At 40.8% G+C, this 72,089-nt stretch overlaps 4 protein-coding genes across 6 annotated transcripts in view; 2 read left to right on the top strand and 2 right to left on the bottom strand.

Moving 5' to 3' along the window:
* PAK6 (p21 (RAC1) activated kinase 6) overlaps positions 1-706 on the top strand; it is a 23,439-nt gene extending 22,733 nt beyond the window's left edge. For all 3 annotated transcript variants that reach the window (XM_053475453.1, XM_053475451.1, XM_053475452.1), the window contains one exon: positions 224-706. In XM_053475453.1, coding sequence (XP_053331428.1) covers positions 224-391 — 168 coding nt within the window. In that variant the 3' untranslated portion in view covers positions 392-706. The remainder of the gene's footprint in view (positions 1-223) is intronic.
* Positions 707-6,837: 6,131 nt separating this feature from the next.
* On the bottom strand, positions 6,838-7,904 carry ANKRD63 (ankyrin repeat domain 63). The gene has a single exon (XM_053475392.1). The coding sequence runs from the start codon at positions 7,879-7,881 to the stop codon at positions 6,859-6,861; it is 1,023 nt and encodes a 340-aa protein (XP_053331367.1). The 5' UTR covers positions 7,882-7,904; the 3' UTR covers positions 6,838-6,858.
* Positions 7,905-22,101: 14,197 nt separating this feature from the next.
* PLCB2 (phospholipase C beta 2) lies at positions 22,102-63,173 on the bottom strand. Its single transcript, XM_053475204.1, has 32 exons — positions 62,831-63,173; positions 52,678-52,755; positions 46,726-46,794; positions 45,159-45,299; positions 44,665-44,744; positions 44,066-44,119; positions 43,512-43,587; positions 43,130-43,230; positions 42,440-42,606; positions 41,647-41,793; positions 41,094-41,251; positions 40,129-40,211; positions 39,316-39,400; positions 38,631-38,769; positions 38,021-38,118; positions 36,954-37,050; positions 36,443-36,527; positions 36,219-36,343; positions 35,845-35,999; positions 34,730-34,894; positions 34,144-34,243; positions 33,513-33,617; positions 33,193-33,287; positions 32,575-32,638; positions 31,899-31,943; positions 30,810-31,020; positions 29,114-29,282; positions 27,850-27,926; positions 26,411-26,506; positions 25,512-25,569; positions 24,256-24,342; positions 22,102-22,890 (listed from the first exon to the last, which is right to left on the bottom strand). Exons 1-32 carry the CDS (start codon positions 62,912-62,914, stop codon positions 22,456-22,458), a joined length of 3,729 nt encoding a protein of 1,242 aa, XP_053331179.1. The 5' UTR covers positions 62,915-63,173; the 3' UTR covers positions 22,102-22,455.
* An 8,016-nt stretch (positions 63,174-71,189) lies between these two features.
* LOC128505173 (uncharacterized) overlaps positions 71,190-72,089 on the top strand; it is a 2,382-nt gene continuing 1,482 nt past the window's right edge. The window contains exon 1 of the mRNA XM_053475481.1: positions 71,190-72,089. This exon is cut by the window's right edge and continues 1,482 nt beyond it. Within this exon, the coding sequence (XP_053331456.1) occupies positions 71,566-72,089 (524 nt within the window). The 5' untranslated portion in view covers positions 71,190-71,565.

Genomic DNA, 72,089 nt, shown 5'->3' with positions numbered 1-72,089 from the left:
TAAAGCCATTAGTCCACTTTAATCATCTAAAGGGCTGACTACTTGGAAGTGTCACAGAAAATTGTACACTTTGGTCTTAAGAGGAGCTGACTTGTGGAATATGTCACTGTCACATAATGTGCTTTTTGAATTCACATTACAGGCAGTGATCAAGTTATTACGCTGTCCATTAAAGATTCTACAATTATTCTTTTGGTATTCATTACTTGTATTACCTCTCCAGGCTTCGCCAATTCTGAGAGATTTCCTGGAACGGATGTTGGTTAGGGAAGTAGCGGAGAGAGCTACAGCCCAGGAACTCTTGGATCATCTTTTCTTATTGCAAAGTGGCCTCCCAGAATGCATGGTCCCTCTAATCCAGAAATATCACAAAAGAAACTCTACCTGCTAATATCGGGGGACCGATCGGTGAATCTGAACAACTACGAAACAACTCTATTGCGTTTTTCAAACTAAAAAGCTATAAGGGATGTAATATCCTTTGATGAATTCTCTACCCTGTGGCATGGGACAATGACAAACCGACTTGCTAGAATGTCCTAATTGCACAGGGATGACATTTAACTGAGAAACCGTGGTTTCAAATGACAAATAAGCTACTTGAAGCTTCAAGAGCTAGAATCCACCTGCCTTTTAACAGGGTTTAATGTGATTGTTTACAGAAGTTACGCTCATCGCCGCTAGAGGCTCCAGAAATGCAGTGCTGGTAGTTCTGGCAGTAGATGGGTGATTTTCTTTTCCTTAAAGTCTTTTGACACAAGCAGGAGCAAATACCTAGTTATTATTATTGTGCTGTTGCATTTCTGTACATGGCCAGCAGAGGGAGCTGGTGACACCAGAAAACCAATTGACAATCTTTAACCCTTGGCTGCTGTTTGGGTGCTTTAACAAACCAGTGCTTTACAGGTTTAAACTAACTTTGTTTTTAAGGCTTAAAGTTAGCAGGATAAAGGTAAGCTGCACAGTAGGACTCTGGTTACACTCCAGTCATGTTGGGTGTTGGTTAAAATAATTGTTAAAGTTAAGTGTTTTATTTAAAAGAGTGTCTATCCATCTGTTTTTTACAATGTTTGAAGACAAACATCCTGACATCTAAAAGATATTAGAAAAAAAGTGGCATGATTAAAATATATATATATTAATTTGTTTTATTATGTTTAACAGAGTTTTTGTGTGCCATTATTTCATCTCAGGGTCCCCAGTCGAAATCGGTTAACTGCTTAAATGATAATATGAACGTCAAAGAATAGATTAAAGAATTAGTGGATTGTGCTCTAGTAATTTTCTTTCCAGTTACGTTTGCTGACAACGGTACACAGTGAATAGAGTATACCAAATAATGCAAAATCAATGAGGTGTGTGTTTAAATAATGTTGTGAATTTTAGAAACTGTACACAATATAGTGGTGCAATTCTCTAAAGCTAAAGTACGCCACAAATCATGTTTCCCTCCTCGTTTGTTTTGCCGAATGTGGCTGAATTTAAATGAGTTTGAGTTAGTAATTTGATTAGTTCAGTTTGATGCTTATTGATGACTCCAAGAATACCAAATAGCTACCCAAATTTGTAGCCATCTGTGTTCACATGGACTCGCCCCGCTCGTCTCCTTTATAATGTTATCTGGCCGACTGGCAGAATGTAGAATATCATAGCACAGCTGACAAATTCTTTATTTTACTGTTCAATGTAACCTGCTCTGCTGTCAAACATAAACTGTTTGTGTACAAACTCCAAGCACTTTGAACAGAATTGTTTTAATAAAAACTTTTGATGGTCTATCCCAGCCGGTTCCATTTCATGGCTCTATTCGTTTGTTTAGAATCAGCGTCTCCAGTTCTTTTGCCAGATTTCTGCTATCAGGCAGACATTACCCAGGAATGGCTTTTTTATAAATCTACATTAACGTTCGTACACAGGAAACCAGGGAGTGATTAGGATATTTATCTACATTCCACCGATGTTTGAAAGTTTTCAGCTGCAGCTGCCACTAAAAATGATGTGTCAAGGAAGTACATGAGGTTGTATTAGGATTTTTTTGCACTGCCGCAGTATAGCTACATAGTTCTTAAGGTTGAAAAAAGACCATCAAGTTCAATCCTTCTACCTAACCTTCCTACTCTTGATCCAAAAGAAGGCAAAAAACCCTAATGAAGCTAATTCGAATTCTTGACTCCAAGAGGCAATTGGATTTCTCCTTGGATCGAGAATATTAATGTTATTCTATTTATAGCCCTGTATGTCATGCCTTTCTAAGAAAATATCCAGACCCCTTTTGAAGGCATCTAATGTATTTGATGACACCACCTCCCTTGGCAGTGAATTCCACACCTTTCTCGCCCTCACTGTAAAGAATCCCTTCCTTTGTCGTCTATGAAATCTCTGCTCTTCCAGTCTCGGAAGGTGACCTCTTGTTCTTTGTACATTTCTGTTAATCAACAGGTCACTGAAGAGTTCGTTATATTGGCCCTGCGTATACATATTTATATAATGTTATCATATCCCCTCTGAGACACCATTTTTCCAGCATATATAATTTTAACTTTTTTAGTCTCCCCTTATTAATTTTGTATTCGTGTGGTAGATGAAGGAAGGCACCAGTAAAGTGTTATTGAAAAAGGGAAAAGCAATCGTTACGTGTAAGGTTACAGAGTATCACCGGGTCCCTGATCTTCATGTTCTAGAGCCATACTGCCCAAAGGGATAAGCGTGGATCCTTTATTCCCTCCTGGGCCAAAAGGCCTGAGGGACAGCCAGATATTTTTGATCCTTATCTGAAAAGAAGAACCACTGAAGTTATCCTCTCTCACTAGAAAACAAGTCTTCAGGTGCCCGACAGTACTGTGGCAGTTCTAGTGCTTGCAAGAAAGTGAAGAACGTCCATCAAGACATTAGCTTAGTATTCATCCATTAACCATCAGCCATAGGTCAGGTCTGGGAGGGAAAAAAGCGTAAAGAAGGGTCTATACACTGTAGGGTGTAAATCAGTGGTCTTGCCAACTCAAATAAAATGAGTGATCAAGTGTACCCTGTGATATATTTATATGCACAAAATGTTGTAAAGAAGAGGTAGGGATCCCAATAGAATGATCTACACTTTGGTCCAGGGGCTGCCACCATTTTGGACCTCTTTCCCCAGGAAAATGCATTACCACAGGTGGTAAGACTGGCCCTGGAATATTGCATTATTAACCTGGGCTGCGATCAGGGGACAACCAGTACCCGTGCATGGGCTGGTGGCAAGCCATTATCTACATTAACAGCTGGGCACGTCTGTGCGGGTTGGAGTTCAATTCCTGGCTCTGCTTAGCTTGTCAAGAGTGAAGTAGTGTGAGCCAGAGCTGAGCTGCCATAAACTCCCCTTTCATTATATTGCAAGTGAGCCATCTCAACCAAAAAGTGCTGTATGACCAGGGGAAAGCTGGCCCCAGGGGCAAGAGGGTAAATTCACCCCACCATACCCCCCTGCCAGGCCAAATTCTTAAAACAGGGGGGTAACTTGGCATGAAATTACATTATTAACCATCAGTTATAGGGTGGCAGCTATGAAGACTGGCTCCTTCAGGCCAGAAAGTGTCAGCTCTCCCCTGTGTAGCAAACACCCTGCCCACCAAAATGACTACCAATATTGTGTATTACTACATTTATATAGGAAATAAATGCCTTTATGTGCCGTGGCATGTTTGTTAAAGGTACATTCCAGACAGCATATGCCATTTAATCTATATTATGGCAGGGTATAACATTAAGGTTATTTTTTACATGTAATTAACCAGAAGGATTCATTGGAATCCTCTTTATACATTTTCTCTGTTTCCATGTGTGAGCTGCACGGAAGACAGACTCAAAGTTCAAGGTGAGTGATTGTATGTGCTTGTATTAGCGTAAGCGTGTTACATTGTGTGTTCGTGTTGGTTGGCAGGAAATCTGCTGGGGATCCAGCAAGATTCTCGGCACACGTGCTAAGAAAAAGCTACATCTGACTTCAGTGGGAAAGTCAGTGGGAAACAAATGGTTGTTCCTCTTGGTGATGCTGTCCCTTTAATATTAAATAAACATTTTTATCACATACCAAAGCAATCTGTAGCAGTTTATTCAGTAAATTAAATCCTTTCTCCCTTGGGTGACAGGAGCATTAAAAGCATTCTAAAAATTCATGGGAAATGAAGGAAAATACGCATATAGATCTAGACCTCTTATAAACTGAACGTTAAATAAAGAAGACCATAAACATTGTGGTTTTCAGAGTTGGGCCAATTATTGTTTTTTTCTTCTTTTTTTATCCCCTTTAAAATAAAACACAACGTTGGTTTTCAGAGCTGAGTTGAAATGTAGTTTTATTTTAGACTTGACAGTTTTAGTGCATGATGATCAAAAGCAATTCATACCCAATGGCAGACCCCGCTTCTCTGGGTCAATACTCCAGGTAGCCGGGAACCCAGAAAGTTCCCTGGTATAATTATAAAGGGTCAATTGTGTCTCTTCTACAAAAGAAGAGTTAGAAACAGAATTTCCCTGCAGATATGGACCATTGAGCTCCTCTAGTCTGCCCGTTTTCCCTGCAGTAAAAATTCTCAAACCTTCTTTGGTCTTGTCTTATAATCATGATAACATATCCTCATTCCCTTGCACATTTTCATTCTCTCGCTATAATAACCTCTACCACTTCTGATGGTAACGTAAGACATCATCACATTAAACTGAAGCCTCTGACCTCCTTTCCTGACATTTCTCTTACTCTGAAATCTAATTCTCACTCCTACTTATGTATTTAAATGCTTCTATCACATACCAGCCACCTCCGCTATACACCGTACTCTATTTGAGATCTGACCAGAGATCTGTAAAGAGGCAGAGCCACCTCTCCACTTTCTGGTATTAATGCCGCTAGCTATATAAGTACCCTACTCTACTAGTGCGGCTTCATTGGCCCTGCATTGTGCATACATAGATTTCATAGTAGCCCACTGATGTACATTGCTGTGCCTTATGCATGCGCGGAACTCACTCGTGTCCTCTCAAGTCAGATCAAAATTCGGACCTTAACCATCAGTACTTTATAACTGTGTAATAATGGTAACAAATCATAAACTATACTGTATGTTAACATTTTAGTATTATTACTATTATCGTTATATTAAATCATAGAACTTGTGTTTTAGTCTTAAAAAAGGGTTTTAAAAGCTACACTTTACTTGTGAGCATGCAGTGTGTTGTTATAACATGGAAGTTTATACTTGTTTAGAGATGCGTTTATTACAAAAAAGTGTAAAGAAAATACAACATGGAAAAATAAAAGCTTTAGATTAATTTACCGAGAACTAAAACACAGTCCAACCTCTTGTTGAATGGGTTTGCAAGGCATTAACATTTCAGGGGTATCTCTTCAGAATACAAGGTTCATTCTAGAGCTCAGAGTACTGCAATCTGACTTTTCTGCTCTTTTGCATTTAGGACTCTGCCCCTGACGGTTGGTGGCTCCCTGATCAGCTACTACAGTTTAATGACACATCTCCTGGAGTTCTTCATTCTAAAGCCATCACCTGCTACCTGCCTTTGGTGAATAAACCCCCTTTATGTTTCATTTATGGTTGGAATGGCTGTCCTACCACTTGATGGCATCCAGTCATTGTGCTATTCGTATTTGATGACCCGCTTCTTTTCAAATCATAGGTGTCGAAGATTCATTTACGGCACCACTAATTCATGGCCAATTGGGTAACTATATAAATGATTTTTTATTGTTTTATACAGCACCATCATACACTACAGCGCTGCACAACAAACTGTCTAGGTCCACTCTTGCTTTCGGGTCATCAAAGTGTATGCCATTGATTTAAAAACTATTGCTGGGCATCTCCATTGTCTGTTGGCGAGGATACCAAGGGATGAACATTCCCACCGCCTTAGCCATACTGTAATGTAGACGTGTGTGAGTTATGCTCCAGAAAGCAGTAACAGGTGTGTGTGTGACAACAAATACCAGTTGTGACTGTTACATTTAATGTTTTTCTGCCACTATGTTCTCATAACAAATTACAAATGTAAAAAATTGTAACAAAATCTCTCTCTGGCTACCATCATACCACATGCGGACCTTTATCCTTCTTAAGACATGTTTCGATAACTCAAGGTACTAGTTATTTTTCATAAACATTAAGAGTCCGCTACACCTTGTCAGCACTTTATCAAGTAGCACAGTAGCACTAACGCTAAGAGAATGATTACTTCTTACCGGTCCACGACACAGTCATAGACTGTCAATCAGTTATTTGCGTGTCCATAAGCACCATTGTAGGTAGAGATAAAGTACGAGATTTAGAGTTTCTTCAGCAGAAAATGTTTGGTAGGGGCAATTACTAAAATGGTCCACTCAGTAGAAAACAGCTATGTCCTTTGAGTGTCTCATGGATGTGGACCCATCACATTTACAATAATAAGAAATATACAAAAAACTCAAGTCCACTTGATGCCAGTCAACGCATAGTTGTTGCCCATTCGGTGCCATGGAAGCGCCTCCTGCTCCAAGGGCAGGATCCTCAAGGCTTGGACTACCTACTAGTCTCCGAACTCTGTCCAAGGGCAGATTGGCGGCATGGCTAGGTTGGTGCACAACCCCTGTTAGGTATTGGTGTCCGAAAGCCTGGACGTCTAGGTTCCTGCTCATTGTGTGCCCCGGCAGTGTCCCCACCGCTGGGCACCGGAATAGGGGCTGAAAAATATACCTATAGAGATACATAGACATACCGGTATATACAAGTCAATGATGTATCCCATCTTGGCCCCTGCCATAAAGGAAGCAGTGCCATGGTGGCCACCTCGGCTGGGTGTCCATCAGGAGTCCTCCTGCCTCCCTGGGATTCACAGGGTAAGAGGCTGCCTGCTGCTGGGCACGATGAGCTGGCTGCTGCTGCAGTTGCTGTCTCTTCTCTCCTTCCTCAGCATGTCCCCGGGGTAGCTCGGTAGGAGACCCCCGGATAACCCCTGACAGAAGTCAGGTGAAGTGAACCGGCGCAGCAGGCGGCTGCAGTGTGAGGCGCCCCCTCGCACCGGCCCCTCCCAGCTGTGCGCCCGCTGGATGAGGCAGTCGGGGACAGAGAGCGCCTCCTTCTCCGGGAGGGACTTGCGGTGGCAGCCGGCAGAGGGCTCGGTGCTCGCCGGGGAGCAGCTGCTGGAGCGGCTCAGCATCCCCCGAGGCTGCAGCCTGATATCCGCCTCCTCCCTCCGGTTAGAGAAAGGCCGAGCAAAGCGCTGCAGCATCTGCCTGGACAAGGGTTTGGGGCTTCGGATCACCCCGTCAGTGCTTCTCAGCGACTCCGCATCGCCTCGCCGGGGCTCCGGACTCTGCGAGCAGCGGACACTGAGCGCCCTTTCGCACTCTCTGTGCCCGTACACCCGGGCGGCATCTAACGCGGACAGCCCGGCTCTGTTGGTGGCGTCCAAACGAAGACCAAATCGCTTATACGAGCGGAGCAAGAAGTGGACTTCGGCGCTGTGACCGCAGGACGCGGCGTACATAAGGGCTCGGTTCCCGGCTCTGTCCGGGATCTCCGGGTCAGCGCTGTGTTGGACTAGAAGCTTCACCGCGTCCAGGTACCCCAGTTCGCAGGCCAGGCTAAGCGCCGTGCGACCCGCCTCGTCCTGCCCGTTCACCTCGGCTCCTTTATCCAGGAGGAGCCGCACGAAGCGTGTCCGGAGCTCGCCTTCCCGCAGGCACACGGCAAACATTAGCGGGGTGCGCCCGTGCTCCCCGGCCGGAGAGTTCACGATCCTTCGGTCCAGGGCGTCCAACACGAATCTGGCCAGGTGCACCTTCCCTCCGTGCATCGCGTCCAGGAAGGTCCGGGTACCCGAGCTGCGGCGGAGGTCTCTTGGACGGAGCATGTCGGGGCTTTTACTTTCTAGCACCCGGCTATTAAGAACCGGGCAGTCTGACTCAGTCTGCGCGTTAAACCGGCTGAGCTGTCGCTTTCTCGGACCCCCGACTCCTTTCAACTTCTCCGGTACGGGTGAGTCGGGAGCCAATGCTCTTTATAGTTCATGGTCACCATGGTAACGGGTACCGGTGATGCTTCATCTGTCCTGGGAGGGCCAGACAGTGAGAGACACCCTTTACCGTGACCGGGCAGAGCGATGTGGTTACTTCACAACCACAAAGCAACCCTGAAACAGTAACCGGGCTGGGCAGGCTGGGACAACCCTGTATGGGAGAGGGGCCAGAGCCAGTCTTACTTCATGTGAGACCCCAGTGGCCCTAGGGAAGAGCACAACCAGGGGCCCCACTGCCGTATAGTATCCCACAGAATCCATATTTTACAAAAAATAAAATGCGTAAAACATTAAAAAGATGAAGTCCAAACAGATACCCCTGTGTTTGTCACCTCATGGGCAGGAGCATCCCTAGAGTAATTGGCACCTGGGGCAGATCCTGTATGTGGCACCCCCACACTCACCCACTTGAAAACTTTATAACTACTATCACTGTACACTGAGCCAGACATTGACAGTGGTACAGCTTAACTGCCATCATTATATAATGACCCAGACTTTGACGGTGGTATATGATAACAGCTATCATTATATAGTGAGCCAGACATAACAGTTAAACAGAATAACTACTATCGCTATACACTGAGCCAGGCATGGACGGTGGTACAGCTTAACTGCTATCTTTATATACTGAGACTAGGGTGACTACATCAGCCATGTTTCCCAGGACACATAATTTTTCCATATTACTGACCAGACAAAAGTGTTGCCCTGCAGTATGGCTGATGTAAAACTGACTAATTGGTTCCCTTCCATGAGTCTTTACATCTCACATACTGCAGGACAGTACTTTACCCATGCTGGTCATCAATATAAAAAACGTATACATGTCCTGGAAAGCATGGCCAATGTGGTCACCGATACACCGATGCAGACATTGACGGTGGTATATAACGATCGGAGTTATGCTGTACCACCATCAACCAGATTGTAAGCTTGCAAGAGTATGGTCCTCTTCTTCTTTGTTATGTGATTTTTGATTTTTAATTTCACTGACTGATACTGACCCTTTAGAGCATAACTCCCATCATTACATACTGAGCCAGGCACTGATGGTAGGACAGTATAACTCCCACCACTATACACAGAACAAGACATTGACAGTAGTACAGTATAACTCCCATCACTCTCCTACACTTACTTAAGAGGCAGGTGCTCTTTAATGTTCATATTTTTAATTAATAGTCAAGCTAACTTCATACTGGTTTGGAGGGGTTGGTGTTAGCAGCGTTTCTTCCATTTGACCACTGTCACTGTATTCCACCAATAAATGGGGTGTTATAAACTCTTTTGAAAGTTCAGACCGCAGTAGTGCTTTTTGGAGAACTAATTAATCTTCTAGAATTATGCAACCAGTATGGCTGATGTATCCCCCAGGATCATTGTCTTCCCAGATCACTGTTATTTCTCTTCCTGATAATTGTCATGTCACGTTCCAAAGCATATACGCTTCATCACCCGAAAGCTATGTCTAACTGTTTCAAGCAGGTACCCTGTCGGTGTCGAGGCTGCTGCTGCTGTACAGGACTGTCAGAAAGGAGGGGATCACTCTGCACTTTGTAACGTTAAGTCGTATTTTCTACTAGTCTGTAGGTGGCTTTGCTCAAAAATAAGCATTTCTTATCAAACCAAGAGGGTTGAAACATGTCCATTTTTTCCTCCCTTGTGCCAGAAAAAGGCATTAGGGAGTGAGATTTTCTGAAGAAGCCTGTCATTCCTACTACATTTTGCTTCTTAAAGCAAACTTTCAACCACCATTAATCCTTCAAGATGTTAGCGATAAATAACCAGCTGACATCATGTTAGACATATAGAATTTTATATCAGAAATGTTCGGCCCATGTAGTCTTTCCTAATGTATGGGTCCTTTGGATTCTCTTAGGTCCAGGACAGCCATATGCCTAACCCATGCATGTTTAAATTCTCCCACTGTATTAACCTTTACCACTTCTACTGGATTACGGTTCCATTAACCTACAAACCATGTTATGTTTTTTTTGCTAGCAATAACATTGTTATTGTAGAATTAAGGAAATCTGGATTTGGGTGAGATCTCTTTTAATTTTGGCGTTTACAATTGTTTAGTATACAACATGTATTAGTTATCTATATCTGTATGTCAACGAGAGTAGAATGTGTGCAATCATTCGTTCCCCCTAGAAATGTGTTCTGTTTTTGTTGGATCAGCCTCAGCAGCAGGGCTAAAGAAATGGTATTTGAGTTCATGATGGGGGGTTGATTAGTAATTAAAAATGTTTAACCAACCCAGGGTGAGCTGGTCCAAAGTCTTCTAACAAGTCTGGTTTGACTTGGTCCTGGTCATAATGGTAGAGGGGACTGAGGTGTGGTCATGGTACATGACCCTACTTGCATTAGAGGGGACTGAGGTGGGGTCATGTTACATGCATTGTGAGTGTGCAGTGCACAAGAGTATGTGTGTGTGTGTGTGTATTTGGCTTTGCTTGCATCCAGTCCAAAAGCAGCCAACCTTCCCCTGCCATCAAGAGGCATTATTTAGAAATTGGTCATACAGTATAAGAAACAAAAAGCACAAGCTATATGTAGTTTCTTAATGCCCTGTTGATAAAAGCATTGATCAGCTTGAATAGAGATGATTAAATTGTTTTGCAAAAAGAACACATTTTAATATTTTATTCCAGGGATATACCAGGGATGGACTTGCCCCATGGGACAGTCACAATTTCTTTAAACAGGGTCGATCCAACTTGGACCTACCCACTTGGGGAGGCAGGAGTGCAGTGGTCATGGGCTCTGTGCAAGGTAAGTGTGTGTGAGTCAGAGGGACTGCGATCTCAGTACTTCCCCTGGCCCCCGGGCCAGAAAGTGCCAGTCTTCCCCTGCCAAACACCATATTATAGATTGTACCTTAGATTTTCCTAAGCAGGCACTCTTTGTAAACTGTGAAATGCAAGATGGGCAGAAGCAGAGCAGTCAAGGTACATTAACTCTGCTGTGAATTGTGGTTATTATGTTGCTCTTTGTGCGAAAGGCTTCGGCTCCTGGGACCGGCTTATTGTTTACAGCGCTCTGGATGATTGGAGTAGCAGGTGCAGATGGGTAATTAAACACTTTCAATTCCAAAACAGCAGCTATGCTGCACCTTTAGCAACTTTCTTAATGTAATTGATACAACTACTGTCTCTCTCAAAGGGCCAAGCTTCCTGCATTGACATACGCGGGCAGTATAGGCAGCTTTATTGGAAGAAATAGATATACGGGATTTTATTTACCGCATGTATTCTCATGTTTTTTGGGTGCAGATCTCATTTATTTCTACTTGCTGTAACACAATTGCACGAAACATACAGAAGTACTCCAGTTGACAGGGTGGGGTGGAGAATGCAGGGCCGTACTCAGGGTGAAAAGAGTGAGGCGCTCACCTCCGGCGCGGCTGCTAGGGGGCGCCCAGCCGCCCGAACAGCAGCTGCAGCCTGCAGGCCCAACATTAGGGAGCTTTACTGCCCCCTCATCACTACGCGCAAATAATGCCGAGCGCGGGGATATGACGTTATCCGTGCGCTCTGCAGCAATAGCCGGCGCGTAGTGATGAGTGAGCGGTAAAGCGAGGTCTGAAGTGACAGGCCTCGCGCTCCCACCACAGGATACGCGATGAAGGAAGAAGGATTGAGGAAGAAGGAGGAGGTAAGAGATGGGGAGAAAGGGTTGTTATGGCAGTGTATATGTATGTATGTATGTATGTATGTATGTATGTAAGTGTGTGTGTGTATGGACAGGTGTGCGTAAGAGCAATATAAATGTTTGTACGCTGTGTGTAAGGACAATGTACGTGTATATGTGTGTGTAAAGGCAGATGTGCTTAAGGACAGTGTATGTGTATATGTGTGTTTATGAGCAGGTATGTGTAAGGGCAGTGTATGTGTGTATGTGTAAGGGTAATGTATGTGTATTTATGAGCAGGTGTGTTTAAGGGAGGTGAATATGTATGTCTAAAGGCAGCAGGTGTGTATGTGCATATTTGTGTGTGTGTTTATGGGCAGGTGTGTGTAAGGGATGTGTAATGCCTTTACACATCCCTTGTGTATGTGTATAAGTGTGTCTAAGGGCAGCAGGTGTGTGTAAAGGCAGCGTGTATGGATAGGCGTGTGTAAGGACACTGTATGTATGTGTGTGTGTAAGGGATTCCAATGATATTCAGTCAACATTATGGTGGACACCTGGTTGGCGGAGAATCATAGGAATTGTAATTCACAGCTAACATGTGCAGCTTTACTGTTGACTGCACTTCCTATGATGCTCAGCCAACATCATGGAAGCAGTATGTGTGGCTGAGCCTCAAGTGAACTGTAGTTAACACCAGATGATGTGACAGGTGTTAGTTGTGAATTTAAACTCCCACGATGCCAAGTCGAAGTTGACGCCTGACTGCCTGAGCATCATGGGAGTTGTAATTCACAGCTAACATCTACTGTTAACAGCACTTGTCATGATGCTCAGCCAGCATCATGGAAGTAGTATGTCTGGCTGAGCCTCATGGGAATTCCCCTAAAAAAAATAGTGGCATATATATATATATATATATATATATAGGGAAGAGGTGATCAGAGAGGCCACCTCCCCTAGGGCGGTCTTCAGGGGAGTGTAGCGGCAGCTGCACGATTGCGCTCTCCTCAACCAGCCCTGCTCAACGGGTGCCTTGTGGGCATTGCGCTGGTCTGGGTATGAGGTGTCTGATGAGCAGGGCTGGTTGGGGAGATCACAATCCTCCTCTAACCTGCCTAATAACTACGCGCCGGCACCTAGCCAGCATATAGTGATGAGGGAGCACTAAAGCAGAGGCCTCGAGTGACAGACCTCACGCTCTTATGACAGCATGGAAGAAGGAAGATGAGAAAGGCTTGTAAGGGCTGTGTATATGTGTATATAGATAGGTAGTATGTAGATAGTGAGAAGGGGGTAGAGGGGGTAGATAGTGAGGAAAGGGAGGAGAGGTAGAATACTGAACTAATGAGTGAGAAGGCATTAATGTGTGGACGAATAGTGTGAATGAGTGAGAGAATAAATTGTGTGAATGAATTACACACAGATTTCTGGCTTTTGCTGATTTTGCTGAATTTACTGATATCTACAGACATCTGCACCAATTGATTTCCTGAAGAAGCCCAAAAGGCGAAACGCGTAGAAAGACTCAATTGGACTTCATTTTTTGATGAGATTTTAACCAAATGCCTGCATATGCACCTTGTGCATGAAAAAACTGTGAGTGCATTACCATTGGTATATACTGTTTTACCTAAGATACTGCACTATTTTAGTTTGTTTTTTAGATTTACCTTTAAGAATATTAAAGTTTTTTACAGTCCTTATTGATGGGTTGGATTTGCCTCTTTCACTTGTGAGTGCAACATATCACTTAATAACTAGCATTGGACATACCATCTACACTATATTGTGTTGTTTTTTGTTTTTTTCCCTATATATGCACCTGCGCCCCATACATTTCTGGTTTTCTTGAATGAATTATGCGAATAAAAGTGTGAATTTTTTAGTGAGTATAAAAGTTTTTGTATGTATAATAGATTTGTAGAAAGGCAAAGATCACACAAGCAGGGTGTTTGAGCCTTGGGGACCAAGATGGCACAGGGCGGGCTGTTTGGGGACAAAGTTAACAATGTGTCTAATTTGGGTGCTGGTCAGCTTCTATATGGGCAGCGTGAACGCCAGGGCTGGCTTTGGGGTGTGTGGTCTGTGGTCTGTACCTGTAATTAAGGGGGTTTATCTATACATTTAATGCTAAGTTTTTATGTGAATTCCAATTGATCTATACCTGCAATGCTGGGTTTGTGTGTTATTCTGTTGATCAATATCTGCTATGTTTCCATACATTATTGATGTATACCTGAATACAGAATTTGTATGTCTTATTCAGTTGATCAATACCTGCAAACCTGTTTCTGTTTGTTTTTTATTTTATCTATACCCTCAATGCTGAGTTTACATGTGATTTCCAGTTGATCTATACCTGCAATGCTGGGTTTGTGTGTTCTATTTATCAATACTTGCAATGCCATTTGCCCATGCATTATTATTGTATACCTGCAAATACAGGATTTGTATGTCTGATTCTGTTTATTTGATCTCTACCTTAAATGCCGAGTTCACATGTGAATTTCAATTGATCTATACATGCAAAGCTGGGTTTGAGTGTTCATGTGTTGATCTATACCTACTATGCTATATTTTCATACATTTATGACTGCCTGCAATTATAGGGTTTGTATGTCTTATTCAGTTGATCTATACATGCAGAGAGGCATGGCTTAGTGAATAAGTGGACAAAGGGATTCTGGGGATGATTAGGAGGGAGAGGACCTCCCAATGTCACGATAGGGTCAGAAGGATGAAAGACTGCTGGTAGTAGACTGTCCCTTTAATAGAAAAAACAAAAATAATTATGCTTCATTACACCAAAACTGACATGCTTCATAGATATTCTAAACAATTCTTGTTTTTAAATCTTTTCTGTCTATTTTCTATATATATATATACTTTTATATATGTAAATATTTGGGGCTACTTTCAAACGGCCATGGACACAGGTATATAGCCCCTGAGCAGTGGATTAGAAGGAAGAAGAAATGTAGCTCACATCTAGATAGGGTAAAAGTATACAATACTTCCCAACTTATTTCTTAGCATTATATCACTATATAATGGACCAATAAATAGCTTATAGTGCAGTATATAAATAAAAATAACACATATGATGCAGAACAAAAACAGAAGAGGCTCTTACAATCTCCAATCTCTCTGCTGGTGTTGTTCGGCGAAGAACAGCCCTCAGCATTTTGTTAAGGGGAGGGAAAAAGGGCAGGTGGGACCGTTTTTGTTTTACCTGCCCCTGGGCCAGAAAAGCCTTGCGTTCCCCTACTCAGGACCAACCTACCCAGTCTTAACATTTACTGACACAGACAAGAATAGATTAATATTATTATTAACTTGAATGGCATCTACATCTCTTAAAAAAACTGGTGCGTGATAAAATCTTTATTGTACAATGTGGTATACATTTGTAAATACAGCTCTTGTAGTCTAGGAAAACCCCTAACTTGACAGCAATTGCATCAGTGGGGATCAGGTGGCAGGGTGTCCCAAACTAAGAGGGATCCCCATAGGCATGTTCTGTTAGACAATGAGCAGTGGAAAAAAGTGATGGTGCCATGGGAGTGAAGCCTGTTAGTTAGGAAGCATGATACTTGGTAACCAGGAATCTTGGCACATGTGGTTAATAACCGCTCATTGCAATGTTTTGATTTTTAAAGACACCGTTATGTCTTGCCATTGCAGCTACTTGTTTACAGGGTTTAAGTACTTATCTGGTGCAAATATTACTATAATTGCCATGTCCTTGGAGCACCAGCTGGTGAGGGGATGACTGTATTTTGCTTTTCCCCCCATTATGTTTGCATGGTGCCAGTGCTGTAAAAAGAGATGGCCTCCCTGTCACGGAAGCCTCCGTGCCATGGGCTCCTGGAGGGGACTGAGTGCCAGCCTCCTTCCTACAGACAATGGGCCCTGGTGCCACGTTATCCAAATCATAAGAGACTCTAAAGACCGTAGAGCTCAGAAACAGATTTGGGGTTCCTGCCTTTTGGGACTGTGACGGTTCCTAGTTTCACCCTACCGCTCAGTTAATGTTATCCAGTGACATGAAGCCCTTTTGTGTGTTATTAATAAAAATGTATTATTATTATTGCCTTATTTCCTAACCGTTTACACACAGCACACTAAGGTCTGGGAGATAATCGAATCAAGACAATGTGTATTCCTTATTTTAGTGGTGTTGTTACAGGCCTCAGTAGAAGTTAAGGTTAATGACTGTTACAGGTCTCAGTAGAAGTTAAGGTTAAGGATTTAACTACGCAGTACTAGTAGTTTCTGTTACATAAGATTTTTTTCATGTTTTAAGATTAGAATGTTTTTGCTATTCTGTAAAAATGATCAACAGCTTGGCCTTGGTGATTTTCCTCTCCTGATTTTTTACTGAGTTTTTTATGACCGTTAGTACTCCTTTTGAGGTAGCGACACGCAGGTCTAGTTACAAAATCTTATATGTATGCAGACCTTTGTTTATACTCTGGGGGCAGACCGAGAGACTGAAGCTTGACTTCATATCGAGACTGACTGGTATGTTTATTTTTAATTTTTATGCATATAAGCTTTAACAGGCATTCTATGTTATACTGTGGTTTAATTTTGGATTTCTGTAATTTTTATTATTTTTAAATAAATAATTACTATTTTGAATTCTCAGTCCTTTCTTATAATTGTGCTCACGATTTCATCTATTGAATGTGAGACCTATCCACATGTATAAAATTGAAATTTGCGACCTTATCACTTAGGGTGGAGAATAACCTCTTTTTAAGACATTACATGGGAGGAATGGTGTGAACCTATCACAGTGTCTGTGTCCTTTTGTATTGTTAATCTCTTTATTGCCCCTGTTGTCTCTGGGAGGTAGATTAAGGGGACTGTTTGTATCCCAATATCTTGTTTTACGTGTGTTTTGCTGGATATATACAACCTTCTGTGTCTCAAATAAATCAGTTCTCCTCTTGTTGTACCTAAAGACTAGTCTTGCCTGGTTATTTGGGTACTGGATGGCGATATCCCTTTACTTTGCTTGGGGATATTGCCTACGGATTGCTGGGAATTATTGTCCTGAAGGGAGAAGTCGCTCTTGGCGGAGAGGGACAACCTGAGGTCCCTGGTTGGCCCGTCACACTCCCATTTTAACCAGTTTGACAAATAAAACTCCAAAAATATAAATATATTTACGTGGATAAAATTGCTTCACGTTGGAAGAGTTGATCTCAAATTATTTATTTGCAGAGCTAATGCATTGTTATTTGTACCAATGTAACTTGGCTACAGTTGACTGGCTGGAGAATAAATCCCTTGGTGCCTTTTAATGGAGGCAGCGAATCTGCTAGTGAAGACAGTGTGTGCCAATATCCTTAGAAGGGGAAAGCTCTGGGTCATGCCTAATACAAGTGCCCTCAATGCATGGGCACACTGGGAAGTTGCCCAGGGGCCTGCATCCTAGGGGCACCATGGTGAATCACATTGCTCCCAGCAATCTTCCTCTATCCTGCCTTTAACATTACAGATTGTGAGGTCTGTTACTTGAGACCTTGGCTTTCGTGCTCCCTAATCACTATGCGCCGAGATATGACGTCGTATCCCAGAGCTCTGCATCAATTGCCGGCGTATAGTGACTAGGGAGCGCCAAAGCAGAGGTCTGGAGTCACGGACTTTGCAGTCCCAACATAGGATGTGAGACAGTAGATGGTCCCAACAAGGTAGGCGATGAGGCGAAATGGGGCTATAAGGGCAAATGTGGGAAACAATACAATGTCTTAGATTGTAAGCTCATTTGAGCAGGGCCCTGTGGTAACTTGTCTTGTCTTCATGATCTCCATAAACAAAGCACACAGGCTTAGGTGGGCAGGTTTACAATCCTTTCTTCCCAGTCACAGTTCAAGACAGCGCTTAAAGGAAGTGATGCATGAATACACTGGAAACAGGATGTGATGTCAAATGCATCATCTCAACTTACAGTATATAATATAATGCTGCACAGGAAGTCTTCCTGTTTTAATTTTTCTCCATGGTGGATGCGGTAAGAGTCAGCTCCCAGCAGTAAGCTATTCTCAGTGGGTGAGATAAAAGTGTGTGGAAAGGGATTGTTATAGATATATTTATAAATATCTGATACATACCGTATTTGCTCGATTATAAGACGACCCTGATTATAAGACGACCCCCCAAAATCTGAATATTAACTTAGGAAAAAAAGAAAAAGCCTGAATATAAGACGACCCTAAAGGAAAAAAGGTTTACCAGTAAATGTTAATTCATGTAAACTATTTTTTTTAATAAAAGCTATGATTGAGAAAAATATTTTTTTTTTTGTTTTTATTTCTTGTATTTTCCAACCTGTCCCCCAGTTACGCACATCTGCCCCCAGGCTTGCCACACCAATATGGCACTGTGGCCCATGATATGCCTTTTAACCCTCTATATGCCACTGTGCCCCATGGTATGCCTTTTGACCCCCTATGTGCCACTCTGCCTCCAGAAATGCCTTATACCCCTATATCCCATTCTGGCATTTAGGGGGTTAAAATGCATATTATGGGGCAGAGTGGCATATAGGGAGGTATAAGGCATTCCAGGAGGCAGAGTGGCATTAAGGGAGTTAAAAGGCATTATATAGAGCACTCTGCCTCCAGAAATGCCTTATACCCCTATATGCCACTCTGGCATTTAGGGGGTTAAAAGGCATATTATGGGGCAGAGTGGCATATAGGGAGGTATAAGGCATTTCAGGAGGCAGAGTGCACTATTAAATGCCCCCTTAACGCCACTCTGCCTCCTGAAATGCCTTATACCTCCCTATATGCCACTCTGCCCCATAATATGCCTTTTAACCCCCTAAGTGCCAGAGTGGCATATAGGGGTGTAAGGCATTCCAGAAATGACACACACGCACACGCACACACTTACTTACCGGTGCTTCCAATTTCCTGCTGTATTGCCGGGGCAGCGGGTTGACGTCTCATTCCGCGGCAGCCGGAAGGAGGTGGAGTTGGCAGCGGGGGTTTGTATGTGTCCGTCGCAAATACCTTCCCCGGCTGTCAGAGATCAGGAACTCTTGAACTCTGATCTCTGACAGTCGGGGAAGGTATTTGCGACGGACGCATACAAACCCCCGCTGCCAACTTCACCTTCGGAGGCACCGGTAAGTGTGTGTGTGTGGGGGGGGGGCGACGACAGGAGGATCCAGGTCCCCTGCAGCGGTGCGGGGGATCTGGATCTTAGTCTCCTAATCAGACCTCTATTTGAGGTCTGATTAGAAGACGACCCCGATTATAAGACGAGGGGTATTTTTCAGAGCATTTGCTCTGAAAAAAACCTCGTCTTATAATCGAGCAAATACGGTACTTTTATATTAATTTGATGAAACACCACAACCACGCCCTCCTCACCTGTTGTTCCTGTAAGTCAAACTGTTATGTTATATGCTACTTGTCATGTCCTGTCTACCCATTGCTATGAAGCAGAGTGGGGCAATTGCCCCAGGTGGCGTTTTTGAAGAGGTGGCACTTTGCCGCCCAAGAAATGCTTTTTGACGCCGCAGCCTGCAGCAAGCTATTATTAGCTTGTCTATGGTCTGTGGACCTAATGCACGCTGCGCAGCGTCTTCTCCTTCGTGATTGGAGGTCAGCTCTCGCGTGGCAGCATGGCTGTGATTTTCCCGGAGAGCGCAGTGACGTCAGGCGTCACGTCAGCACTCACTCAGAGTACAGGGGGGAGTGCAGCATTTCACACTTCGCCCCAGGCAGCACAATGTCTTGGGCCAGTCCTGCATTGTACAGCGCTATGGAATTTGATGGTGCCATAGCCAATAATAATAATAGTTATTATATATACAGCTGGTGACATATTGTGGCCTAGGCTGATAGTCCAGAGACACATTTCAATGTATTATTCTTTATAGTATGGTGCTAAGAAATATTTATTAGAATGAATATGGTATGATATGCATACCTGGGAACTTCTGAGCTCTGGCTACCTGCCTTTTGCGGGATGTGGCCAGGACTGATGTTGGTGGGCAGTTCTGCTGATGCCACACCCCCATTTAAAGGAAAAATGGGTGGGGGTGTGGCGTGTCTCGACCCAGCTTCTGCAACCTGGAGGATTCAGGTGTTGAACTGGAGAAGCGGCGCCTCTCCTGGAGTTCTCAGAGTCCAACCGTGAAACAAAATTAATCTTTGTCAGGTACATTAAAACGTATTGCTTGATAACATACATGCTTTATTCTTTATGGTGTAAACCAGCCTTTGGCATGAAGGGGTTACCTGTGAAACTGTACAAAGTGGCGCAGCACTGAATAAAGATGTGTTTTTATGTCCTATAAATATCCTTTAACTGCAGTCCAGGGGGTAATATATGAAAATAAAAACATGATTGAGGACAAAAAATCTGACCTTTGGGTTAAGACGTTATATATCAGCGCTTCGCCACTTAAGAATACATTTGTAAGACAAGTCACAGTGCAATAGAGGCTTTGCTAGCAGGAGTGTTGGGCAGATAAATGATTTTTGTAGTATCCAGTACGTTGAGTAATGGCCAACCTATGCATTTATCATTTTTACAACTTTGTTGAATATGATGGTGATATATAATTTATAATGCCACTTGCAAAATTAAAAAGGTCAGAGAATGGTGTGTTACACCATAGTTATTTTTATTAGGGATAAACAGGATGTAATAATTATATTCTGAACTAAAAACGAAAAATCCAATTTATGAAACCGAAATTCTCAACCAGCAGATTTTATACTCTCTCCGTTTGAAAAAATAGTCTTAAAAGCATAAAAAAACACTTTTTTTCTTTTCTGAATGATGCAGGAAGCAGTGAAAGTCCAACAATTCCACACTTCAGAAGCACCATGTCACCAAGTGTGCGTGTATTTATTTCGACTTCTATAACTAATACACACTCCTAATCACAGTCCTACCATGCCCAGGTTCCAGCATTTACTGGTTGTCTGGGCATGACAGTAGTGTTATTGGTGTTAGCAATTATATATATATTAATATTGTTATTATTATTTTTTTTGTCTAATTTTGGTGTGTTACTTGTAATAAAAATGTGTGGTGTTAACACACCAAAAGTGGACAAAAAATACAATAACAATATCAATTTATATATGATTGTTAACAGCAATCACACTCCTATCATGCCCAGGTAACCAGTAAATGCTGGAATTTGTGTGTGCTGTTTACAATTTATATATATATATATTTTATTTTTAAATAATTTTCATTTTTGTGCATCCCTAGAATAAATAGAACTGTTTACTTTTTACATATCCAGAGATAAAATGCCCTCCTGAATTTGTAGTCATGTCAGAGGACAAAACTTTCTAGTGAGAGGCATTGTAGAGGCATTGTAATGGATTTTTTGTCTTTTACTTTATTTCAATCTGCATGTCTCATTAAAGGCCTTTTTTTCTCTCAGTGAAAAATGAGGTCGGCCCCCGATCATATACATTTTTGATGAAGTGGTCCGCTGCAGGAAAAACTTGGACACCCCTGCTCTACATCTACAGACCAAAGACACAGACTCAGTCCTTCCAATAGATTTAATTATTGGTAGTAGACACTGAACATTGCTGGCCATTCCGAGCAGATCTGGTGTTAACCCTCCCTGGGTTCACTTTCACTAAGCAGAAGCCTTCTTGGACTTCATTCCACTGTAACAAAATAAACGAAATCACTAAACAATGAAACAGATACGCAAGACTCTGGGGAAAGAGTTCTTATTATCACTCACTGTACAATGTTCACATCCCTGGAGGAAAACGTAACTGCTCTAAACAGCATAACATTTGGGAGGTGAATACATAAGTCACCTGTTCCTGTACATGCTATTCAACCAATTCCCCTTACACCTTTCCTTATCCCAAATAATCACTGAACATACACCTTTCTTTTCCACAAGGCTGGACTTCATACCTTTTGATGAATTTCAAATTGCCATCCCAAAGCAACCTCTCTTCGCCTCCTGCAGAGTAGTGAACGGTAGTGTGTGAGAAATTGCAAAAAACACAGTCACACATCTCAGACTCTACAGGCCTCAGCATGTTAAAGTATGATTTGTTTGGAAGGGTTGCCAGGAAAAAGCCTATTCTCTCCATAAAAAGAACACAGCAGCGCGGCTTAGGTTTGCAAAGTTGCATTTGAACAAACCATAAGACTTCTGGAACAATGTCCCATGGGTACTGAATCATAAGGTGTACTTAGTTTTTCACACATGCCTTGATTTTTGTTGAATAAATCATGACAGGGTATAATAATGTCATGTGTTGTTCATCTGAGGTTGTATTTACCTATTTTTTAGACCTGCTAAGGAACAGATAATTAGTATTATGTTCTTTTTCACACAACAGTAAATACCATTAGGGTGATCAACCATGGAAAGCCCCCTTGTAATCTTTCACCCTAGGCCTAAGGGAGCAAGAAAATATGAATAACAACACTGTATTGCACACACTGAGAGTAACTTAATAAGGTTTACTACAGTTTCAACAGTCACATCCATAACTCAATAGCTAAAATAATTTAATGTTTAGTTTATCTACACATATTTTTTGTGTCCAAGTTCTTATTAAAGACATGGGTTTTGGCAGACCTACAAATACAAACTAAATACATCACGTCATACATTTTGTAGACCACCAATATTAATCAAATGCTTTAAAATGCAACAAAGTTGCTTAACTGAACAAATGTAATAGAATACAAAATCTAGTGTTCCAGAAGCCAGCTGAGTTCAACTGCAACCAGCAAAGGGCCCTAATGTGAAGACAACTCTTGTGAAGGTTCTTTTCCTTTATCCTCTTTGGTTTCCACTTGAGATGACGGCGTGAATGGTACTACATCATCTTGTGATGCATCATTTGTAGTCTTTGTGGTCTGCTCTGTATCTGTAGCAGATGCTTCTAATGCCGGATCCCCAACTGGTTCAGTAACAGTTTTGTTGTCCTTTGCTGGGTTTTTCAAGTTGCTTTCATCCAAAGCAGTCTGACTTTCCTTCACCGCGGAATGTCTATTGTCAGTTTTTGCCAAGAGAAATTCCCATTTGTCGGTAGAACAGGTTTTTGTCTCTTTCTTCGCAGTCTTAGCCTCGGTGGGAAAAAATGCCACCATGCAGTTATGAACAAGTTCCAGCACTTCATCTGCTAGTTTTTTGAGCTTCTCTTGGTATTCCTCCTGAAGTTGTTTTTGAGTCTGTTTAACACAAATTTAAAAATGATTACAGGTTATTAAAAAGTCGTTAAAGTTATAAGACAATTATTTGAAATGTTAAAATGATGTCAGTTATATATTACTGTCCTCTTTCTATAAGCAGCCACCATTTCAGAAGAAATGCTCAGGAGAAGGTTTTCTGTCTAGAAATACCCATTTATACTACATAACTATATGTAGCTCTCCTTTCCCTTTACAGGGATATAGAAACTGAAATCCACATCCACATTGAAGTTTTATTAAACTACTCACTTCCGGGACAGGAAATTGTTACTTTCCCATGCATGACACAGAAAGACATAAAGATTGTAAAGATTAATTGCTTCCCGTAGTCTGATGGAAAACAGCAGCCACTTTGTAATATATGGAAACACAGCATTTTACATCTCATGTATAGCACCTCTACTGTAATATGTCTGTATATTGGAGCTTTGATATATCTTCCATTGTGCACTTTTGACACCATATACCTACGTAAAAGACACATATCTGTGTTTTCTGCCCCAAAGGGCAGTATGCTATAAAGGGGAGTAGTTGACAGTAGCAATCGTGCCAAGGCAGCAGAGACGGCCTGGGACGTCCCAGTAGACCCCTTGGTTCCCATTACCGGGATAGGTAGCATCAATGGCTAGCTTTGCAGTCGTAGCACCTGTCTCGTACGGTACACTCTCAAATCTCAGTCTAACATTTACTGATATAGCACAGGGTCCAGGAAAGGAATCAAAAAATGATAGACTGTTTAAAGAAACACATAGCAGTCAGTAGGCAAGTTTTCAACCCTATACTCCATCCACTGTCCATCAATGTGAACATTTACATGAGGATGATCAAGAAGAACGTCTTCATTTGATGTTTCTGGAACTTCCTGGTAACATAAGATACTGAGGCCTCACGTTCTAGATGATTGACCGATGTCTGCGAAAAATTTGTAGCACATGTTCCCAGAATCTGTGTTCACTTCTGCCAGTTTTCTACTCAAACAACACCCCCAAACCACTACCTGGTGTCTACCAGTAAACCACACAAATATTTCTTTAACGTATAAACATTACTGGCCAGTTGCATTTGGAGATTTGTATAAAGAACGAAGCGCTGTTACAGCAGGATGTGTCACAGCATCAGCATGGGAAAGCAAAGATTGTTATGAATCATTGCACATCTGCCAGAGGAATCTTATCCTGAAAATGAAAGTCATTGCACAAGGCCAAATGTAACTGTTACATTACCAGAAAAAAATACTCTTTTTTGAAAATGGAACATGTTGAATCCTTATTTACTTTAAAATAGTATTAATCACAAAACAAAACACTTGTACTGAGATTTCTCAACCCCTGGCAAACTGTTTACCTGCTCTCCTTTTTCTTTGATCTTTTGTAGACCTTCTGCTTGTTTTTCCTCTAGTTTTTGCTGGTGGTTGTTCCATTTGTCAGATACCTCAAAAGAAAAACAAACGGTTATTTGTAGTGGCAACACGCTGTTTCACACGAATCTCAAGTACAAAAGTTATGCCTTATCCATTAGAAATCACAGTCATAATTCCTAAATCCCCTGGAACTGCATAATCCCTTAGACCTTTTTTTCGTTTCTAATTTCACGTACCCTACTATAGATTGTATGTGATTTGACTTTACCTCATCGCACTTAAACAATGCTAAAGTCTTTAAATCCACCCTCTCGTGATGACCATATCGGTAACTTTTAAGTAATGGCTCCACCTAATGAAATAAGTGCAGCCGACAGCTGGATACGACAGGCTACATGTTATGTCTTTATGCTAGTGTAGCGTTCGGCTGGGCATATCCAGCTGGTGGTGACCATATGGGCAGTCCAGGCCTGGTGTTACCCACGCATGCTGTTGGTGTCAGAGATGAGTTTAGAATTAGCAAAGGAGAGAGGAAAATAATGTGTGTGTGTGTGTGTGTGTGTGTGTGTGTGTGTGTGTGTGTGTGTGTAAGTGTATGGTGTTAGAGCGAGTAAGTGTATGAGTGCGTTCGCATTTGTTTCAATTACATGGTGGGGGGGGGGTTGCCGGACAAATATAGCACCCAGAAGCAACTAACCCTGGGCTCACCTTTTATTAACTTATTTGGGGCCATTCTACTTTACATCATTTGGGACTTGCTTGTTTTAAGATATTTTGTATCAGGCCTTTTTTTTTAATTTGATGATTCTATTTTTTATTTTAATTGTCCTAATTTATCGATTTTGTCTTTTGTGTTTTAAAATCATCACAGTCAAAACATGTTTTTTATATTTTGGCGTATTTTCGAAAAGGAATCGGTCAGACATTCCACGTACTCCAGGACTTTACATGCACTATGCAACAGGGTTTCTAGCTTCCTAGATGAAACGAGTCTTCAGTGCCCCTCTCTCACATGCACCTCTATGTACCCTCATCATCTCAGTGCCGTTGGTGGTCTATACATACCTCCTACTATTTGGTTTAGTGGTGTGGCTGAGGGCGGGGGTTTACGGAAACTTTATTTACGGTTTAATTTCTCTGTAAAAACATCTCTCTGTATTCATTCTGTTAAAAGCTGAAAAAACATTTTGGAAATACATCGGCGCTTTGTTGTCTTAACCATGTTAAAGGTAGCACTCACCATTTGTAGGACCTGTACTACTTCCTGGATGTGGGAGTTATTTATTTCTTTTTTTAATCTGAACAATTACAAAAAAAAGAGCAAAAACACATTACAAACAGGATTAGGACAACAGCGGAAGAGTAAAATAGCAACCCTATCTTTAGTGCCAGCGGGCCCTTGGATCAAACCAAAGCTTAGGTTTGAAGCACGGCCATCCCGGAGAGGAAGGGAGAGATTGGGTTGTTTGAATACCATGGCATTTGAATACCAAAAAGTCTAAAGCCAACTTGGCCAAATGCTGAGGTATGTCTATCAGTTCAAAGAAGGATCAGTTCTCCTAACTACTTGCAAGCTCTACAGCCACTTTCCACTGGTAGGAGTTATCAAAATGACTTTGATTATGGTATCTTACTTTAATCCCTTCGCCACCAAAGATGTACTGGGTACGTCATGAAAAGATGTACCTAGATGACCAATGATGTACCTAGTACATAATCAGGAGGGAAAAAAATGGCCCCACGTTGCTGCAATCCCAGTGGTCTCCAGGTCACTGTAGTAGCTGACCACTCCATGACCAAAGCAATCAGCCTACAGCAGATCCCCTGAATTTCTGTGTATTTGATTGCTGCTACAGCCAATCACACATATGGATACATTTACAAGTGACAAAGGCAGTGCTTGTAAGCACAAAATTAGAATTTGAACAAATTAGAACAAATTTCAAAAAAAGAAAGAAGGAAAACCTTGCAAAACAAGACAATCTGGTCCTATAATGTAAAAAAGCCCTTAAAGAATTTAAAGCAAATACCTGGTAACATTGAAAGTTATAGTGAACACAGAGGACATATCGGGCAACCTGTACAGTCTTTTTCAAGAACAGTTGACTTTAGGGATTTATTAAAGACATTAATATGCACCTTTCCTGAGCAGGTTTGTCCATTGTGTTATTGCTCATAGTTTCGAGCCTTTCCATTCTCTTCATCTCCAACTTCTTCTTCATCTGTTTAGTGTCACTGCAAAAGGCACGGCAATTACATGCGTGGACCTCGTACAACCCCCCTGAGAATTACGCAAACAGAGCTCTTCAAGGTGAAATAAGGCAGGTCTTCCTATCTCTGTGTTTAACGGCTGTCATAAATAATCATTTCTAGGGATATTTCCATGTGTGCTTTGAAGGTTTGTGCTGATTTACGTTTCGATAGTATACAGACATTGGGAAATTATTACAAATCCAAACAGATTTGGGATTTTATACATAATGGTTTCTTTTTGGTGTATTATACACTTTGCTAATCCTTTATGGGAAATTAAGTTCACCAGTTCAACACTGGCCAGAGCTGGTCCTGTCAGGTAAATGATGTTGTAAATGCAACAAATTATGGAAATGTTTAGAAACAACAAAAGCTCAGTTGCAAAGTGATGGACCACAGAAACTTGCCGAAGACGACTGCTAGAGCGCGCTCTACCAATTCACATCAGCAGAACTATTCGGGAAATGAAAATGCTTGGAATGCATTTCAATATCCGAACAGCTGTACAAGCCCAAGATCACCAATGCTGAGTGTCAGCTCATTATTAGGCCTTTGACTCCAACTATCAAATCCACCATAACATACACAAATGAAAAAAAGGTTTGCAAAAAAACATCATCTGAAAAAAGAGAGTCTGTATGACCACTACTAACCAAGAGGGAGTGGGAGATTATAATTTGGCCTATATGCTGAGATACGGTTTTAAATGTAGCCCTTGCACTTAAAGGGTGGACCCGCCACATTAAAAGTGTGCAGGGTATTTTATGTACTACTTTTTTTATAACATGAAAAAAAAATTTATTCCACTTTGTAGAGAATGGAGGGTAGCATTGTTTGGCACAATTCATCCCTGAAGTATAATTACACTTTGAGCCTTGTGTACCCTTGCCTTTGGGTACAAAACAGTTGCAGCTTTTAATTTCATTTTTATAACACATGTTCACACAGGGCTGTTAACATGTTATAGCTTAAAACAATAAGTGAAATCTAAATTAGATGCCATGTCCCCTTCATGGTATAAAGTAGACATCTGACATCATAGGTATGAGAGGCATGGTGCCCAGTGTATTAATTCCACTTTTATATCCTAGATATAGGGAATGGTGAAGCATAGTTAGTCACAGTACCTGCTCAAAGAGTTACATTTAATTATTTAACCTTTATCCCACGCTATAGGGAATAAGAGGCAAAGCTGATGAGTAGGTGGGCTCCACACCTCCATGAGAGCAAATGATAAAACTAGGGCACACTCATTGGGCCCCTTTCCTAATGGGGTGAAATTCAATAGTGGATTAAATCGAATGTGTTATGAAGACAAATTATACCCATAGGCTGTTTCTTTCAGGACTTTCAGTTCAGCTGACTGTTTTTCTTGTGCCAACTCCATCAGTTTGGCTATTTGCTGTCAAAAAATATAAAATACGTTGTTATAGCTAACAGTGAGAGCAGTAAAAGTGAAACGATGCAGTCAAAATTGTAGAAAAAATATTACACACTAGACCAAAAATGGACAAAAAACAATTCAGAAGGTTTTCCTGTTTTTTTTCTGGGTCTCCTGCCCTTTTTGTCTCATTAGGAAATGAAATTCGTTGTCACTTACCCTCTCTCATGCTCTCTCACACACTCTCTCTCTCTCATTCACTCTCTTAATGTCTCCCTACCTTCTATGCCAACCACTACCAGGTTCCTGTCTCCTCCCGCAGCTCTGCCTCTTGATTTTGGGTAGAAGCGAAGAAAGAAGACAGAATAAAGGATGAGGCAAGATAAGAAGCAGAGCTGCGGTAACGGAGACAGGGACACATGATCGGTCGGAAGGTAGGAAGTCAATGGAAAAGAGCGTGAATAAGAGTCTGAGAGTGAGTTACGTGTGTAGGAAATCGTGAAAGAGCGTGAGTGAGAGTGCGAGAAAGATAAGTTAACGAAAAAGAATTAGCACTGAGGTACCTTGTAATGTTTCTGCTCGAACGAGGGATTTCTACAACAAATGGTGGCTTATCTCTGATTTTGCATTGGTTTAAAGTTCAGGGTTTATCATGCCCCATGCATTATAACCTCTAAAGCATGTTAAATAAATCCCTGGCTAGGTGCCAGTGAAGTACAGTAACTCAGTACTGTAAACTATTGCCAGGGTGACAACCTGGGAGGAACCTGCTTAAAGAGACATTCCTGCCATCATATGCACTTGATATGCATGTGATAGCAAAGAGTAACCTTTAATTCGCTTGGTGTCCCTTTGCCTGCACTGGGGCTATTTTATGCGCTGGAGATGTGTTAGGCTGAACACATCTCCTTCCACGTGATATATGTACCACCAGTTAGCTTCAGGCTCCATGAACCTTGTGGTCTATTTCGAGACCCCTGTGAGCATTTGCAGTAAGTGCTCCCAATCATTGACAAGTATCATCTGAAAATGGAAGCAAGTTGCAGCTCTACATCTGCAGCTTCTTGTTAAAGTAAGTCAATTTTTTAATTTTGATCAATGCATTCGAAAGTATATACAGAGCATTATATTGTTTGCTTAGGGGCTCTCTGGACAATGAGTGTCCCTTTGTAAAATTGGTTCTGGAACAAATCTGATCCAGTGCATACCTCAATACAATGCTGCTCCTTCTTTTTCCATATACTCTCATAAAGTTCTTCCCCAGCATGTATAAGTTCCTGTTCCAGCTTCTCCTTCATCTCTAAGACTTTGGGATCACCTTTACCAGGTATCTCTCCAGCACCCCATACCGAGCCATAATCCTCCTCAGGTACAGATCTGCAATACAAATATTGCTTAGTCAAGCATCGGAAAGGAAAAACACACACATAGTAATGCAATGTGTGAATATTTATGAAAGAATCTCTGTTTAATTATTGTCACAACATAATTAATAAAGAATATTACTTTAACAAAAATGAGGGAAAAAAAACATTACGTTAAAAGCTTATAACTAGGATTGTAATTGTACACAAAAAAAATTCACTGGTAATGTTGATGTTCCATAATTAACATACAAATAAATGTGACGACGTGCCCGGGGCAGCACGGGCACGTATTTAGCTCTGCCTTTTTATTACAGCGCCCAGTGACTTGCCCCCCTGCACCCAGTGACTTACCCCCCTGCACCCAGTGACTTGCCCCCTGCACCCAGTGACTTGCTAATCCACACATGCAGACCATGGCAGGATTTCCCACTACATGGAACGCTTTAGGGATCTGTCCATGCTCAGGTGGCTAATAAGATATGAGCAGGATGGCCCAGGCCCTTTACAATACCTCTTATGTTAAAATGAATTGAATCTAAAACCAAATCCCTTGTCAGTTCTCTTGCTTTCTACACACACACACACAATACCTATATTATCAAATGACAAAATATTATAAAATACTTTATAATAAAACAGAAAAGAAACATATGTTACCTAGAGTAACATGACAATTAATCAGTGGCATTACCAGATCATTAAATTATTACATTACATATTACAAGAAGATTGGCTGTATACTAAAGAAGTAAAAAAAAAAAAAAAAAAGTAATAAATAACACAGTTATGCAGTAGAGACATCAACGTATAGGCACTGATGAACTACAGCTACTACTACAAGGTATTGAAGGCACCTTCTAAGGCACCTTATATGTGCCTGCCCATACACACATATACACTGTCCTTATACACACCTGCCCATACACACATACACTGCCCTTAAAAACACCCGTCCATACACTCGCATAAACACTGTCCTTATACACACCTGCCCATACACACAAATATACACTGCTCATACACATACATATACACTGCCCTTACACAGGCCTCTACATACACACATATTAACTGCCCATAAACACGCCTGCTTATACCCACACATATACACTGCCCATATGTACACAGACTGCCCTTACACGTGATTGCCCATACATACACATACATAAACATTTCCCTTACACACACCTGCCCATATACACGTATATAGACGGCCGGTATACACACATACACTGCTGTTGCACATCCCTGCCCACACACACACATATACACTGCCCTTACACACACATATACACAACCCTTACAAATCCCTGCCCATATACACATATATACATTGCTGGTATATACACACACATACACTGCCGTTACACACTTGTTTTATTTCCAGGTAAGGTGTAGCCCTATATAATCAGTTTTGTCACACCCATTATTTGTGTCCCCTGCCACACAACGAAGAAAGCATGTCCATTGTTAGAATTCAAAATCTGGCACCATTGATACATGACAAAAGTGTGCTAGGGTCTGTGTTATTTGTTACCTCTTCTTTTTGAGGTCCTTGCTTGAGGAACACTTTTTTTTATTAGTCTGTGCATAGAGAGTGCTAAATGCGCTTGAATATTTCTGCAGAATTTCATCCCGACGCTTCATCCCCTTCCGTTCCATTTCTTTCAGTTCTTTCTCTTGCTTCTTCTGAAGCTTTGTGAAGCTTTTCTGTTTTTGTAGCTCATCTTGGTCTGCAGTCTGTGGCTCTAGGATGTAATAATTAAGATTTTCAAATCTAGCAGCACATAATCTGAGATCCAAAGAATTTGGTATCGCTTTGCCGATATGCAGAATACGTTGTATTGCGGCACGTCATTCCTCCAAAGCACTTAACAGACAAGATGCAGTTATGTGAATCTTTCTCAACAGATTGCAAAAACTTCCAAGAGCTTGCATCAACTCGACTGCGTTTGAGGTTTTTGTGAATATGCCTTGTCTAGCAAGTCAGATTTGTGAAACTGTGTCAGCTGAGGGAATAGATGCTCTGTTGTCATTGTAGTCATAGTATATCCATACTGTGTTTCAGACAACCACAAGACTTTACGTTAATATAATAGGAAGTGTATTTCTTTTTCAACAAAGGCGACAACCGCATGCTCGGTGCGGTTCAAAGATACGTTCTGGATTTGCATAGGTATGGTACAGGACCCAAGTAGGCCTAGTAACCAGGGCTGCCCCCTACACAGATGCAAGCAGGGTTCCACCTTGAGCCCAGCACTTGGGGGAGCCCACTGTTTTGCTGCATACCTGGGAAGCCCCACTTCTCCGGTTATCCGCGTCAAGACCCGAATCCTCCAGGTCGTGGGAGCGGGGTCTTCACACGCCCCGCTCCCTGCCCATTTTCCCTTTAAATGGAAAATTTAAGTGGGCAGTCCTGGCCACAAGCCTGAGGCACACAGTAAGCCTTACTTGCCTCTTCCTTAGGGCAAAGAAACCTTGCCCCGAGGCCTAGCAAATCCTCAGAGTACACCCGTGATGTACTCACAATATTTGCAAAGCCTGACTTGCTTTACTTCTGACATTCCCGCATTTTAAATGGCTAGGTCTCTAGAAGAAGGAAGGAAAAAAAGTGGTAAAAAATTACCTTCAGTTTCTTTTATGGGATCTTGTGTCCCTTTTGTAAAAGAGCCTAAAATAGAAAACACATATTAGTGCAAAGTCATACAAATTAACGTTTTGTCATTTTGTTCCCCATACTAACGTTTTGTTATTATTATATATATTTGCACATGAAACTAGATTTATTCAGCCTGTTGTGATAGCAGATGAATTATGTTAATTTACTAGACCATGTCTAGTAAGAGCTGTTATGCCCTATTTAAATATAAATGATTTTAAACAGGATTGGTCCCACCGAGAAGATTTTCTTGACGATTAAGTGTTCTTCTTATCGGGGTATAAGGGGCTTTCAAGATAATAGTTAATAGTAGACTTGTGCATTTGTATTTGGGGGAATCCAAATAAACTAATATTACGGCGGATAAACGTACAAGATGAAGAAGCACAACACGAATCTTCGTGTTCGTCTTTGTTAATATCTCCTAGCTGATCTGCCTGGTTCCTTCCCCCATACAAGTCACCACCTCTAGCCTACCTTGTCTACGTAGCATTGCAAGGGTTAATGGGAACGGTAATCCGTAAAATAGCAACAGGAGTTAAAGGTCCGTAAGAGCGACTCTATTGGCCGCCGGCACTAAGCTCTTCTGGCTTCAACCAATGAAGGGCAGCTGCCCTACAACGTATAATAATATAATGTTTACCTGAAGGTCCATTTGACCCTTTACTAGATCCAGCGCTGCCATTGGATTGATTTGAGTTGAATTTCTATGCGTCGGATTAAACCGAAAGAGAAAAAGGAGAGAAATGTAAAAACATATAAATGTACATGGACACAGTCCTTTATCTATATAACTTGTCATGTTGTAACATCGTACCAGCTGTATACCATGAAGCAGTCCTGAAGGGAATGCACACAGGGGCAGGCATTAAAGTAATAAAACATGGTATGGATGTGTCATTCTATATAAAGGTACATGTCTCTGCTACTCAAAGCACCTTTCATGGTTCTTTGAGTAGCAGAGACATGTACCTTTATATAGAATAACACATGCCACCTCCCTGCCTATCTTGATTGCAAATAATTTTGAAAAAAAAAACATGTAACCATCTTTTTAGGATTATTCTGAGCCTATAAATAAGCCACAGAGGACCACATCAGACCAGTTGCTTGGTCTCTGTATGGGTGCAGCCTAAAATTAGGTGTGGCCTATAGTTGTAACAATACAGTATGGGGATGCTGAACTATCCTAGAACTATCATTGACATAAAACCATATGCAAATCGTTTCATCGATACCTACCACCTGCATATGTACTCACCTCCTGAGAAGCGGTTGACCCGTCTTTCATTTTTATTGACTTCTTCTCATTAATATTGAAGTATTTGGTAGGATTGGAGAGAGCATGAGTTAGGTCTGACAACCAAAGCATGAAAAATATGTTACCTCAAACTCATTAAAGAGGTCAGTAACTGCATCAACAGAGAAAACATATTGGAAAATGGAGAAACATTTACTTGAGGGTAAGAATGAGTTGGGGGAAAAGGTGTATGAGTAGACAGGATTAAAACAAAAGTCAGGTTGTAAAGTATTCAGAATGTGGTCAAAGGGTAATTGTGTTAATAGCACTGAAGCTGGTACCTGCCCATGTATCCGGTACATAGTCCTTTACCTCAACGTACACAAACAGTGAAGGCAAGGTGAGAGGCATGTTACTTTCACTGCGAAGGCAAATGTGATGATAACCTGGAGATAGTTACAAATTACATTTTAACTGCACAGAAATTCCTTCAAACTAAAGCTATCAAAACCGGAAGATTAATGATGTGGCATAATTTTAATTATGGACGTTGGCTAGCAACTATTATTGGTTTGGCAACAACAGTGCTAACTGTCTCATATTTTCAAGGACTTTACCAACAATTAAGCTTTTGTTGGCACATTCTAGGAAAATCTCAAATGCTGATGTTACGGGCTCAAGGGGCAGCTCCTTTGGGCCCCCTATGAATTACTGGACCTGGGGCAACTGCACCTTTTCCCCATATTAAAGACAGACCTGTGTGGCACTAATTTCTTTAGGGAGCTCTTTGTGTACAGGAAAGTATTTTAATAATAATAATCGATACAGCTGTATTAGCCCAAGGAAGTTGAATCTTTAGTGGAAGTTGATACCTTTTATTGAACCGCCATCTTTTTTTTATTGTTGGTCCAATAATGAATGAGACATTTTTAATATTTTTCATGATAACTAATGGAAGTACCTAAACTTTACCTGATCTGATAACATCAATAGGAATGAGTCGATGACCAATAAACTTCCCTCCCTCCTCGTATGCCACAATTCGGAGAGAAGCTAGTTCTGGCATCAGAATCTGGCAATACATAATGCAACAGTGTCCATGGTCAGAACATCATCCTGCTTCAAAGTTTGCAACAAGCATTGAAATCTAGAAAACGCATTCAGGGAAATGTGGAAAGTGTAGAAATCAGGCTTTCTTGCTACATCCGGTGTTTTCCTCAATGTTACATACTTTGTGTACTTTCTGTAATACTGCTTTGTTTAAACATTATTATGACTTTTAGGGCTATAGAACACAGTGATACAATAATAGCCAGCAAACATTCTGTATTCTTGGAAAGGAGGGATATCAGGGGTGGGACGAGGGACACAGGGATAGAACAGTAAGGTGTCCCAAATGCTGCAACCAATTCAGAACTGTCTCCCTGGGAAGAATACACCACTATCCTACGCCTATATAATTTTGGCAGCGCAGGCAGCTGACCCAGAGACGTCAGTATATCAATTTTCTTATACGAGCAAGAATATTGGATAATGATGTGTCCTAGAAGAGATGTACCTTTTCAAACACAAATGGCTCTTCATTCCACATTGGATTAATTGAATTTGAAGTTGGCGCTAATTTTGTCTTGTATCTTCGCTTTGGATCTCCCGGCAGCCCGAACAACTCCACCTCTACGTAAGTCTTTACGCTTTTGTCAGAAAGAAACTGACCTGATATTACCTGTATAAATACACAACAAACTGCATGGTTATTAATGTCAAGCATATAGAACAAACCACAATGGCCATACAAAGGAAGGCCATACCAAGGAAGATGGTTGTAAGCTCACAAGAGCAGGGCCCTTGTCTCTTTACCAGTATTTCCTAACATGTTAATGATATTGTCACTTTTATATAATGTCAATTGTGTTATTAGTTTTCACTTTGCCTATTGTAATAGTGCTGCAGGATCTGTTTGTACTCCATAAATAAAATGTCATGTAGTGTAATAATGGTTGTGTGAAATGTACCTACTTTCTCAAAACTCATAATGAGAAAGATCCCCAGGTAGAACAAAGCCCAGCCACATGTATACCAATACACATAAAAATCTAAATCTATGTGGGTAACATTAAGATTAAAAAAAGACACTAGTCCATCGTTGCTGAGGGCATTGAATCTTTAACTTGTGAATGCATGTATCTGACAGTTACGTCCTTGGGTTATTTCTGTTCGTGCTTGCTAGGCGGGCTCTGTAATACATCTGAAGATTACCTGTGCCCTACTGAACAAAGTAAATAAATATATAAAAAAGTATAGATACTCTGTGAATCATAAAAGATGCACAATGGTGAAACACTATTCTATCTTTGAAATTCAACTATAGTGTTTATTTAATAGGTAATTGTGGATTTATTGGTTTATTTATTTATTGGTGGATTTTATGCATTATATGTATAACAAATATAACCTAATAGATGCTTCCCACAAATATTAATGACCAGAATGCACCTGGCCAAGATAAATGTGGCAAAATATGTTCATGAAATAGCCAAATCCACTTTATGTAGTTACATGTTATGGCTAGAACTCCGAAACCGGCTCCATAGAGTACATACTTATATGTCATCACGTCACTTTGATCTGAAATGTGATGGTTGATGAAACGTCCTCTCCCCATCTCGTACTCACTGATATTGAAAGAGTGTTGGCTACAACCACATCAATCCGGTCAACGGTGAACGGATCAAACTGCTTATCTGCCCGACGCATAAACTCGTGTTTCAGAATGTAGCCACTGCTGCCATTGAACTCAAATACTGACATGTTATGCTGCATTGCCACATCTGGGAGTGGAAAAAATAAGTTATTTGAAAAGGGGAACCGATTTAGCATAAACATTGTTATATACACCAGATTACGTCAAAACATATGAATGCCGTTAAAATAATTCAAGAGAAAATGATAATGCAGACATAAGAGTCACAATTAGATACACTTTTTCAGAATACTGAAGGCTAATAATTGAAAACAGTTTTTATTATTATTAATAAATATCTTCTAACCCATGGTTTGAAAGTTCAACGCGACCATCTGACACCCAGCATTCCAAAACATTTGTGGCATGTAGTTGGAGGAGTCCATTCTGGTGCCTTTTGGATAAATCCGGCTCATCTGTCTCTTATTGTATCTGAGGGAATGCTATAGGAAATCGAACCAATACATATAAAGGCTTTTCCTTCTACGTATTTAGGTATAAAACTCTATGACGTCACCACAGAAAGGATACTCTACAAACTGGACAGGAAATTTTGTCAGTAAATCATAGGCTTTGGTTTCCACAAATGAAGAGATGACATAACTTTGGTTCTTTTCTGGATTGAGAGGAAGCAGAATATCAATTAAGTACATGGAAATATCTTACTCACTAACGTGGGAGGTTGCAGTTTGAAGTCACCAACTTCATTATACGTTCCAAAGAGCCAACCCCAGTCGGCATCTTCTCTAAGAAGGGTTTGGTTGGCCACATATAATTTAATCATTAATTGGAGAGTTAAAATAGCAATTCTAGGTGCAAACCCACCCGAAAACTCAATTTACTCAATTTAGCCAATAAACTGATATGTGCAGTCATGTTACTGATGCTGCTAATGGATAGATGTACATAATTATACAAAACATGTGCAAGTAGCAGTCATAAAGACACACTGCAGCATTTATAGTCAATCATGAGATTTTAAAACCTCGTCACAAACTTTCTCTTCTTAAAAAAAAACATATTTGTCTTAGAATTTGCATACGCGTTGATACTTCAAAGGAATCAAACTTGATCGGTTGGATGTAGTTGACAAGACTTGACATCTCTTCGTACGCTGTAGCCTCCAAACCTGCAGTGCCCTGTAAATGTGCAGAATAGAGAAAGTAACATATCCTAACCAGTTCTTCGCAACAAAAAAATGAATTTAATATTCATATAAGCAGGGCCGGCGCCACCTATAGGCAAAGTAGGCGCCGCGGTCATTCAGTAAGCGCGGCCGCGGCTCGCGGTCACTATGGGGAGGAGGGGAGGGGCTTGTGGGAGTGGAGCCAGGGGGCGGCAAAATGATGTTTTGCCTAGGGTGGCAAAAATCCTTGCACCAGCCCTGCATATAAGTAATGGTAGTACTAATATTGGCTGGAATCGGAAGAGAGTTCCGATATGTTTGAGAGAGCTCATGTTCACGGGCTGTGATAAATCGCATAAAATGTAGCATTAGCAAAAATAAGGATATTTTATAAATACTGTATATGAAATTAGTATTAGCTTTATGTATATTGAATAAAGTTTTCTTAACATTATTAATCTGGCGTTTCCCAGATGACAAAGTTGCTAAACCCAATATATAATGGAAAGTTCACAGTTAATGCACAATGTGACAAAAAAAAGTCAAAGGAGGCCACACGGAAAGAACAACCAGTTTGTGAATCCTAATTATTTAAGGACCTTGGAGATTACTCAAAAAGTGTAATTTTAGTGCAAAGGAACGGTTGGGTTATCTCCGTCAATACCAATGGAATGGTCCAATCACCAGGAACGCTTCTTCAGATGCTATGGTGATAAGACTACTTATGAAACTTTGGAGCAGAATCTACTTATGGCTTATGTAACCACATTTGAAGCCGATCCAACTAAAAATGTCAATGTATGATATAACTTAATGTCAATCTACAGTATGCAATCGCTTTAAACATAGTTAATAATACTACTACAATAAAGAAAACAGTGCCTGCTACATTCTCTAGACATTCTATGTTTTTAGCTTCACACTGGTAAAACAATTTAGGTAATAACAGTTCCATGACCTAGGCCTTCCAAAGGAAAACATACCTCATCTGACTGCATCTGCTTTATATCTTCCTCGTTTAGGTTTTCTGGCGCCTCCTCATTTTCCGCCTCCTTCGCTAAATCCTCTTCCGTCCCTTCATCTACACACAAACATCAAATCTGTCTCACTCGTAAAATGACCTCGTTCAAATCTTTTTTAACCAGTGAAGAGTATTCAGCACATGGATACTGATCAAATGCAGAAATATAATTCCATACATGAAGCTAATTTTTATATGAAATATAGAATTCAAAGTTTTAGGTGTCTGAATGGAAACACCCCAACTCGGCGTATGTCCAGAAACGGATTCTGAATGCCAGGGGAAGACGATCTAATACATTATGTGATGACTAAGATCTAATCAGATTTTTTATCCTTATTGACTTATGTATTTTTATGAAACGTGATTAAAAAAAAAAAACCTGACACTTGGAAATATCAGGAACTGAAATGTCAGTACATTTTATTATATTTATATCGTATTCTTAGTTTGAAATATTTAAGATGAATTATTTCATGTGATATACAGACTGCCATTTTTAATCACAGCATATTTGCGAAATATGTTGTCCATTTGACATGGCAAATGACTTTATATCATGTTTGTATTACCTGGATTTCCACTTGAATTAGCATTGCCTTGCTCTGTAGCCTTCTTCTCAGGGGATGAAAAAGACTGGTTCTTCTTATTTTTTATTAAGATTTTCCCAAGCAATTCTTGCGGGCTCGGCAATGGGGAACCAGGTTTCAGCTGTAAAAGGTATTAAATATATGATTAAAAAAGTCGTTTTTTCCATCGGAAAGAGAGTACTACGCCAACCGCAAGTGTTCAAGGGACTCTAGATTCAAAAATAAAAGACGTTGACTTGCTCTGTATGATGGAGTTCTGTAGCAGGCTTGGGTATGCTAAGGTTTATTGCGTTTGATGCCGGCAGGATTCTCTTTAGTTAATTGTTTCTCAAAAAGCTGCAGTAGGAGGGCTGATGTGGAAAGAGGGACAAAACTGACCCTTGGTCTATTAATATTAAATTAAAATATGGGCAGGCATGCAATGCAGACATTATAAATGGGAAATTTGGATTTTTGTTAAAATGTAATCACAAATCCTTGTGATTATTAGCTTGAATCGGCAGTTGTTTTTATTTAAAAGACAACACTTTTATTTTCTTTTGCATTTCCATTGAGGGACACTCATGCTTGGAGAATGTTTAAATGACATACATCAAAAACACGTGACCATAAACCTGTGTGTTCTAACTTTTCTTTGTTACGCGCCCATCTTATATATATAACTTACGGGATATTTCTCCAGTGGTTCAGTTAAAAGCATGTCTCCGAATATGGACCTGCAATAATCTGCCATTTTTGCCTGTTGTTTTGCCCTGGAAGTAATAATGTCATTTTTAATTTGCAACTAAATCAAGATAAACACACCCTAATACACAAAACCTTCTTATAGAACGCTTCATAAAATAGATAAACTGGGCATATATGGACCAGTTAGCAGATACTATAATAGCTCTGAACAGTAACTTCACTGTCAGAAGGAAAATACATCAAATACCAGGATATCAGCGACATTAAAAATTAAAAGATTACCAATGGTGTTGGAAAAACAGTTTCCGGTAAAGATAAAGTCCATATGAAATAAAAACTTTGCTTACCAGGACACCTAGTGGTAATTTAAAGAGGGGAGATTGCGTCCACTATGTTTGCTTGCTCTGTAGATCCTAAAACCGTACTTCTTGCCCAAAAGTATCCAAAACAGACTGGATTTTACAGCTCAATTAACATTGTGATATACCGTAATTTTGTGGTGGGTTGTTTATTGGCATAAGGTATTCTACATCCCTAATTAACACACTGACACAGATATATTATAGTCCTGTAAAAGCAATGTCATAATAGACTGTGTTTCACTTTTTAACAACAGATACTAAAAGTGGAAGTCACACTTGATTTAGAAGTTCGAGCCATGTTGGCACTTAAACTTCTTCTTTTGCAGGACTGTGGTCTTTCGAAAGCAGATTTAAACTTTTTGTTTTTAAAATTATAAAATCATTTAATTTTGACCTACATTTTCATAAATTTGCAGAACACAGATACTCACGAGTCAACATGGTTCTCAAAGGACAGAATAATGGGATATGGTGATGTTTTGAAAGCAGATTCAGCAATGGCTTCAATGACATCCTGTGGAAAATTGGTATCGTAAGGTTGCCAGTAGTTGGTCGTGTTACTATTGTCAAGGTAGAATCTAGGAAACCCAGCATTTTATTTGCCTTGGAGAAATAATTTGCCTTGGAGAGATTTTTTTTTAATTAATATTATATTTCTAGTCTAATCAAGCAGGCCACCCCTGACAGCAGCACCTGATGTTCATTGTGTCATGCATCGCTGTTCAGTCTTTATCAAACTGCTTGGTGTACCAGACAGCCTCCTAAACAAATAACGCATGATAAGGTACTTAGAGATTACGTTATTGTGCATTGTTCAACGTATAAATAAAAAAAACAGATATCTCCAGGGCTGCAGATATGTGCAGATTTGCTGGAATGATATGGCGCAAAAAAATTGTTTACCAGGTATATAAATCTACAAAGCACTTTGCGCTGGTTTTTACGTATTTACAAGAACTGAATCGGCAGAGCAACCGGTAATTCATATGACGAATCATATCATGGGTCAACATGAGTGTGATATTCAAGGGAAGGCCGGGTACCCATCCGTATTCGATTGTATTATTTGAACCCCTTAAGGACAATGGGCGGTCCCTAAACCCATTGAAAACAATGCATTTTGAGCCTGTACATGTACGGTCTTTGTCATTAAGGGGTTAAAGTTTCTATTTCAATAGGATAAGCTGTTTTATATATGGGACACAGGGCATCTAACAATATGTGTCTTCAACATACTATGAGACTGCTCCATCCCCGGCTAAAGTTTTTATTCAGTTTAATGTAATTCCTTAAATAATAATAATATTCTAAGTAGTATTATTTCCATGTCAAGACTTAAATTGCAATATGTACACAAAACATTAAAATAAGAAAGCATATGCTAAACGTCTCGCACCTTAAAGAGTATCTCAGTAGTCATGGTGAAACCATGAGTGATAATTGGCTCTTCATCGGGTGGCTTTCCCTTCCAGCAATCCAGTTCTACACAGCGGCAACCAGAGAGCAGGGTCTGTCTGTACATTTCAGGAGATGAGACCCCAGAAAACTGTCCGGCTGAAATGATGGAGGAATGGTATTCATGGTCACCGATGATTTGCCAATACTTTTGGCCCTCATGTACCTTTTTGTTCTTCAAATGTATAATATAAATAGAGCACCTATGCCAGTAAGCCACGTCTATATGTATGCCTTTGATGGCTTTTACAGTGGGTGGCATAAAAATATGTTTAAGCTACATAATGAGAAAGGATACAGTGGGAGGTTTTAAAAACAATACCTCCTGGATAAAAACATTTTTTTAACCTTTAAGGCTAATCCAAAGGTAAAACGATCTACACGCCAATGCATGCTATAAGGTATTTTAATTGATTTTAAGAAAACAATTAAAGTAGGCGTTATGAGTTGAGTTGAAGATGAGAATCTACTTCACCATACCCTGAGTGGAGTACCTGTGAGGTAGGTGTTGTGAGAAGAGTTGATAAAGTAATGCGAGAGTGGCTGGGTCATGTCTTGGTTTACCAATAATTTATCTAGAGACACAATGCTGTTCTCAAACCCACAGAGGAACCAGACCATTCCTTCTGGAGACAACTGCCCTAGAGGAAAGAAAAAGAAAACACTAAATGACTTTACAGCACGGAGAGAGAAGTGATATACCTGATATGTTGTATGGACAGAAGCAAACAGGGCCCTTTATCAAAGACTGTACTGCAAAGCATGGCACAAATACACACACACTGGAGTTTAACCCCTTAAGGACAATGGGCGGTCCCTAAACCCATTGGAAACAATGCATTTTGAGCCTGTACATGTACGGGCGTTGTCATTAAGGGGTTAAAACAACTATTTACTTTTAAAACATTGCAATGCACTACAATCAATGTAGATAATATAGTTACCAGATTATTTAGCTTTCACAACACATTATGATGTGCCCGTAAATTGGCTAATTAAAGCTTTTTCCGATAAGCCAGGCTACATACAAGGACATAAGCCACGTCTACCACTTTCCCAAATTCAGTCTGTGATCAGCTGTTAATCGTAACTTCACGTTGTTAGAGCAGTTTATCGTATACTTTAAAATTATGGAAATCTTAGTATATTATTTCTGATAAAAACACTATGTAGTCGGGCATGTCTGCAAATTAAGTTACTTATTAGCCTTACTGGAGCCACTCAACGTTGATACAAAGTGTGTTGCACAAGGCTTTTAAAACCGCCATCGTTGAATCTTGCGCTCACCTCTTTGCACGTTGATCACACTAGGTTCGTATTTCTCTATAAGAAGTTGCACCTGCTCGTGCTTGGCTGGCGGAAAAAGCAGCTCGTTCAGGCGAGAGTCTCTCTGCTTGCTGTTGATGAACTTAGTGAGATGATCCTTAGTCATGTAGGGTTTGGCCTTGGAGTGGCTACAAATATATAAAAGCAAATATTTATCGATATATGGAGATGGTAATCAATACGGTAGATATAAATTCTAGAGCTTGAAGTCATAGTCCATATATTAACCCCTTAATGACAAAGCAGGTACATGTACGGGCTCAAAATGCATTGTTTTCAACGGGTTTAGGGACCGCCCATTGTCCTTAAGGGGTTAATATTACCATAGCAGTTGTTGGAATACTTTAGTAATTTATTTGCTCTCAGGGGCAATACACTTGTCTGAAAGATTTAACATGACTTGAGCACTGAAGTGGCCGAGCGGCATAGAAAATACTCTGCTTGCAGGCGCAAACCATATCTGCAAACCACATCCGCGGCTATCTTTCTTAATTTCAGAAATTTTCTTTGTAGCTCTCAGAATTTTCTCCCCTAAAAATTTGCAGTCATTTTTAGACACTTTTTGTAGGAAAATGGAAGAAAATGATTGCAGCCTTTTTTTTTTTTTTTTTTTTTTTCTTTTTAAGCTTCATGGGAAGATTAAACACTCACTAAGAGGTGAAGATCTCATCTATCTCTGGCCGTGGACAAAGGTGCATGAGAAACGTTCGGAAGACGGATTCAGGAAAATCTTCAGGGTTAATGGCATCATTCTAGAATCCAAACAAAGTAAAATAAGTACTAGCTACGGCTTTTTTATATATCTCTAACATAGTATTGTGAGAAATACATAAACAGAAGAACACTTATTAATACATTGTGTGAACACTAGATGCATTTATTAATGGCCACACAACAAAGAGTGACTATTCACATTATTATTATAAAATAAAATATTTAATTACGTGCCATATAGATTTTACTAATCTATTGTCTTTGAGAGGCACAGGATCAGCTGTAGGTTACGTGAAGGTGTTGACGGTACAAGACTTACTTTTCCTTTTGCTAGATGACAAGCACTTAATGCATGTTCCACCCTCTTCCTGTCTGCAGGGAACATCTGAAAAATACTAGCCCCCCCAAAAAAGTAATATTTCAGCTTCAATGGGCATACGATACACAGATGTGTTCACAAGTACCAAATGACATTGCTTTCTGTTTAATAAACACATTTCTCCTATTTGTTATAGTACATAATATATGAAACCATAGTGAATACAAGCATAGGATTTTTGTAAAAATCTCAAACCTGATTTGGTTTCTGGTATTGCCTCACGGTCAGGCTTACATCATTTCCACCATATGCCTATTTAAACTCGCTAATACCACAAGGGCATTTCAGCCCGTGTAGAAAATCTTTCGAAAAATGCCTTTCGAATAACTGTTGGTGCTCGTAAACTAGAGACAGAAGTCTGAGTATTGCTGATTAACGATCCTGGTTTGCAAAACAGTGCCATTAGCTTACGTCCCATTCTGTTCCACGTTTGTAAAGAGGCAACCTATTCTCTAGCCTCTTTAATTTTTACAGTTTAGAAAGTAATTACTTACTTCCGCACAGGGATCTTTCCATCAGGATTCAACTGAAGTTTTAGCTTCACATGTCTATATATATAAAAAAAAAACATTTTCAGAACAAGGAAATCAAAGTACAGATACTTCTGTAGGATATGGTAAATGTACTCTATTAAAAACAAAGTTTGGGCTTTATAAATAAAAACATAACATAAAAATGTCAACTTAACATTTTTATGGCAGTATTACCAAGCAGTCAACTTGATCAGGGGCCCCCTGCAGCACTAATGTATAAGTAGTCCTGCCTGGACTTATTACTGGGGACTTTCTACACTTCTGATACTCTTTCAAATTTGGATTTCTATTACATAAAGCAATAAAAAAAAACACAATATTTGTACACAACTAATTTTAGAATTACCTTCCCGTTTTTTTTTTTTCTCGCACTCTTTCTATCACCCACGGTTCTATTCTTGTATCTTTAGTTCCTCCAACTTCCTCTGCCAGACTCTCACATAACTCAAAATGTAGCTATTAAACTATGCCTTCTAAAAACCCATTTTATGCAAAGCCAAAAGAGAAGAAACCAGTGCCGGCTTTAAAGTTAATGGGGAAAAAATAGAAAGAATGCTTACATTTTTTCATAAAAGTAATAACGACATCCATTTGCTACAACTGGGTTTCTAACGATTGCCATAATGTCCGTCGCCCAATCCTGTAACAAAAAAACATTAACTGTAGGGTTTGCGTCCATACAAAATAACTTTTTGTTGTTTTTCAAATGTCAGTAGAACTTTCAAAAGATACATCAAAAGATTTTTGATTGTTTTTTTAAGTGGGGCTCCCAGCAATGGCTATAAACTAAAAGTTGCATCAAGTTCTGTACTGTTGTAGGTTGAATAGGGCAATCTGAATGTGATCTTTGTGATTTAATGGTGGGAAGCGATGCCATGTTCATAAACTACAGGAACCAGGTGGTTGCCTTTCTGTGCTTTAGGAGAAGGTTCTTGTAGGCTGACTCTTAATGGAACCTTAATTTAAACTAAAGATATTTTCAGAATTGTATCATGGATTTGGAAATAAAATCCAACACTCTGTTTACCCTCCATTCCATGTCCCAATTACCTACCTTGCTTACATTTTCTCTGTATGATACAAAGTTATGGAAAGTAAGGTCTACCATATCTGGGCCAGTCACAATGGTGAGTGTCTTAGCCAAAAAGTTGTTATCAGGAAAGTCCATGTTAAAAACATCTCGAAGCTTCTGACCCTAGATTTATGGAGGGGGGGGGAGAAGGAAAGTTTTGTTAGAGGGAAACAATACGATAGTTGCAAATATTTTAAGAGCTTAAACATTTTATTTATTAAAGCTTTTTGCTTGAGGTTTTTGTTTTTCACAGTTAGATATATTCTCCCCCATGGAAGCTGGCATCTGTTGCAAAATATTGCAGAGCCAGCATATCATGCAATTTCCCATTCTTAAATTCTATCTTCCCCTACCCTTCCGGAGTCTACTGGTGCTATGTATTGACTGCTGGGCGCAAAGCCAGCCTGGTCAGCAGTATTTTAAATATGTGTGGTATTAAAAATGCACATGGGCAGAGCTGTTTTTGAAATGTGCTCTATATTTTGCCTTAAGTTGCATTGAATGGACACTTTGGGGGGCAAAAATACATGTCAACACGCCCAAATAAGGGGACGATAACCCGAAAAGAGGGGTATGTGCTGTCAGCCAAGGCAGGACCGGGGCTGCCTGCTGGATACACAAAGCCGCACGCTGTGCTCTCACACTCTTACGTTGTGTGGTCTAATATATCCAGCCAGATGCCACACACTAAGGGAGCAGACCTGACACAAAACAGAAGTAAAGACAAGTGTCACCATCTGGCACTGATCCATTGGGTTGCCAGGTGAGTAATCCAGAACTGCTGTCACGCGAGGAATTACAGAACAGGGAGGATTGTTGAAAAGGTATTCTTGTGCCCCTTGCTTTTACTGACAGCATTGAAATATAATAAAATGATGTATTATGTAGGATCTTCTTCATCACCAGGTCCTTCGCAAATCATAGGTTTATCAATGCCCTAACTCTGTGTGTACCTGAACCCTAAGCCCGCTCTTGGATAAGATGCAGCTGCTCTAAATGTTTTGCTATGAATTTCCCTAGTAGCCTTTGCTGTGCAAATCAGACCTGTAATCACATCCTACTATGCAAATATTGGCAAACGCTTCATACAAACACAAGATTGTAGAGAATTAACGTTCAGATTAACAGGATTTTTATAAAACCCTGCAAGCATAAATAAACTACCAAACAAAGATGTCCTACAATCGATAAACCACCTGCAACTTTTTAGCAAACATACATTTTCATACATTTTCATGGACCACCATCCTAGCAGAACCCCAGACGCCCATTAATAAGTTAGATCCCAATTAAATTAAGAAAAATAAATGAAGAAGACAATAAACAACTCAAAACAGCAACCTCAACAACACAAGATATGTGTTTTACTAAGTCCCTAACAATGTTCAAGTCAGATTAAAATAAATATATTTATCATATTCTTTATATATAATCTTTTGTGTGTGTGCTATAAGAAAGGTAGCTTTAAAAATAACTGATTCGCCAGAATAGGGACAGACAAATGACAAGGGATACAGTAGCTCTCCACTAGATTACGGTTTTACTTTACCTTTGGTATTTTAGCATGTTTTCCAAATCTTGTATCCCTTATGCTGGTCAAATCCACAAATTCGATCTCCTAGACAAATAAAAAGGACACTGTGTTTAACAATTTACGGGAGCAGGATCTTGACACGTTCCGCTCCCCACCCATTTCCCCTTTAAATGGGGGTGTTTTCCGTGATGTCAGTGGGCAATCCTGGCTGCGTCCCGCAAGGGAAGTCTCCGCGTAGCCGGAGCTCAGAAGTTCCCAGGGATGAGGATAAGGAGTGGTAAGGCAGGTTGTAGCAAATGTGCAGACCTAATTGCAGAGATGAAACAATTTTTAAGATTGAGTGTGAAGTAGGGTCTGGATAAGTACCATTCTTGGATGTCAGGATCTTGGGAATTAAAAACTTAGAAGTAATGCACTATATGATGAAAAGTATGTGGATACCTGACGCCCATATGAGCTTGTTGGATATTGCATTCCAAAACCATGGAATGGCATTATCATGAAGGTGGATTACTGTTTGCGAACATAACGGTCTCCACTCCTCTGGGAAGGCTTTCCACAAGATTTTGGAGTAAGTCTATGAGAATTTGTGCCTATTCAGCAAAAAAGCGTTTGTGAGGTCAGGTACTCATGCCAGATGCCACACACTAAGGGAGCAGACCTGACACAAAACAGAAGTAAAGACAAGTGTCACCATCTGGCACTGATCCATTGGGTTGCCAGGTGAGTAATCCAGAACTGCTGTCACGCGAGGAATTACAGAACAGGGAGGATTGTTGAAAAGGTATTCTTGTGCCCCTTGCTTTTACTGACAGCATTGAAATATATGCTGCGTCCCGCAAGGGAAGTCTCCGCGTAGCCGGAGCTCAGAAGTTCCCAGGGATGAGGATAAGGAGTGGTAAGGCAGGTTGTAGCAAATGTGCAGACCTAATTGCAGAGATGAAACAATTTTTAAGATTGAGTGTGAAGTAGGGTCTGGATAAGTACCATTCTTGGATGTCAGGATCTTGGGAATTAAAAACTTAGAAGTAATGCACTATATGATGAAAAGTATGTGGATACCTGACGCCCATATGAGCTTGTTGGATATTGCATTCCAAAACCATGGAATGGCATTATCATGAAGGTGGATTACTGTTTGCGAACATAACGGTCTCCACTCCTCTGGGAAGGCTTTCCACAAGATTTTGGAGTAAGTCTATGAGAATTTGTGCCTATTCAGCAAAAAAGCGTTTGTGAGGTCAGGTACTCATGCTGGATGGAAATGTCTGGCTCTCAATCCTGTTCCAATTCATCCCAAAGATGTTAAATTGGGTTAAGGTCACAAGAGTTCCTCCACAACAAACTTGTCTTTATGTACCTTCCCCAAACCTGTGCCACAAAGTTGGAAGCATACAGTTGTCTAAAATGTGTTTGTGGGAAAGCACAATACATTTACTGGAACATTTACATTTACATTTACTGGAACCAAGTAGCCTAACCCAAACGCAGATGATTATCCATCCACCAAACTTTGCAGCAGGAACTATGCAGCCTGGAAGGTAGCGTTTTCCAGGCATCCACCAAACCCAGATTTGTCCATCAGACTTCCAGGCTTTCCAGTGCTCCAATGCTGGTGTGCTTTACTCCACTCCAGCCAGCACTTGGCATAATGCATAGTTATCTTCAGCTTATGTGCATCTGCTCAGCAATGGAAACCCATTTGGGAGCGCTAATTGTGTTGAAGCCCATTTAAGTCCTAAGGCTTACAGACTCAGAAACTGGTAATATAACAGGATATGACTTTGTATTACATTGTACATTGTTCTCCTATGGAAGCTGGACACAAACTTCCATGGTGTAAATTGGGTGGTTGGGGAGATCAGATTCTTTTGTGAAGGGGTTCCCAGGCTACGGTTACAAACAATATATGTGATGTGGTTACTGGAATCCTAGGGCTTTGTGGTCAGTCGTGACAAGTTGGCGTTGACGCCCGCCCGTGTGGTTCAATTTTTGAGGTTCAAGATTGACTCCTCTCTATGTACTCCCCGCCTACCACAGGTGAAGATCACAACAATTCGGAGGGAACTGGTTTGGAAACTGCACCGGCATCAGATTCCCCTTCGGCAACTCGCTGTCAGGTGGAAGTGCTATCGTCAAGCATTCTTTCCAGGCCCACTCCATTATCGGCCATGCAATGGTTGAAGGCCTTCTTTCTCAGGCAGCGACCTTCCTACGACCTTCCAGCTGGTCCCTCTTACTGAGGAGGTGAGGATGGAACTGCATTGGTGGATCCGGCATATGGAGGCATGGAATGGCACAGCTATTTTTTGGTCCGGTGCCAGATTCTGTTGTGAAATCGGACGCCAGCCTTTGGGGGCTGGGGCGCGCCTTGCACAGGTTCAGCCACCGGGCGCCCATGGTCAGCGGCGGAGGAAGGAATACACATCAGTTGGCTGGAGTTAATAGCAGGATCCTTCGACATACAGAGCCTGGTGAGAGGCATGTCAAATTCCTGTATCTTGCTGCGCATGGACAATGTGTCAGCGGTGCAGTACATAAATCGTTCTGTCTAAAGTTACCAAAGACATCTTTCAGTTTTTGTTTTCGTCACAAGACTTATCTTCCAGGAGAGACCACCCTCACGGCAGAATGGTTTTCATGTCATTTGAGGGATGCCAATGATTGGACTTGGACGAGTCTGTCTTCTTCAAATAGAATTACTGGAGTGGCTGGTGTGTGGAACGGGATCTCGAACCGTTTCAGGCTCCTGTATCCGCCATAGTGATTTTTGTTTTTTAGTAGGTAAGTCATTCCGCTATTTCGGGGGCCCATGTTTCTTTTCAGGGTGCTCCAGTTGGGCAGCACCCTTTAGTGTGTAGGCTTTTGAGGGGCATTAAATTGGTGAGGCTGCCAACCCCCAAATATACTCATCTTTGGAACGTCGATGAGGTGCTTCTTTTTATTAGGAACTGGCTGAATAATTATGTCTTTTTGCCTAGGTTGACCTTGCTATTGTATTTGGTGTTGTTTAGGAGAGTGTCTGATTTCAGAGCTTTGATGTTGATGGTTTTTCCTTTTACTCCCAATGGTGTTACCTCTTCCATCTCGTTTTCTCGTTATTGTGCGATTTTACGTCCATCTTTTATACCTTTTTCCAGGAGTCCGCTAAGCTCTGGGTGGCTACCACTTTACATAGGTCTTTTAAGATTTTCCAGACCCGGACAGTTGTTGGTATCCTGTGTCAAGCCTTACAAGCCAGTGACTACAACAACTCTGGCCAGATGGGTTCGATGGATCTTGTCTCTGGCCGGGGTGGAGGAATACATTCAGTGCTCATTTGGTAAGAGGCGATGCTGCCTCTCAGGCCTTTTTAGCCGGTGCGTCTTTATCTGACATGGGGCCAATGCGTCTTTTGCTTTAATTTATGAGTGTTAAAACAGTAAAATATGAAGCCTCCTGTCATGTGATAAAATGGAAGATTATGCTAGCTTTAGTGTACTCATAATCTTAATTTTAGTAATGACAGGAGGCAAATATTTTCCCTCTCTTCCCTTATCCCTGGGTTCTTTGGGTGAATGTACATTTGCTGTATGATTATTTATGCATTATTTTTTTCTTGTTGTGGTTGTTGTATATTTTATTGTACTGTTTTCTGATTCTGTACTGTTTGTCTCAGTTTGGTTGTTGGCTAATGAGAATTGATTTAAGTACTATATTTAGTGTTTATTGCGTACGCGCATTATTTTTCCTTAGGTGCTTTTCACAGTTTGTTCTTGTTTTTCAGCATAATCAATTATGGTTGGAGAATTCGTGCTCAGGGTGTCCAACCGTTCTACGTTCTTGGAAGGATGGGATCAAGTGTACAATTCAGATGTTTGGATTGCAGTTCCGTTGTTTGATCTTCTTCATGATTGGACTATTGTTTTTGACATTTGTTCCTGTCCCTGTTAACTTTCTCTATCACTATGGTGATAAACCTACATTAAAAATGTTACACTAGAACTGCTCATTGTAGATAACCCTTATGGAATTTGTATGGAGGGAAGAAACCAAATGCAAAGCGGGTACCTTTCTGTATAAACTTAAGTATCTGAACAAAACTGGCAACTTTTACTAATTTAAGGAGCAATCCATGTGAGCTAAGAAATCAGTTTGGGGAGAGGCTAACAGGAAGCGATGGTAGAAATTGTGGTTGACTGCCCTGTTCCTGTTTATGCGTTGTTTCTTAACCACGCTGTAATATTTCCAAATTGAAAAGAAAACCTACCAGCAAAGTAGGCCAACTACTGATCAAATATTTAGACCATTTTATAAGAGAATACATCTAATGGTGAATTAGGTACACCCTACCTTTACATCATATAGACCTCTTCATCGGTGATAGCATCATGCTGTGTGAAGTGACATCCCTAGGGATCCCTTATGTGCACAAAACGCTATTCAAAAGTGATATCCAAAGTGATATGCTTATTATCAGGTCTGTTATATCACGGTTCTTCAAACTTGGACCCCAATACTGGGTTGTTACATACAACGTATGACCAAAAGTAATTCTTAAGTTTAAGTGTTTCAGCTACACTCATTGCTAACAGGTGAAAAAAAACAAGCACATAGGCCGCCTTTTCCATAAACAAACATTGGTAGTAGAATGGGTCCTATTGAAGAGCTCAGTGCCTTTAAACATGACACTGTCATAAGATGCCACCAGTGCGTTGGGAGCTTCATGAAATGGGTTTCCATGTTTAAGCAGCTGCACACAAGCTGAAGATCACAATGCCAACTGTCAGCCGGGGTGGAGTAAAGCACACCCCCACTAGACTCTGGAGCAGTGAAAACATGTTCTCTGGAGTGATTAATCATACTTCACTATCTGGTTTGGGGAAGGTCCTTTCCAGTTTCAGCACGACTATGCCCTGTGCACAAAGCAAGGTCCATAAAGACATGATTTGACAAGCTTGTTGTGAATTATCTCGAGTGGCCGCACAGAGCCCTGAATACAAATTCTCTGATTGATTATTTCTTCAAATGTATTTTAAATACCGATTTAATGGGATCGAATTGTCACAGGGAACCCCTTTGTTTTCACTGATGACATTCCAAGTAGGCTTTTCGTGTACATTGTGTAATCAGTCAGCGAGGTAGAATATTGGCTGGATACCTGACCAGGGTCTCTACAGGCTCCACAAGTCTGTCTCATGGACGGCACCCTTCCTGTTGCCTTCCATTGAGGCATTTTAATCCCTCTTTGAATGTACCAGCGTTCAGAGCGCCGCTACATTTACTTTGACAGATCTGGAACACAAATGTTGTCTCCAGGTGTCAGTGGGGAGACCAAGCTGTCTCTTGTACACCCTCAGGGATATAGCCCTGTCTGTGTAAAAAAGGGGGCATGTCAGAACAGAGGAACACTGGACTGGGCTGGTAACAGCAGACGGGGCAGGAAGGGGCTGCTGGAAAGGGACAACAGGGACACGTCATCGTGGGTATTGAAATGCTGGGTGTGACAGTGACCTTTGAAGGACCTTACGTTAAGCCATGTCCAGCATGATCGACAATTCCCACGGTTACAAAGCTATTATATACTGTATATATTATGTGGCAATATTACAATGAAGAAAAGTAACGGTAAATATTAAAATGAACAAATAACATGAACCCACATGCAATTTACTTTGTTTGGCAGGCTTGTGTCCTGGCATTTATGGCACCCAGCAGAGTTTAATCTCAAACCTTTCTGCTTAGAGATAAAACACTTGGGGCGGGGGGGGAGGAGATGCTCTTGGGACCCAAAGGGTTCAGAGGATGGACCTATCCTGCCTGTATTCAGGCTGCTTAGCATTATGGGGGGGATTTAGTGTTACTATGAAATTAATTTTTTTTAGATGCTTATTTTGTTTTTTTGTTTAAGGAAGTAAGGTTGGATGCTATTGACTTTATTGCGAAAACAAAAGTGGGGTTTTTTCTTGGCCTTTCGTGGTTTCTTACCTTGCTCTGAAATGTCCAGTACGCATAATAGCCTTTGGGATCCAGTCGCAGGATTACAGGAGAAGCTACACCAGTTTCCTGGATACAAATTAAAATGGAATCAAAATGAGTAATGAGAAATGCTTAAACCTATTATATGTCTTTGTAGGGCGCATGCACAGTACATTATTTTTTAAAGAGCTGTTGTGGTTTACCAACTTTAACTTTAGAAGTGTTCAAAAAAATTAGAGTAGATTAATATTATTATTATGTAGATAAGGATTTACAGGGCTTTTAGATTTCTGGACCTTAGAGGTTTCATCAACAGATGGAAACAACAGGGCAAATATTACAAGCACCAGGTCTATATAGTTTTGAAAAGTAGGCAAACTAGGGTCATTCACTAGACTTTTACACAGCCGTTTCAATCCCAAATTTCCTTTTAGAGATTGGTTTACATGTCCCAATTGGGGTAGTTTAAAAATGTTGTATATTTATCACACTAATCAAACTCATTTTAATATTATACAAAAGATAACTAGACTAAACATAAAATACAGTTTTTAAATTATGACTTTATAGAATGAAAAAACCCTTCCAGGTTCTATGTGAAAATGTAATTGCCCCCTTAGTTACTAAATATAATTCATAATTGGGTTCAATTTCACTGCACATGCCGGGGCATGATTAAGGTAAGCCCTGTTGAATCCAAACATCAATTGAATAGAACCTGCTTTGCAAAGTGAAGTAGACTAAAATGTATCAAAAAATCAGCAAAAAATGGCATCCATGAGAGCGTTTCAAGGTGAAAACCACTTCTGACCAAATAGAACACAAAGGTGGGTCTCACACTTGCGGAAAAAACTTCTTGATGACCCCCTAAGACTTTTGAGATAATATTCTGTAGACTGATGCGTCAAAGGTGGACATGAGTCCTCTAACATCTGGCGTGAAAACTAATACAGCCAGCAGTCCACAATAAGAACATCATACCAGTCAAAAACAGTGGTGGTAGTGTGATGTTCTGGGGCTGCTTTGGTCTAATTCCTAAGTATGAGGAAAGTTTCTCATTGTAAATCTGAGCGGTCATGGACCTGCTGTAGACATAGAAGACTCAAACCTTTATTAGTCAATGGTCTTTTATTCAGGGTAGTCATATGCTTATTCCACGTATTTTCAAAAGCCTCTTCAGCACTATATATTTATTTAGACCTTTTTTTTTATCTTTTATCCTTAGCTAATATAAAGCCTTGCAAGCTACCCTTAATTCCACCCAGTATACAGGTATGCATGCACTAAGCCTACTACCAACCAATTCATAATAAAACTAAAGCAACATTAAAGTATTGTTTATGTGTATTATATATATATATATATATATATATATATATATATATACACATATACAGGATCAGGTGATCAAAGGGTGCAGTATGAAAAGAACACTTTCTTAATTTATTGAACTGGCAGAACACACCAGAATTCTCAAAACAATATATTACTAATGATCTGTCAGTCCCTGCATTGTGATAAGTGTGCTGCAGGGAAAGCGCCAGGTTTATCATGCACACCACAATGCCGCAATTAAAGACGCTATTTTATGTTGATAAAACATTAATCTTGCTCTCTACCATGTTAGAGCAGAATTGCTCTGGAATAGATTTTCAATGTATTTGTCAGTAGACACAAACTATGATATGTATTCCCCTGCAACCCCATAAACCTTAAAACCTATTTTTTCTTTCCTTCATTGCCTAAAGGGTCATTCTAGGGATATTAGGTTAAACGTAAACTTTAGTTTTTAAAATTCACTCTCATGATAACCCTTTAATGACAAAGCCCGTACATGTACGGGCTCAAAATGCATTGTTTTCAATGGGTTTAGGGACCGCCCATTGTCCTTACGGGGTTAATAGGCAACCGGCTCTGTTTGGCATATTGTTCCTCTTATAATGACATCGCATCCTGTTTAAGCCACAGTTTTCCTTCTTCATTTAAGTTGCACACATGTATATTTTGTACAGTAATGTGCAGACTATGTTAATTTTGATCATTAAAATATTTTCATCATCACATTAAAAATATTTTTGAAAAACATTGAAAACAAGTACAGCTTAAAGAAATAAATACAAAAAAGCGCTAGATTGTTTGCATAATGTTTTTAGAAAGCTGCGTAGTTGTCATTTTGCATTTGTTCTACCTCTGGGTCAGCCCTAGGGCAGCTCTTAAGATAAATACATCATTGCACACGCACACAAACAATGTCTCGTGCGTAAACACCTGTAGGTCCGCTGTCCGTCATGGAGTGCAATGTGCGTTATGTCACCCGGTGGTAGTAGGGCAGCAGCATGGCAGCTCGAATGTAGATTGCGAAATGTGCCGGGCAAAGTCAGAGGGAGAAACAAATGCATAAACTGCATGGATAATAAGGGAAGGAGGGAGATCCAGATTTTTTTCTATCCACCACTACATAATCTTAATTTTGTTTAGATTTTTGTAACATCAGAAACCATACGGTTGTGTGTATGCTAGTGCATGGTGTCAACATCTCAATCGTCATTGTCACGCCAGCAACCTTGTTACTAATAGATTCTATGTCATTAAAACTGTAACTGTTATTGTTACACCGGCAAACTTCAGTCCTGTTCCACCCTATAACCCTATAACCACCCTATTGTCCAATGAGTTATTCAGCAAGTTAAGCCCACATGCAGATCTTGAATGAGAAATGTAAGGTTAGTCAACAATATTACGGTAATCAAATTGATATGCTCCTGTTCGAGTGAATAATCCCACTGTATTGTACTTTGTACATTGTATTCAAGTACAAATAATTAGTTAATTAGTGATTAGTAATCGTATTCCTAATTACATGCATTCATTTTTCAAACAATTTATGAATATATATTAATTGGTTAGTTAGATAAACAAAAATGATCTTGTATTGTTTACCATGTACTTAGTCCTCCTTACAGGAGAAACTCAGTATAATCAGCCCTTCATAAATTGATAATTGAGTATAAAAACTGTATCTCAATACCAGTTCTCATTTGGTCCTACCCTCTATATTGTTGAGCTACCTATTCTGTTTACATAAATTGATAATTCATATGTTGAGATTACATTTTTTTTCCTCTTACAATAATTTAGTTATGATTGAGTTTATAGTATTAATACCACTTTGTTACTGAGCAAATTAGCTTATTAAGAAAACAAACTACAAATAGTCAATAAACAAGTTGGAGTAATTTAATTTTCATGCAATGTAACAACGCAAGTTTATGAATATTTCATTGTGACAGAGTATTCTGCATATGAAGAGATGATCAGGGCCAGAGTTACTTTACATAGGCAGATGTAGATGGGTTAGCTGTGTATATGTGGGAGCAGATAGAGAAACCATTGACATCACACAACTCCCATGAAAAATACAGCATATGGATTTATGCAGTGACGTATCGTGGCCTAAGCCAAGTAGGCCCAGGCCTAGGGCAAAGCAGTCCCCAGCTGCGGATCAGGCCCCTGGTGTCAAACTGCTCAATAGGCCGGTTGCAGGGCCATTTACACCATGGAGGGTGTACCGACTCCACAGACTGCAAAAGTGCTGCGCGCCTTTAAGACACAGAGCATCGAGATATATGGCCATACCTGAGAACTCTCCGGGTTTGACCTGGAGAACTCCGGGAGAAGCGCTGGTTCTCTGGGTCAACACCTGAATCCTCCGGGGATTGGGGTCTTGACTCGCCCCACTACCTGGCCATTTTGCCTGTAAACCTGGAGCCTACCCATGCGGGACACAATATGGACATGTGTCCTGCAAGGGTAGGCTCTGGGTAGCCAGAGCCCACAAGTTCCCAGGTAAAGATATGATGTCACATCCTGGCACTCCGTGTCTAAATCGAGCCTAGGGCACCATGGAAGGTAAATATATGGCATATACCCAGGCATGTATCTTATAGCTCAACCCTTGGCAGAATTTTTAATTAATAATGTAACATTACACCAGAGCATTTTTGAACATCTCTATGTCAGATGCAGCACTCAAAAACGAGCTTGCCACTTAAAATGTATCTTGTTTTGATTCCGAATTGTTTCATAAACAGGATTACTACCATTTTTTTCTATCATCCATGAGGGGGATTGCTTGTGACTGTCAACCTAGCCACTTAGAATAGTAATACGATGTATTACATCTGTGAACCCAACCATGACGTCATAGATGCATATGCTGTGTAAATTCACTGTAATGTGTTAAGGTTTCCTAAACAAGCTTCCTTTTGAAGCCACTATTACTTGTTAAAGCACCTAAACAAGTAGGGGATCCCCAGCCCAGTTGTATCTGCTGCCAATGATAAATACGTAATTCTTGGTGAGATGGAGGTGGATAGAAGTCTCGACTAGCAGTTCCTCATATTCTGTGCACCATGTGATGCCAGGCTCTGAGATATGATGTTGTGAAGCAGCACGCTTGGAGAGGTCTGCCTTAAAAACTGCCCTCCCATTTTATCTTCACCCTGGCGGCTGTTGAGCTAGTCCAAGGTAAGACCCATTGTGGGACCTTGCGGTAGTTCTAGGCCTGGGCAACTACCCCTGTTGCACCACCTGAACGCCAGACCTGAAGACTTGTTAAAACAACAACACAATCCTGGGAATTCAGGGACATATGACATGTTTGAATAAACAGACAAGAGCATGGGATCTTATTACTAACACATTAGCATACCAAACGATCATTCCAGAAGCATATTGTATTTTTTGTTGACCCACAAAATCTTATAATTTGTCTGTGAATTTGCATTCATTTTCATGGCAAATTGCACTCAAATACTGCTTCAACTGCTAAACAAACTGTGATCTCTACCACAGTATTATAATTCTCTTTTAGCAATAAACAACATCAAGCAGATATCTGTCAGTTGGTGCTTCCAGCTCTCCCTAGAACAGCTGAACATTTGAAAGTGTTCTCGTGGAAGTTACCTTGGTAAGCTCCCTTTTTATCTGATTCTTCAATAGTATTGAGAAGCACAAAATCAGAAACTCTTGATTTCTCCCCTCTGACATCACACTGTGATTTTTCCATATGAGCCATTAGTGCTGTGACATCACGAGCAGTCATGTGACATACACCAATGCTTGTGGCCACATACAGAACAGCTGAAAAAAAATATTATTTCCACTGGTGTTTCCCAAGGACAGAAAGTGCGGCTTTCTGCCCGCCAGTAGCCTTCATGCAGTGAGAAGTACTAGCACTAGCATCATTACACCTTGCAATTTCTACCATTAATTACACACAACATGATAGTATGTCTTGCAGTTAAATGCCCCAGTACCACGCTTCCCATAGTAATCACAGATGATCGGCTGACGCTGGCTGTCTGGATTTCAGACAAACCAGCTTCTGCCCATCCAGGATCCCACATGCACGGAAACCTTCAATAGACAAAAGTAAAATTTTTTTAACTTTGTGTTCTCTGCCCTCCCTAATCGTGAGCTGAGGAAGACTGGAGAAGATTATAGTAACAAAAAGCCATTTTAATTAAAGGGTTTTTTACACTGTGAAATCATACTTTTTTTTTTTACCCTTAAGTGTTATGTTTGAATTTTTTTTTATTGTATTATATTATTTTATTAATTTTATATACTCAGATTGATTGGAAGTTAATGGGTCTATTAGTCTATTATTACATTGCTTGGTAAATTGGGGTTAGGGTGAGGGTTACTTAGCAGGGAGTTTTAGGGTTAGGACTACTTAGTGGGGAATTTTAGGGTTAGGTTTACTTTAGATCAGAGGTAAATTTGCGTAGGTAAATTAGGAGGGATTAAGGTTAAATTTAGCAAGTGGGGAATTTTAATGTTAATTAATTTAAAGTTTCATTGTGTATTTTAATTTAACAGGATTGTTTGGCGGATAAGTAAGTAAATTTGGAATTATATTAAATTCTTGTGCTATTTTGTCCAAGGGTAAAACAAAAGTATGTGTAGTTGAAAAGTATTTAGTTTAGTTTTAAGTTCATTTCTGTGGGGCTTTTAGAGAAGTTGGTGGTGCCTGGATGAGTCTCTGATGAAAATTCCAAGCTTGAAAACCAGGGTAGGCACTACCTACAGGCAAGGTAGGCGCTGGCCTAGAGTGCACTCAACCTGGAGGGCGCCTCCTCCGCGGCGGGCTAGCCTGCCTGCTGCAGGAGGAACAGAGCCGGTTGGGGAGATCATCAATCTCCCTCTAATCAGCCGCGCTCCAGAAGCAGGGCCAGCCCTTACGTGAGTCCCGGTAAATCCATAGGACCCAGGTGGAATTTGCTGCCCCAAAGTCATTGGCTGATCCGGTAGAGATAAAGAAGTAACACGCTTATCGCTTTAATTTTCTGGAGGAAGCAGGGTCAAGTAGGGTCATACAGCGTCATTGCATGTCTGAGTGGGTATGCTAGCATCTGAGTGGGTATGTTAATGTCTGGGTATGTTAGTGTGTCTGTCTGTCTGTGTGTGCTTGGGTGTATTAGTATTTGTGTGGGTATTATTATGGTTATGTCAGTGTGTGTCTTTGAGTATGTTACTGTATTTGTCCGGGTATGTTAGTGCGTAAACATGTGTCTTTGTGTGGGTAAGTGCCTGGGTATGTTAGTGTGTGTCTGGGTATTTCAGTGTGTGAACATGCCTTTGGGTACGCTAGAGTGTGCATCTGGGTATGTCAGTATGTGTTTGTATGTCTGGGTATGTATGTGAGTGTATGAGGAGGAAGGAAGAAGACAGGAGAAAGAAGACAGAAGAACAAGAAGAGGCAAGATAAGAAGCTGTGAGAATGAAGACAGGGACACTGAAGCAGTCAGCAGGAAGGACGGTGTTAATGTCATGGGCTGGCCCTGTCTAGCAGTTACTGCTGAGCACCACCCGACACTTAGCATTACAAACGGTCACACACACAAGCGGGCAATGGAATGGGAGGCCTGGCTATGAGTAAACTGTATATCTGTGTGAGCATGGATGCCTATGTGTACATGTGTGTTAGCGTGTGCATGTATGTTGGCGTGAGTGTGTGAGTCTGTGCAAATGTGAGTGTGTGTATGAAAACATGTGCCAGCGTGTGTCTTCCTGGGGAGAGGTCAAATATAATAATGAGTGAGAGGAGGGCTATGGAGAAAGGAGAGACATGGGCAGAAAATAGATAATGGAAAAATTATCCTGGACACGTATAATTTTTTTATATTGATAACCAGCATAGGTAAAGTGTTGCCCTGCTGTGCTGGTCAGCAATATGAAAACATTATGTGTGTACTGGAAAACATGGCTGATGTGGTCACCCTACAGACAGGGTTTCTATACATTATTTATTTGATCTATTCTTTAAGTGCTGAGTTTGCTTGATTTTTCAGTTGATCTATACCTGCAATGGTGTGAGTCCATGTGGTGTTTCTTTAATCTATACCTGAACTACATGTAGGGGAAAGAGAGGTCTAACACAGTGAAAAAAGGGACAAAGGGCACTGTCTACACTGGGGGGGGCAAGTTTTGAATATAATGTGCTCAGGTGACTCTGTCCCCATGGGCAGGGTGCAAAGGGGTGGGGCAAAGGGGGCAGCAAAACAGGGATTTGCCTAGAGTGGCAAAATCCTTGCACGGGCCCTGTTGAAAACGGAAACGTGCATGTTGGTTGAAATTGCAAAATTTAAAATTTGCATATTTTTTCACCACCAAATTTGTGAGACGTTGGCGTGGAAACAGCTGCATTAAACATGCCAATATGCCCATAGGTAAATAACCTGTGTGGTCTAGTTTTTAACAGGTAAATAACCTGTGTGGTCTAGTTTTTAACAGGTAAATAACCTGTGTGGTCAAACTTTTTGGTTTTCAAATGAGAGATGGGCCAATAAATTGATTAAACTCTCATGTTTAAAAACTAAAGTCGCACCACTAAGCCTAGGCTTACCCCTGACACTCTACCACTATACACTGACATACACAAACTCACTCTAACACTAAACACTAACACCCACATACATGCTAAAATCTAATAAGAAACATGCACTCACGCTAACACCATACAATAAAACTCACACATGCATACTAACATCAAATACTAACACAGACATGCTAACACCATACACTTACATATACATACACTCTAGCACTATATGCTGACAAGAACATAGACACCATACATATGCTAACCCTTAGCTGAAAGAGCATTATGGGAGATGTAGTCCTGCAGCAGCTGGAGGGCCGCACGTTGGACGCCCCTGCTCTATACTGTCACACCATATACTCACACACGCTAACACCATACACTTACGCACACAGTCTCTCAGATAATCACTGCATCTATCACAGCATCCTCTCTCGCCTCCTCTTACCTCTCTCTGAGCTCTGTCTTCACTGCAGCTCGTATGCAAGCCGCTTCCGCCTTACAACCACAAGTGATGTGACCCCACTGGGTGCCTCGGTTACTAAGCACCTACCTTAGCTCACCCCTGTCCTTAACATCCCAGAAACATGGCATGTCGGACACGGCTGTATCCATGGAATGTTGCTGAATACAAACATGAATTCATATTTGATCTGTAATTACTAAAATTCATTTGCACTGTGAACAATGCATTTCTTTTCAGTTTTGTCTAATTTCTGGGGGATTTTTTCAAATAGCAAAGTTGCTGAAACTCCTTGCATCAAAATTATGTCATGGTGCTTTTAATGCAATTATATCTAAACAATAATACAATCAATAATAATGTTATTAATAATAATAATAATAACAACTCAACTGTAAACATATACTCCCCAAAACAAATAAAAAGGGCTATAACAATAAACCCACAATAATTATATGAATATAGCCAGTAGAGCAACTGAGCTTATGGGGGCAATTTCATGAGATTCCTTCCAGTGTTAACAAGCAGTAGTGAGGGGGGGGGGCATAGCTCACATAGCGGGCCAGTAAAACCTAGTAATTCCAAATCTTCATTTAAAATAAGATAAGCTAAGGTTTCTGAATCTGTCAGGTTACCACACTCAGCAGAATATAAAGTTGTATCATTATTAATCATAAATAATGCCTTTAAATGTTAAGATACTTTAGTAAAAGTATACGCAATCCTCAGACCATTTTTAAAATACAAGTATCAAAAAAAAAAAAAGACTTTGCTCTTTGGTGGTAGCACCAAAGGATCAGTAATCCAACTGGCTGATCTTTAGTATCAACATACGCGATGATCATAGAGCAGAGTAAGCTGTTTCCATGTGGTATCAATTAATACTTTACGAATACTTTTAGGCTTGCTAATGCAGGTTTTGATGTCTGATATCCAGTGTTAAATTAATATATTTGTTTTGCCGCTAAGAGTATGTATGAAAAAGAATAATAATTACATTTCCATGTAAAATATAGGGATGGAAGTGAAAACACTGGTGGTACATAGTAGCTTGTCTCTTTATACCACAGCCCATGTGTAGGCATTGAAGATGTTAAATTGTCAACGGTGTGCTTTCTATTATCTGTCTGCACATGTGCGGGTGTTTCTTTCGGTTTCTTAATAGCGCATTGAATTTATTTCGAAGTGTCTTGAAGATTCTGGAAAAAGATTTTTTTGTGGTCTGAAATGTACATGTAAGGTAGACCACATGTATACTGCGCCCCTAAATGACATATATATATATATATATATATATATATATATATATAGCATTCTGCAAAAGATAATATAGTCGTATTAGGGACTTGATGGATCTTGTCTAATAAATGGTCCTCTACCATGTAATGTACAATTGCGTGTGGCCTTTTAATATACACTTTCTATAAATAATGCACTTAAATGGGAATTGAGATGCCAGTACCATTTGGGTTTCTTTTAGACTGTCTGTACCAATATATAGAATGATTGGCACACGAAAAAAGTGCGACACACTTCTATTGTACCCTAAATCTGTAATGTAGACAAACATGCCATCTAGGTATACAGGTAAAAGATGATTTTAGAAATAACCCCTACAGAACACTCCTGGTTTTCTTTCCAGGAGTGTTCAGCCGAAAGAAATAAATGATAATATATAAAATAAAAATATATGATTCATTCGGTGGTTTATTACACTGTAAAAAAAAAAAACAGCCTTAGAAATGTAGAAATAAAATATTCTTATTTAATCTACTTTACTAGCCCCATTACTACTGATAAATCACAATACTCACATCATCCCATTTGATAAAACGTTCACCCTTGGTCAGGTAAGGTTTGATCTCCACAGGACTCAAAATAGGAGTTAGGGTGGACATGGTGCTGTCTGCTGCTGGTACTCTTTCAACTCTTTTTTTCTAGCCTCTATGGGTCACATAATTTCCTTTCCAGTATGCTGATCTCCAGCCATACCTCCCAAAACGCTGATTTTATAACCAATAAGGTACTTTAAACAAATCACCTAGGATTCTCCAATCTGCATTGTAAATGAGCTGGCGGTGTAGAGAAACATCCAGTTCCTACAGTACACAATGAGTAGATCTTTCACAAATTCGAATACACTGCTAACAAAGTCTGCAGCAGACTATGGCTGAGGACTTCCTCTTTTTAAGTTAATGCTTCTGGAGAACTGTCTACTTATCTCATCAAAGTTTCATCACATTGCTTATACTTGTGAAACTAAAGGCTTTTATTTGGCAATGTGGACAGTTTAGAAGAACACACACTCCTCCTATGTGAAAGTACATTGCAAGCACTTTCAGAAATCACTTTTTGATCTAAAGGATCTACCCACGTAGATCCACGTATGTACTGTATTATATATAACACATTTCTATGAGTGATTTCATTGTATGTAACTTACCCCTTAAGACAGAGAAGACGTTTCACTGCAGATAATAATGTATTTTCTAAGTTTAAGAATAACAAGCAGTTTGAGAAGTTACAATAATGAAGAACAGCAGAAATTGCGTAGAAGGATGGGCACAAGAATCAGGTATATAAAAAAAGGAGCAAAAATGTAGAGGCGTAACTAGAAACCACAGGGCCCCGGTACAAAAATTTTCCCAGGGCCCCCAACTTCTCCAAACAACATGTCCCACAGTGCGACCTATGCCCCAAGCTTGTGAGTATCTCCTTTGCCTACACACAACCTATGAGTCCCAAGCAGCTTTTCAGTGCCCCCAAACAGCCTGTCTGTGCCATATTTGCTCCAGCTTGTCAGTGCCCCCAAACAGCTTATCTGTGCCATCTTTGCCCCACACAGCTGGTCTATGCCATCATTCCCCTTCCCAACATACGCTCTGGCCCACATTTGTACACAAATGTATACATGCTAACACACAAACTTACTCATACTCACTAACAAACACGTACACACTCATTCTAACATGCACTCCATCTAACACCACTCATGCTAACACACACTCATCACACACCACTCATACATACATGTTCACACACACATACACATCTATGCTCACACAGACTTACACACAGACTTACAGATGCATGCTCACACACACATAGACATCCATGCTCACATAGACATTCATGCTCACTTACACTTAGACATTCAGGCTCGCATGCACTTATATATAGACTTCTATGTTCACATTCAATTATACATAGACATCCATGCACATTCAGTAAAGTAATATTTCCTGATATTACTTTTAAACCATTGCCTCTCTAGCATAAGACTGTGCCCTCTTGTTGTCCTTTATCATGTTGACCCCCTTTAATCATTTAAATGTTTCTATCATATCCCATCAGTCTTTCTTCCAGGCTACATATGTTAAGATCCTTACATTTTCTACCTATCAATCCAGGTAAGTATTCAATATAAATGGGATCCTCTCTAGGCCCCACCATTCCCCCCCACACACACACACACACCCTTTCCGTGTCTCCATCCATCCTGCAGCAACCTGGATGAAGAAAAACAATAGCCAACTTTACAATTTAAAGAAACGCTATGTGGTTAGTAAGAGGCCCAAGAACCTGCCACTCTGGGTCTCTGAAGTAAGACTGGGCACTGGACAATTATTCTTGTTTGCCTTGCATTGGAGATGGTACTACATCATGCTTTACTGAATCTTCAATAAAGATGCTTTTCATCATTCATGTTCTCGCAAAAACCATGACATTTTGTTACAGTGCAGGTGTTATATGCATACGAAGACATTGCTAAATTCAACACAAATCTGCCATGATTCCTAATATTTGCATGGTTCTCATAAATGTATTACCACCAGGTGTAACGAGATCCTGCTGCATTAACATCATGTTTACTAGGCGTGAGTCAGCAGGTGCAAGCAGAGGAAGATGACCAGTAAGTTAATCTATTACATGGAACCGATTTGCATGAGATATATATCTATATAGATATATAATATACTGTATAAGCACACTGATCAAAAGCAGGGCCATCTAATGGGTCCTGGGCAAACCTCTGTTTTTGGGAATCATTCATATATACCGTATTGGCTCGGATATAGGCCGCCCCCGTATATAGGCCGCACCCTAAAAGTTTGGTGCTTTTTTAAAGAAAAAGTTTTTTTCTTTAAAAAAGCACCAAAAAAACATGCTGCCACTCTGCCCCTCCCCGAGATATGCTGCCACTGTCCTCCCTCCCCGAGATATGCTACCACTGTCCTCCCTCCCCGAGATATGCTGCCACTGTCCTCCCTCCCCGAGATCCGCTGCCACTGTCCTCCCTCCCCGAGATCCGCTGCCACTGTCCTCCCTCCCCGAGATCCGCTGCCACTGTCCTCCCTCCCCGAGATCCGCTGCCACTGTCCTCCCTCCCCGAGATCCGCTGCCACTGCCCTCCCTCCCCGAGATCCGCTGCCACTGCCCCCCCTCCCCAACTTACCGGAGCAGACTCCCGGGTGTCTTGCGGGGTCGGCGGGGGACATCTACGCAATACAACTTCCGGTGTCGGCACCGGAAGTTGTATTGCGTAGATGTCCCCCGCCGACCCCGCAAGACACCCGGGAGTCTGCTCCGGTAAGTCCGGGGGGGTGCAGAGGTAAAACGCATCTGCACGATGCGCTTAGACAAGCTCCCGTGCCGGCACCCCCCCCGTGGGAAGTGCTGGCAGAGGAGGCTGTCTGAGCGTATCAGACAGTAGGATACAGGTCCCCTGCACCGCTGCGGGGGATCTGTATCCTAACCCCGCTGCCTGCCCGGCGCCCGGGACTGCATGTCCCGGGCGTCGGGCGCTAGACCCCGAATATAGGCCGCACCCCCACTTTAAAGACTTAAAGTGGGGGAAAAAAGTGCGGCCTATATTCGAGCCAATACGGTATATATAATGTTTTGGCACACAATCAGCAGCGTATTCTGGCATAGGCCAACTAATGGCTAGTTGAATGATCTAATCCAGTCCTCCCAATGACCTAGGGCTTGGTTGTATGACCATCAATTACAAAGCCTGTTGCAATTTCTGATTTTATTGTGCAGTTGTGTTGTTTTGTAGCACACAAACTCCAGTACTGCCATGAACATTTACAAAACTATGTCAAATAAGGATGTCAAGTATTGGCTCTATTAGATACTCAAATGGGATAGGTAGTTTTTTTTCTGTATAATAATTTTCAATTTGTATATAAATTCGTTAGTTTTAATTTATATATTTTCTTTACATATAAGATTCTAGTCAATGCAAGTTGGAGAAAGAAGAGGAAGGGCTCTTCCCTCAGTTGATTAACCTCTCACCTCCTGCACACAAAAGGGCAGAAACACCTTTATTGTTTATTTTAATGCCTTGTTACAGTTGTTTTTAGTATGTGTGGTGGGGGTTGAGAAGACATATACTTTTAAATTGTACCCAAGCTGATTTATTTGTAATTGATGTATAGTATTATGCTGCAATACAGGGCTGTAGGAAGGGTGAGGCACAGTGGCAATTGCCCCCCCTAGGTTACTCCTTACCCCCCTGTTGCCCCGAATTTGGAATCACGCAACGGACACTGTATGTCCAGATTGCCCGGGACAGTCCGGCAATGGTACTTTAAATCCCGGGCAGCCTCATTGAAAGCGCTGTCTTTTTATATATATATATATATATATATTTTTTATTATTATTATTATTATTATTTTATTTATTTATTTTTTGACGTGGAGGAGAGAATTGTCTGAATGATGGAGAGTATGAATTAATGTGTGGATAAATTGTCCTAATGAAAGTGTGAATTAGTGAGTGACTGTAAAAGGGTTTGTGTGTATCAGATGTATAATTGTGGAAAGGCAAAGATGGCACAGGCAGGGTATTTATGGGACAAAGATGGGGGCAAAGTTGACTTGTGCTGGGCTGTTTGGGGACAAAGATGGAAAATCCTGTGTGTGTTATTTGGGTACTGGTCATGTTCTATGTGGGCAGTGTGGACGCCAGGGCTGGCTTTGGGGTATGCAGCCTGTGATCTATGCCTTCATTTAGGGGTTTTTTACCTTTAATGCCGTGTTTTTATGTGAATTCCAATTCATCTATACCCGCAAAGCTGGTTTTTTGTGTTATTCTGTAGATCCATATCTGCTATGCTGTGTTTCCATACATTATTTATGTATACTTGCAAATACAGTCTGTCCTGGTGTATGTGTCTGAATGTTGGTGTGGCAGAGCCTGTCCTGGTGTGTGTGTTGGTGTGGCAGAGCCTTTCCTGGTGTGTGTGGGTGTTTGGTGTGGCTGAGACTGTCCTGGTGTTTGTTCCTGCCACTTAACAGTAGGATCTATTTCATTTTTACTTATCCAGAGATAAAACACCCCCCTGAATTTGTAGTGACTTCAGGGGACAAAAAAGTGCCTTCAGAGCCCTGAAATCATTAAGTGCAAAAGTTAAGGTATTGTGTTATTTGCTCTATAATATTTATTTTAAAGCTGACTTTTGGCAATATGTATCTATATCTATATCTATATATACATATATATATATGTGTGTGTGTGTTTTCAGTGGTATGATTTAATGGTGGTATGATTTAATGGTGGAAATTATTAATGCCCCCCCCTCCAGTTTTGACTGTGGTATCTTATGTGCCCCCCTATATATTGTTTCTAGAGTCGCCACTGGTGAGGCGAGTGAAGCACTCGCCGCAGGCGCAGCTGCGAGGGGGCACACAGCCGCCCGATCAGCAGCTGCAGTCTGCAGGACTAGTTGGGAGATCATGATCTCCCTCTGGTCTGCTCAACATTAGGGAGCACGATGTCTGTGACTTCAGACCTCGCTTTACTGCTCCCTAATCACTACGCGCTGGCAAATAGCCAGCGCATAGTGATGAGTGAGCGGTAAAGTGAGGTCTGAAGTCACAGGCCTCGCGTTCCCACCACAGGATACAGGATGGAGGAAGAGGTAAGAGATGGGGAGAAAGGGTTGTTATGGCAGTGTATATGTATGTATGTGTTTGTAAGCGTGTGTGTGTATGTACAGGTATGTGTAAGAGCAGTATAAATGTTTGTAAGCTGTGTGTGTAAGGACAATGCACGTGTATATGTGTAAAGACAGTTGTGTGTAAGGGCAGTATATGTCTATATGTGTGTATAAGGAAAGTTTATGTGTATATGTGTGTTAATGAGCATGTGTGTGTAAGGGCAGTGTACGTGTATATGTATGTTTATGGGCAGGTGTGTGTAAAGGCAGTGTGTATGCGTATATGTGTTTGTGTGAGGGCAGTGTATGTGTATATGTGTCTTTATAAGCAGGTGTGTGTAAGGGATGTGTATGTGTGTGTCGGTGTAAAGGCCGTGTATGTGTATATGTGTGTCCAAGGGCAGCATATGTGTGTAAGAGCAGGTGTGTATGAAGGCAGTGCGTATGGACAGGCGTGTGTAAGGACACTGTATGTGTATATGTGTGTGTAAGGGCAGTGAATCCAATGATACTCAGTCAGCATTATGGTGGACTCCTGGCTGGCTGGGAATCATATAGGGGAAGGGTGATCAGAGAGGCCACCTCCCCTAGGGCGGTCTTCAGGGGAGTGTAGAGGCAGCTGCACGATTGTGCTCTCCTCAACCAGCCCTGCTCATCGGGTGCCTTGTGGGCATTGCGCTGGTCTGGGTATGAGGTGTCCGATGAGCAGGGCTGGTTGGGGAGATCACAATCCTCCTCTAACCTGCCTAATCACTATGCTCCGGCAAATGATGCAGAGTGCGGCACCCCGGCAGCGTGAATGCCAGGGCTGGCTTTGGAGTGTGCAGTCTGTGGTCTATACCTGTAATTTGGGGGTTCTTTGGTCTTCTTTAACTTGTCTATTGTAATGCTGCCATCTAGTGGCCATTTCAACATACTACAGAAAATGTATTATTTCGAAAATAATGTATTACCTAATCCTGGCCATAAAAATAATCTTACTTTTAATCTCAACAATGCATCTGCCTGCATTTGTTGCAATTGCTTGGGCCTGTAGAAATAATTCCCATCATGTTCTAAAACCTACGAAGGTCCTTTTGGAGGGCACAAGTACAACCAAACAGAAGCAGGTTAATGGCTCATGCAAATGATATTACAAACATTGTTATCACATATCTTAATCCGTTTCCCTGAGTGATCATCAACAATTAACCCCATCCATGTGTAGGTGTTGTCTATGGAAGGTACTGTGTAACTATGCTAAATTGTTCAAAGAAGACAATTCTACACTTTTTAACAAGGATATTAGAAATAAATAAATTATACCCTCAAAAATCTTTTTTTTTTTCCACTCTGTAATACATTAAAGCTCCTGGCTACATGGCGATATTCAGTTCAAAGTAAGCAGGGAAAGGACAAATATTAAATATTAGGAAGTCATCATGTGTATGTTGATCCTCCAGACAATACAGAACATATTAGGAAGGAGGTGAAGAATGATCAGGGATCAGGAATGAGAAAAGTAGGGGGGTGGTTATTATCAATAGTGATAAATATAATTTTATTTTACATTTGAAGATTAAAGGGCTAATTAAACTTTTGCTACAGTTAGTACCTAGTGATACAAGTGATAGTTACTTTTTTTGTTTTAGTAATATCTGACGGTGTTCATTGGCTGGTTATTGTTAATATATTTTTACCTGTGGTTGAGCAGTAGGCAGCGATGTATTTTTGGGGGTTGTTGCCTAAGATCTGGACCGGATAACATGCGAGATCAGCCTGAAACGCTCATTTTCTCTCATTGTAATGGCAGCTTAAAAAAGTGGAGTTACACAGAGTTTGAGGCATTTAAAATACTGGCCCGTTTACAGAAAGCATTAATCATACACTTTACCATGATAAGGGAATAAAGCAGATTTTATGTTATTCTTTCATCTGAATGTTTAATCACATAAGAAGCTTTTTTAGTTTCTATAGCAACAACCTATCAGTGCCTGCTTTTATGTCTCAAGATAATGAAGTGCTCCCTGCAAAGAGTTGTGATGGAGGCAGAGCCTTACCTGATTAAAGAACTATTTCTGAAACGAATTGGGGGCATTCAGCAGTACTATGAATAATGTTTGCAAAAGTTTTAAATTCATTACAGATAATGGAAAAGAGTCATGCCAAGGGGGGGGGGGTGGTACTGGATTACAGTATTACTAGGTATTACTAAAAGCACAACACATCTGTGAATACAGTCAAAAGTGAATATCTGCAACGAGACAATTAGGAAGCCTTATGGCTGACACCACTCACCCCTTTATAATGGAGCTTGGGATCAAAAGTTGGTTACATTCAATCTGCATGAGCAAAATCCCACCACATTTAAAAGAGAAGTTAGCTGCTCTACCAAAGAAAAAGGACCCCTTGCCAATCATCTCATTCTTCTTGCTTCCTGGTTCACTCCTTCTTGGTTTTTTTTTTCTAAGGTCTAGAAAGACTCTTTGGCTCTGTTCATTGGTAAAACAAAATTGTTTTAATAGGGGGATTTTTTGTTGCATTGACATGGTTATCCCACCACATCCCACCTTTTGCCACTTCATAAAAAGCTTTAACACTATACAAATAGTTAAATTGATAGGATACAGTTCAATTGCTGGGTACCCGACTAGTTTATATGTGTTACAGATTTGTTCTTATCTGAGTCTGTCTAACATAGCTAACAAGGCTTCATCTTAGAGATCATTTTTGCTTGTATTTCATTCCTTTTTCACTCTCACTCACTCTCTCACACTTACTCATTCTCTCACTAATACACAATACTCATTTGCAGAGGCATCATAGAAAACAGAACCAGTTCAGAGGCTTTAGAACAGACTGGCTTAAGGTTTTGTGTGTTAGTATTTCATTTTGTAGAGCATTGCATCTGAATAAATGAAAACAACTCTTCAGAAACACTGAACAGCATATTTCTCAATAAACGATGCCTGTGTAATAAACAACATATATCGGACCATATTGATCATGTGCGATGTAATCCAGTGCACCGTTAACCACGTCATTGCAGTGAGCAGTGGTTCTTGGGTACAGCTGTTTTGAAGCCCTGCAGTCTCTGGATGCTCAGTGTACAGTTCCTTTCAAGGCTTGGCAAGTTGTCAGTGTTACTATAGCAACGATCTTCAACCTCCCAATCCAGGAGAAGGAGCAGGATGTGTGTTTCCCTTTTAAGAGCACTCATCGCTGCCTCTCCCCTCCCTCCGTAATCTGTCAGTTTATTTTCTTGGGAGCTGCAGCTCATCGTTAGAGGAAGCGGCTTTATTTCCAAGAGAGAGTCTGGCCCGTGTTAAAACTCTGTTAATCGGCTCAAGGTAATTTGCTACAGAGTCAAGAAAAGAGAGAATTGGCTCGAATCAACGCAGCTTTCCGTTTGAGCTAAGGCCGACAGAGGACAGGATGAGGAGCAACTGGCGGTGATGCAACGCAGCCTGCAGGAAAAAGATCGAGCTGAGGGGCAAGGAAGCGATGAAGGGAGAAGGCAATAACAAACACGCTTAAGTCATATTATTTGACTGCACAGTGTTCTGTAGAGCGCCTTCAAAACGGATCGGACAGTGGAGCATAGGGGTAAAGCAAGGGGCATCATGAAGGACAAAGACTTCATGCCCAATGTGGAAAGAGGTAAACCAGCAACATATACTGGTGACAAAAAAGCAAGAATGGCAGCAAAGACCAACCAAAAATGGGTGAGACTAGCAACAGTCTTTGCATATGTTCTCTCTGTATCAATGGCAGCTATAATTCTTGCTATTTACTACAGCCTAATATGGATGCCAGTGAGATCTAGTGGAAGTAACAGCAGCAATGCCAACCTGAGTCAGGAGGTGTCCGTTGTGTCTCACAACGAAACCATGTTCACTCAGCCAGAGGTCTCAGAGTCTATTGGCACTGGCTTGACAACAGGCACTATGAAGGGGCCCAGCCGTGAAAAGAGATCACATGCGATAAGAGTAAGATCTAAGAGTGTTCAGCAACCACCGGAGGATATACTCAAGGAGGGAATGCCTGGATACTCAAGTTTTAAGGGAATGGTGCAGTCAATGGGAACACAGGAAGGCATGGTTCAAGAGGAGGACCGAGACTCTGATAAGGCTGGAGTGGCTGAAGA

The sequence above is a fragment of the Spea bombifrons genome, chromosome 9 (genome assembly GCF_027358695.1).
Source record: "Spea bombifrons isolate aSpeBom1 chromosome 9, aSpeBom1.2.pri, whole genome shotgun sequence".
NCBI classification, from domain to species: domain Eukaryota; kingdom Metazoa; phylum Chordata; class Amphibia; order Anura; family Pelobatidae; genus Spea; species Spea bombifrons.
Note: the sequence above shows the minus strand (reverse complement) of the source record. Positions and strands in the feature narration are given on the sequence as shown.

What these genes read in the sequence shown, in the direction of transcription:
- ANKRD63 (XM_053475392.1), bottom strand. Translation starts at nt 7,881, where the DNA reads ATGCTCCGTCCAAGAGACCTCCGCCGCAGCTCGGGTACCCGGACCTTC.
- PLCB2 (XM_053475204.1), bottom strand. Translation starts at nt 62,914, where the DNA reads ATGTCCACCCTAACTCCTATTTTGAGTCCTGTGGAGATCAAACCTTAC. An exon ending in AGGAGCAGCATTGTATTGAG is followed by an intron (nt 27,927 to 29,113) that starts GTATGCACTGGA and finishes ATTTTTTGACAG; the next exon opens with CAAATAGCCAAACTGATGGA. An exon ending in CTGAAAGAAACAGCCTATGG is followed by an intron (nt 26,507 to 27,849) that starts GTATAATTTGTC and finishes TGCCTTTTGCAG; the next exon opens with TGACACTAAACAGATGAAGA.